Source organism: Sciurus vulgaris (assembly GCF_902686455.1).
Source record: "Sciurus vulgaris genome assembly, chromosome: 11".
In the NCBI taxonomy this organism is placed as follows: Eukaryota; Metazoa; Chordata; class Mammalia; order Rodentia; family Sciuridae; genus Sciurus; species Sciurus vulgaris.
The window spans coordinates 119,600,194-119,664,524 of record NC_136472.1 but is presented as its reverse complement, the minus strand read 5'-3'; the positions used below and the strand labels follow the sequence as shown (position 1 = coordinate 119,664,524).

Sequence of the window (64,331 nt, the reverse complement as noted above, 5' to 3'; positions counted from 1 at the left end):
TTATAGCTTATCATTTATCTTTTGCCACAACATATCTTTCTATTTGTTGATGACCATTTGTGTCATTTTGGCTCTTACCAATGAAGTTGCTTTGAACATTCATGTCCTGGTTTTATGTGGACATATATTGGTATTTCTTTTGAGCAAATACCTATAAGAATAAAACCTGGAATGTATGGTAGGTACATACCTATCTATAAAACTGCCAAACTACATTCTAATGTGGCAAATTTTATATTTTTAATAGTTATGCAAGAGAATTACAGTTGGTCTGTATCATCACCTACATTTGGCTTCTTATTTTTAATTTTACTTTTAGCAATTGAAATGTGTATGGGGGAACTAGGGAAAAACAGAGATAATTTGGAATATCCATAGGGGAAGGACAGGAGGGGAGGGGGTATAGGGGAAGTGAATCAGGCATTATTATCCTATGTGCATATATCACTACAGGGCAGGTGTGATTATACATCATGTACAAACAGAAGAATGAGAAGTTATATTCCATTTATGAATGATGTGTCAAATTGAATTCTGTCATATATAACTAATTAGAAAAAAATTTTAAAAAAGTGTTTGTATTAGTGTTTCATGTTTTTTGTTTACTTTTCCTGCTAACCAATGATGCTAATATTTTCATGTGCTTCTTGTTCATTTATTTATTTGTTCATTTATTTATCTGTATTAACCCATAGCACTGGAAAAAAATTTAAAAAAATAACAAAACACCTATTAGGGAATCTCAATATTTGTTGACAAAGTTTTCTTTTTTTGGTTGGTTTGTTTGTTTTGTGTTGTTTTGTTCTTTGGTCTGAGAAAACAAAGTCAAAATGACATAACTAAAGCTACAACTAGAAGCTATTTCCCCCCTTACTGTGCTGATATTATCAATTTAAAATAACTTAAATTTAATTTGTTTTTGCTTATATTCCTTTAGTTATTTATTACTACTTCTGTGTTTTTTTTTTATTTTATTCACTGTATAAGTATTATGAATTCTTCAAAAATAAAAATTTTTTATGGAAGTACTATAGTTTATTTGGTACATTTTCATATTCATATTTCTTTTTTAAATTGATGTAAATTATAGATTTAAAAAATTTTATTTTTTTAAAATTTTTTTACAGACTGCATTTTGATTCATTGTATACAAATAGGGTACATCATTTCATTTCTATGGTTGTACACCATGTAGATTCAGACCATTTGTGTAATCATACACGTACATAGGGTAATGATGTCTGTCTCATTCCATGATTTTTTATATCCCCTCCCTCTCATTTCCTTCTACATAATCTAAAGTTCCTCCATTCTTCTCTCACTTCCCACCCCCCAGCTATTATATATCATCATTCACTTATCAGGGAAAACATTTGACCTTTGGTTTTTTGGGATTGGCTTATTTCGCTTAGCATGATATTCTCCAATTCCATCCATTTACCTGCAAATTCCATAATATTGTTCTTCTTTATGGCTGAATAATATTCCATTGTGTATATATATCACCGTCTCTTTAATATTCCTCTATTGAAGGGCATCTAGGTTGGTTCCACTATCTAGTTATTGTGAATTGTGCTGTTATAAACATTGATGTGACTGTGTGACTGTAGTATGCTGATGTTAAGTCCTTTGGGTATAAACAAAGGAGTGGGATAACTGGGTCAAATGATAGTTCTATTCCAAGTTTTCTGAGGATTCTCCACACTGCTTTCCAGAGTGGCTGCACCAATTTGCAACTCCACCAGCAATGTAAAAGTGTGCCTTTTCCCCCACATCCACACCAACATCTATTATTGTTTATGTTCTTGATAATAGCCGTTCTAATTGGAGTAAGATGAAATCTTAGAGTTGTTTTAATTTGCATTTCTCTAATTACTAGAGATGTTGAACACTTTTTTATATATTTATTAAACCCCTATGTGTCTTCTTCTGTAAAGTGTTTGTCTAGTTCCTTGGTCCTTTTATTGATTGGGTTCTTTGTATTTTTGGTATAAAGTTGTGTAAATTCTTTATAAATTTTGGAGATAAGTGCTCTATCTGAAGTGTGTGTGGAAAAGATTTTCTCCCACTCTATAGGCTCTTTCTTCACGTTCTTAATTGTATCCTTTGCTGAGAAAAAGCTTTTCAGTTTGATTCCATGCCATTTATTGATTCTTGCTTCAATTTCTTGTTATGGAAGTCTGATCCTTATCAAACATGATGAAGATTCAGACCTACTTTGTCTACTACTTGGTGCTGGGTTTCTAGTTAATTCCTAGGTCCTTGATCCATTTTGAATTGAGTTTTGTGCAGGGTCATAAATGAGGTTTAATTTCATTTTAATGCATATGGATTTCTAGTTTTGCCAGCACCATTTGTTGAACAGGTTATCTTTTCTCCATTGAATTTTTTTTTTTTTTTGGCTCTGTTGTGTAGTATGAGGTGACTGTATTTATGTGGGTTCATTTCTGTGTCCTCTATTCTGTACCATTGGTCTGCCTGTCTATTTTGGTGCCAATACCATGCTGTTTTTGTTACTATTGCTCTGTAGTATAGTTTAAGTTCTGGTATTGTGATACCTCCTGCTTCACTTTTCCTGCTCAGGATTGTTTCAGCAATTTGAAGTCTCTTATTCTTCCAGATGACGCTCATGATTGCTTTCTCTATTTCTATGAAGAATGTCATTGGAACCTTAATTGGGATTACATTGACTCTGTATAGCACCTTTGTTAGAATGGCCATTTTGACAATATTAATTCTGTCTATCCAAGAACATGGGAGATCTTTCCATCTTCTAAGGTTTTCTTCAATTTCCTTCTTTAGTGTTGTGTAGTTTTCATTGTAGAGGTCTTTCACCTCTTTTGTTAGTTTGATTCCCAAGTATTTTATTTTATTTTTTTTTGAGGCTATTGTGAATGGAGTGGTTTTCCTAATTTCTCTTTCAGAGGATTCATCACTTATGAATATAAGTGCATTAGATTTATGTGTATTGATTTCATATCCTTTTACTTTACTGAATTTATCTATTAGTTCTACAAGTTTTCTGGTGGAGATTTTTTGGATCCTCTAAATATAGAATCATATCATTAACAAATAGTGACAGCTTGAGTTCTCCTTTTCCTATTTGTTATCCCTTTGATTTCTTTGGTCTGTCTAATTGCTCTGGCAATTAGATGTTGAATAGAAGTGGTGAAAGAAGGCATCCCTGCCTTGTTCCAGTTTTTAGAGGGAATGCTTTCAGTTTTTCTTCATTAAGAATGATGCTGGCTGTGGGCTGAACATTGACCGCCTTTACAATGTTGAGGTATATTCCTACTACTCCTATTTTTTTCTAGTGTTTTAAGCATGAAGGGGTGCTGCATTTTATCAAATGAAGCATCTATTGAAATAATAGATGGTCTAAAGCTTTCTCAGCATCTATTGAAATAATCATATGATTCTTAACTTTAAGTCTATTGATGTGATGAATTACATTTATTGATTTCTGGATGTTGAATTAACTTTACATCCCTGGGATAAACCCTGCTTGATCATGGTGCATTATCATTTAAATATATTTTTGTATGCAATTTGCTAGCATTTTGTTAAGGATTTGTGCATCTATGTTCATCAAGGATATTGGTCTAAAGTTTTCTTTCCTCCATGAGTCTTTGGTTATCAGAGTGATACTAGCCTCATAGTATGAGTTTGGAAGGGTTCCCTCCTTTTCTGTTTCCTGAAATACCTTGAGGAGTATTGGTATTAGTTCTTCTTTAAAGGTCTTGTAGAATTCAGCTGAGAATCCACCTGGTCCTGGGCTTGTCTTAGATGGTAGGCTTTTGTTGGCTTCTTCTATTTTGATGCTTGAAATTGATCTGTTTAGATTGTGTATGTCTTCCTGATTCAGTTTGGGAGGTTCATATGCCTCTAAAAAGTTGTCAATGTCTGCAATATTTTCTATTTTGTTGGAGTATAGATTTTCAAAGTAGCTTCTAATTGTTATGCATTTCAATGGTGTCTGTCGTGATCTTTTCTTTTTCATCACAAGTTCTAGTAATTTGAGTTTTCTCTGTCCTCTTTGTTAGTGTGGCTAAGGGTTTATCAATTTTGCTTACTTTTTCAAAGTACCAACTTTTTGTTTCGTCAACTTTTGAATTGTTTCTCTTATTTCAATTTCATTGATTTCAGCTCTGATTTTAATTATTTCCTATCTTCTACTATTTTTGGTGTTGATCTGTTCTTCTTTTTCTAGGGCTTTGAGGTGTAATGTTAGGTCACTTCGTTGTTGACTTTTTATTTTTTTAATGTATGAGTTCAATGTAATGAACTTTCCTCTTAGTACTGCTTTCAGAGTGTTCCAGAGATTTTGATATGTTGTGTCATTGTTCTCATTTACTTCTAAGAATATTTTAATTTCTTCCCTGATGTCTTCTGTTATCACTGCATCAATCAATAGCACATTATTTAGTCTCCAGGTGTAGCAGTAGTTTTTGTTCGTTATTTTATTATTGATTTCTAATTGCATTCCATTATGGTCCGATAGGATAAAAGGTAGTATCTCTATTTTTTTGGATTCACTAATTGCTTCTTTGTGGCATAGCATATGGTCTATTTTGGAGAAGGATCCATGAGCTGCTGAGAAGACAGTATATTCACTCAATGATGGATAAAATACTCTGTAAATGTCCGTTGAGTCTATATCATTGATTATATTATTTAGTTTAATAATTTATTTATTCAGGTTTTGTTTGGAGGATCTATCCAGTGGTGAGAGTGATGTGTTAAGTCCCATACTATTATTGTGTTTTGGTCTATTTGATTCTTGAAATTGAGAAGGGTTTGTTTGATGTTCATAGATGTTCCATTGTTTGGGCATAAATATTTATGATTGTTATATCTTGCTGATTTATGCTTCCACAAGATCTATTCTGTTGGTGATGCTTTCTATTGAGTTTTTAATGTGATTTATTGTTTCTTTCATTTCAAGAATTTCTGTTTGGTTTTTGTTTCAAAATCTCTATGTCTTTATTGAAATATTCTTTTGCTTCCTGCATTTGCCTTTTTAACTGTTTATCGGAGTGATCATGCATTGCCTGCATTTGCTCTCTTATCTTGTCTTTGACTTCATGGATCATTTTAATTATGCAGATTGTAAACTCTTTTACTGTCATCTCTACTGCCATGCTGTCATTGGAGTCTATCCAAAAAGCATCTTGGTTTTTTAGGGACACTTTCTTCCACTGTTTTTTCATATTGTTTCTGTATATTCCCCTCTAGTAGTGATGATCTGAAGTACTGAAGTATCCCTCCTGCAGGATTATTGTGACCCTGCAGTTTTCCAGTACCTCCCCTTTGAAGGGGAGATTAACATTAGCAGCACCCAATACAAAGAAAATGCAGCCCTAAACCAGACAGTCCCTATAAAGACTTTAACATTATTGTAATAAATAGGATGAGTTCAATTATTTACAGAATTTCTTGTGGTGAATTAAGAGGATGGTGAAGGGTGTAGGATGTAAGTGAGTAAATAGGGGTACCTGTCAAAGGACCTCCAGTCTTCTGTAGGTGTCTCAGGAAGGGAACCGCCCTTCCAATGATGGTGGTGATGCTCTCAGGAATAATTCAAAATTCTTGCACCAGCTTCCGAAGAAGCTGGGGAACCCCATGGGGCGGGGTCTTGGTGTCCAGCCTCCATCTGGGGTGGGGTGGGGAAAAATAGACCAGCATCTGGAGACCATCTGTGGTGGAGGTGGGGCTCATATTTATATTTCATAGTTCGATACTATTGTGCCTGCATATAACTGGAAAAATTATAATGTTTTATATGTGATCATTTATATTGCTTTTGATGTCTCCAAACAATGTTGACATCAACCTTTATATTTACTAATTTGCTTTGAAATAGCTCTGTTATACTAGTATGAGCTCACTATAGCCTACCAATCTCGGTAATAACAATCAGAAATCTGGTCACCACCAATAAAATAACCACCTGAGGATATTGTGTGTATGTGTGTGTGTGTGCCCGTGCGCACACGCATGCAAATCAAACCCAGGGCCTCGTGCATCCCCACTGAGCTACATTCCCAAACCCCAAGGGCTCTTAAAACAGCCCCTGAGGACTCTGGAAAGCCACTACAAATATTTACTCAAAATGGGTTGTAGACCTAACTGTGAAACCTAACACCATAACAATTTTGGAGAAAAAGTTGGGAGAATGTACTCTGTAACTCTGAGGTATATAAAGGCTTTTGGAGGATTACACGAACATATAATTAAAAAAATGATAAATGGAATATCAAAATCAAATAAATTTTCTATTCGAATCACACCATTTAGCATATGAAAAGCAAGTCAGAGATCAGGATAAAATATTTACAAAAACACATCTGATAGAGGTCTTGCATCCAGAGAGAGAATACACCCAGAATAAATATTTAAATAAAGATCAATAATAAGAACACAAAAACTCAGTAATAGAATGATCCAAAGAATTTTTGAGTCAATTCAGTTTTTTAAAATAAAATAAAAAGTATTTTGTATTAGTGTTCCCATGTTTTCTCAGAAAAAATGATGTTTAGGTAGTTTTTTTTTTTTTCTTGTTGGAACCAATTAAATGATGCAAAATATAAATTTGATTCATACTTGACATATACATGATGAATTGAATACTTAAATGTATAAACTGAAACTGAAGTTTCCAGAAGAAAGCTTTCATGAAGATTTCTTTGACCTTGGTTTGGGCAAATATGTGTTGAATATAACAACCAAGACATAATCCATAAAAAATCATAGTGATAAATTGGCCTTCATTAAAATCTTAAATTTTTATCACTCAAAAGACACTATAAAGGGAATGAAAATCATGGACAGGGAGAAAATATTTCAGATCAGTTATCTGATAAGTAACATATTCAGAATATATAAAGATATAAAGAGCTTTTGAATCAATAATAAGAAAAGAAAAAAACTTTCAAAAAGAAGCAAACTGAACAGACATTTCACTGAAAAATATGTAACAGAAAAGATGCTCCATACTATTACTCATTAGAGAAATGCAAATTGAATCACAATAAAATACCACTACCTGCTTATTAGATCAAAATAATGATAATAAAAGAGTGACCACATGAAATGATGCTGAATCAATGAACTCAAAATAATTATTCTAAGTAAAATAGGACCATATAGAAGATTAATAACTGACTTAATTTGCATAAAATTGTTGCAAATGAAAACTAACCTATAGCAAAAGATAACATGGAAGAGTAGAAGGAAGGGATTGCCACGGGCAAGAGGAAACATTTAAATATGATGGCAACATTCCCTATGCAGATAGTGGTGCTGATGTAGTTACTGTTTACATTCGTCAGCATTTATCCAATTGTACACTTTAAATATGTACAGTTTTGGCACCAGACACCAGCTTGCAGAGCCTGTGCAGGGCCAGTGCCTCTGTCCTGGGACACCCTCACTGCCATCTTGGGTTACCTTCACTACCACCATCACACCTTTAGTAGGGGCAACCACCATCTTGGGACACTGGCTGGGGTCTGGGAGCCCATTATCAAGGTACCTACAGACTTCCAAATACAGCTACACTGGCCTGCAGCTCTCAACATTGGGTCCTGATTTGCCTGATACAAAACAGCTCTCCATGGCAGGTCCATGGGCACCTATGCTCAGCCCGCAGGACCTCTGGAGAGAGAGGTTCCTGACTTGGAAGTAAAAGGGCCGAGGTGGGTGAGATACAGTTTAAAGAATAAATTAGAGACCAGGACTGTGGAGTCCACAGGTGATATAAGGGGCTAAGACCAGGTTCCTACATCACATGAGTGGACTCCAAAGGAGATTCCTGGGGTGCAGTCTTCCAACAGGACTGGCAGTTGCTGTATCCCACCTCCGGGAGTTTGCCTGCAAGAGTGACCCTCTCACCCTAGTAACCTTCGCCATCCTAAGGGTGGAGATAACAGCAAACTCCACCTACCAAATGAAAAGGGAAGCGGAGAAGATATTGAACTCCAATGGAAACAATATTCAATTCTTGGAGATTTTGTTTTCTCTTTCTCTCACACCCTCAATATTTTTGAAACCAAGTACTTTTCATGCATCAGGTTACTGAGAACTGCAATGTCTGATTAGTATTTTACGGTTTTGTTATATATATTCTTTTATTTTTGGTGGGACTGCAAATTAGTGCAGCCACTCTGGAAAGCAGTGTGGAGATTCCTTAGAAAACTTGGAATGGACCCACCATTTGACCCAGCTATCCCACTCCTTGGCCTATACTCAAAGGACTTAAAATCAGCATACTATAGAGATACAGCCACATCAATGTTCATAGCTGCTCAATTCACCATAGCCAGATTGTGGAACCAACCTAGATGTCCTTCAGTTGATGAATGGATAAAGAAACTGTGGTATATATATATAATGGAATATTACTCAGCCATAAAGAATGATAAAATCATGGCATTTGCAGGCAAATGGATGAAACTGGAGAATATCATGCTAAGTGAGATAAGCCAATCTCAAAAAACCAAAGGACGAATGATATTGCTAATAAGTGGATAATGATGACACATAATGGGGGGAGGGAGGGGTTAGTGTTAGGGTTAGAGTTAGGGTTAGGGAGGGGGGCAAGAATGAAGGAAGGAAGGACTGTATAGAGGGAAAGAGGGGTGGGAGGGGTGGGGGGAAGGGGAAAAAAACAGAATGAATCAAACAACATTGCTCTATGTAAATTTATGATTACACAAATGGTATGCCTTTACGCCATGTACAAACAGAGAAACAACATGGATCCCATTTGTTCACAATAAAAAAAAAAAAAACACAAAATAAAAAATGATGGTAAACAAAAAAATATTTTTACATTTAAAAATATTTCTTTCTCTTTCTTTATTCTATTCTATTCTATTTTCTCACTGTCTATAGTTTCCTCTCACTCACCTGTTTCCCTGGAGTCTCTTTTCTCCTGCTAACAGCCAACTTCTATAGAGCCCTCTTTCACTTTTCCTATGATCAGATACCTCTATATTCTCACATTCTACCTCATTAACATTTTATCTCACAGTCCCCATTCTCTCTTTGTCTGCCATTAGAAATTATAGACCCATTCGCAAACCTACTTTTTGTGTTGTAAATAATAATTGAACACATCATTTCTGTTTATTGCTACAAAACTGGAAATTTCTTAATAGGGGGTATTTGGTTTAAGGCTACATATTATTTGTGTTGGGTGCTGTTAATATTGATCTCCCCCTTAAAAGTGAGAATTGGAAACCGGCAGGGACACCATAAGTCTATAGTGTGGAAACTGTAGTACCTTGAATCTGCACTGCTAGAGGGAAGACAAATGAACAACATGAAAAGTCAAGGGAAGAAAGTGCCTCAACAAACCAAGATGCTATAATAATTAAATCCATTGCCAACACAGTAGAAGAAATGTCAGAGAAGGAATTCAGAATGTACATAATTAAAATGATTTGTGAAGTAAAGAATGATATGAGAGAGCAAATATAGGCAATGAAAGATCACTTCAATAAAGTACTATGATAGCAAATGCAGGAAACAAAAATTACTTCAATAAAGAGATAAAGATTCTGAAAAAAACAAACCAGAAATTCTTGAAATGAAGGAAAGAGTAAACAAATTAAAAATTCAATAGAAAATTTTACCAACAGATTAGATTACTTGGAAACAACCTCAGGCAATGAAGACAAAATATATGATCTTGAAAATAAAATTGACCACACAGTGATGATGGTAAGAAACCATGAACAGGACTTCCAAGAATTATTGGATAACATGAAAAGACCAAATTTAAGAATTATCATAACAGAGGAAGTCACAGAAATACAAACCAAAGGGATGCACAATATTTTCAATGAAATAATATCAGAAAATTTCCCAAACCTGAAGAATGAAATGGAAAATCAAATATAAGAGGCTTACAGGACAACAAATATACGAAATTACAACAGATCCACACCAAGGCACATTTTAATGAAGATACCTCACATACAAAATAAAGATAGAATTTTAAAGGCTATGAGATAAACACATCGGATTATAAAGCAGGGGAAACCAATTTGGATCTCAGTTGATTTCTCAACCCAGACCCTAAAAGATGGAATAACATATACCTGGAATAACATATACCAAGCTCTGAAAGAAAAGGATGCCAAACAAGAATTTTATATGCAGCAAAATTAAGCTCCAGATTTGATGATGAAATAAAAACCTTCCATGATAGACAAAAGTTAAAAGAATTTACAAATAGCGTGAACTATAGAATATTCTCAGTAAATTATTCCATGAGGAGGAAATTAAAAAAAAATGAAAATCAGCAAAGGGAGGAACTACACTAAAGGAAAAGCCAATAAAGGAGAAACCAAGTCAAGATAAAAACCAAAAATGAACCAAAATGGCCAGGAATATACATCATGTCTCAATAATAACCTTGAATGTTGATGGCCTAAACTCATTGATTAAAAGACATAGACTGGCAGATTGGATTAAAAAAAAAAAAAAGACCCAACAATATGCCGTCTTCAAGAGACTCATCTCATAGAAAATGACATTCACAAACTAAAGGTTAAAGGTTTGGAAAAAACATCACTCACATGGACTGTGTAAACAAATAGGGTTTCCATCCTCATATCAAATAAAGTGGATTTCAAGCCAAAGTTAGTCAGTCAGAAGGGATAAAGAAGGACATTTGCTAGTGTTTAAAGGAATCATACATCAACAAGACATAACAATTGTAAATATATGTATCCCAAACAATGAAGCCTCTAGGTACATCAAAACAAACTCTACCCAATTTCAAGAATCCATTAGATAACAATATAATAATATTGGATGACTTTAACTACTGGATAGATCTTCCAATCAAAAACTAAACAAAGAGTTCTAGACTCAACAATGCAATCAATAATTTAAATTAATTGACACATATAGAATATTTCATTCATCAGTGAGTGGATACACTTTCTACTTAGCAGCATATGAATCCTTCTCAAAAATAAAACATATATTATTTCAAAAAGCAACTCTTAGTAAATACAGAATAATAGGGCTACTACCCTGCATTCCATCTGATTGTAATAGAATGAAATTGGAAATCAATGATAAAATAAAAATAGAAGTTACTCCATCCTGGAGACTAAATAATATGCTATGGAATGAACAGTGGATAACAGGAGACATCAGATAAAAAAATTCTTAGAAGTAAATGAGAACACCGATACAATATATCAACATCTCTGGGACACTATGAAGGCAGTGCTAAGAGGAAAGTTCATTGCATTGAGCTCATTCATTAAAAGAATAAAAAGTCAACAAATAAAAGACCTAACATTACATCTCAAAACCCTAGAAAAAGAAGAATAAACAAATACCAAAAGTAGCAGAAGACAAGAAATAGTTAAAATCAGAACTAAAATCTATGAAATTGAAACAAAAGAAACAACTCAAAAAATTGACCAAACAAAAAGTGGTTCTTTGAAATAATAAAATTGATAAACCCTGTGACATGCTAACAAAGAGAAGAAGAGAGAAAACTCCAATTACTAAAATTCATGATGAAAAAAGAAATATAATAATGGACATTCTTGAAATACAGAAGATAACTAGAAACTATTTTGAAAATTTATTCTCCAATAAAGTAGAAAATCTCAAAGACAGTGACAAATTTCTAGAGACATATGACCTACCCAAACTGAATCAGGAGGGTGTACACAATTTTAAAAGATCAATTCCAAGCAATGAAATAGAAGATGCCATCTAACCAAGAAAAGCCCAGGATCAGAGGGATTCTCAGTTGAGTTCTATAAGACCTTCAAAGAAGAACTAATATCATTACTCCTCAAATTATTCCATGAAATTGAAGGAGGGAACCCTTTCAAACTCATTCTATGAACCTAGATACCCAAACCAGACAAAAGACACATCAAGGAAAGAAAACTTCAGACCAATATTCCTGATGAACGTAGATGAAAAAATTCTCAATGAAATTCTGACAAATAGTATACATACAAAAACATATTAAAGAGTGCACTGTGATCTAGTGGGGTTCATTCCAGGGATGCAAGATTGGTTCAACTTATGGAAATCGATAAATGTAATTCATCATATCAATAAACTTAAAGATAAGAACCATATGATATCTCAATAGATGCAGATAAAGCATTTGACAGAATACACCATCCTTTCATGTTCAAAACACTACACAAACTAGGTATAATAGGAATATACCTCAACATTGTAAAAGCTATCTATGCTAAGTCCTAGGCCAACATCATTCTAAATGGAGAAAACTTGAAAGCATTCTCTTTGAAATCTAGAATAAAACAAGGATGCCCTCTTTCACCACTTCTATACAACATAGTCCTTGAAACTCTAGTCAGAGCAATTAGACAGACCAAAGAAATTAAAGGAAATGAATAGGAAAAGAAGAACTCAAACTATCACTATTTGCTGGTTACATAATTCTATATTTAGAGGATCCAAAAAATCCCACCAGAAAACTTCTGTAACTCACAGATGAATTCAGCAAAGTAGCAGGATATAAAATAAATACCCACAAATGAAATGCATTTCTATACATAAGTGACAAATCCTCTGAAAGAGAAATTAGGAAAACTATCCTATTCCAATAACCTCAAAAATACTTGGGAATCAACTTAACAAAAGTGAAATTACAGAATGCTAAAGAAAGAAATTGAAGAAGACCTCAGAAGATGGAAAGGTCTCCCTTGTTCTTGGATAGGCAGAATTAATATTTTCAAAATGGCCATACTACCAAAAGTGTTATACAAAATTAATGCAATTCCTATTAAAATCCCAAAGTTGTTCTTCAGAAACTAGAAAAAGCAATCATGAAATTCATTTGGAAAAAAAGAGACCCAGGATAGTCTAAGAAATCCTTAGCAAGAAGAGTGAAGCAGGATGCATCAAAATACCAGACCTTAAACTATCCTACAAAGCTATAGTAACAAAAATGGCATGGTATTGGCACCAAAATAGACATATGGACCAAAGGTACAGAATAGAGGACACAGAGACAAACTCACACAAATGCAGACAAAGGCAACAAAAACATACCCTGGAGAAAAAACTCTCTTCAACAAAGGGTGCCGAGAAAACTGGAAATATCTATACAGCAAAATGAAATTAAAAACTTCTTTTACCCTACACAAAGCTCAATTCAAAGTGGATCAAGGACCTAGGAATTAGGCCAGAGACCCTGCACCTAACAGAAGAAAAAGCAGGCCCAAATCTTCATCATTTTGGCCTATGACTTGACTTCTTTAACAAGACTCTAATCTGTAACAAATAAAATATAGAATCAATAAATGGGATGGATTCAAAGTAAAAAGCTTCTTCTCAGCAAAGGAAACAATCAATAATATGAAGAAAGAGCCTACAGAATGGAAGAAAATACTTACCACATGCACATCAGATAGAGCTCTAATCTCCAGGATATATAAAGAACTCAAAAAACTTAACACCAAAAAAAGCAAATAACCCAATCAATAAATGGCCTAAGGAACAGATTCTTCACATGAGAAAAAATACAATTGATCAACAAATATAGGGAAAAAAAAGTTCATTATGTCTAGCAATTAGAGAAATGCAAATCAAAACAACACTGAGATTCTATCGCACTCCAGTCAAAATGGCAATTGTCAACGATATGAGCAACAATAAGTGCTGGCAAGGATGTGGGGGAAAAGGTACATTCATTCATTCCTGGTGGGACTGTGAATTGGTGCAACCACTGTGGAAAGCAGTATGGAAATTCCTTATAAAAATTGGAATGGAACCACAATTTGACCCAGCTATCTCACTCCTCGGTCTATACCCAAAGGACTTAAAATCAGCATATTACATAAAAACACACAATGGAATACTGCTTGGCCTTAAAGGAGAATGAAATTATGGCATTTGTAGGTGGATGAATGAAGTTGGAGAATACCCTAAGTGAAGTAAGCCAATCCCAAAATACCAAAGGCCAAATGTTTTCTCCGATAAGTGGATGCTTATCCATAAAGGGGGACATGGGAAGGGAAGATTGGAGGAATTTTGGATAGGGCAAATGGGAGGGAGAGGAGGGGAAGAAGGGGGAGAAGGAGTATGGTGGTTGGAAGACGGTGGAATGAGACAGACATTATTACCCTACGTGTGATTACACAAATGGTGTGACTCTGCATTGTGAACAACCAGAGAAATGAAAAGTTGTGCTCCATTTGTGTACAATAAGTCAAAATGCATTCTGCTCTCATGTAGATCTAATTAGAACAAATAAAAATTAAAAATAGATGAACAGTTTATTGTGTGTCTATTGTACCTCAATAACATAATCAGAAAATAAGAAAGGAATGGAGAAAAATATTGGAGCTGAGCTAGTCAGTTCTCAGCAAGCACAGCTTCAAAACTCTTGTTTTTACAGAGAATATTGAGAAATGGGTGGGATGCATGGGCAGAGGTGTTACTCTGAGTCTCTCCACAAGAAATCATGTGGCCCTGGAAATGGAGTTTCCCTTTTGACAGTGGAGGCTGGAAGAGGAACAGTAGGGAACTTACACCCTGAGTGGATGAGGTTGTTCAACATGATCACTAACTGCTCTGTAGTTCATCCTCACAAGAAATCAGCTATCACACGGGAAATCCAATGGCTAGGAGGAAATAGGGTGCAGAAGAGAATTTGTTAGTGCTATCTTCCAGGAGCATGTCCATAATCTTAGTATCCTGAGATTTCAAAGGGAAGTTTATCACTCATTAACTTGAAGGTAGACTTGTCAGTTATCTATGCATTTTACTAGAATTAATTACCCAATTACTCATAGAAATAGAATTAATTACTCAATCTTACTGGCCTACCTTGGGCTAGGTGTTTTGCTATTAACTTTATTTCTATCAAGGATCATTAATTTGAGAATTGTACTTTTCGAGAGAAACACACTCAGCAGAATAAAAATAAATAAATAAATACAAAAGAGGAGGCTGTGAATGGGGCTACAAATTAGCCAAATATGCACTTATATTTAGACTTATCCCATGATGAAATATTAAGATTATTATTCTCTGTTACAGATTAGTCTGATAGGACTTTCCTTGACTTCTATATGACTACTTACATGAGACAGGAGATGAATATCAACTTACCCCTACTAAGGAAAAAGATGACTTACCCAAGTTTTTCTCAATAGGGAAGGAAGTAGGACCATGCAAATTTAAATCAGATTTTTTAAAAAGTAAGCATGTCCAAGGTTTATCAAGGACTCAGTGAATCATAATGTCTAGAGAGAGTTTTCTCAAGGTATAGGTGTGTGTGTGTGTGTGTGTGTGTATTTGCATAAACTTCAATGAAAGGGGTAATATGCAGCAGATGTGGTACAGGGAATGAGAACTGGTTGTTAATTTTAAGAAATGGGGAAGTTAGTTTTAAGAAAAAGAGGAGGTCAAATGATCACCATGACCCTTAGTGGTTGTGACCACTAACTCTGGGGTAGGCCATATCCCCTCCTGAATACTTTTCTGAGAAAAATTTTAACATCTTTATTCTTCTTCAAGCTGTAGATGAAGGGATTCAGCATGGGGATGACTGTGGTGTGGAACACAGGGGCCACCTTCTTCTGGGCCTTGGTGACTGTCAGATGAGAGCTAAGGGTACTAAAGACTTTGGATCTGCCCTCAGCTGAAGGTATTTGAAGAATGTTGGTAAGTTTGAAGGCATAAGAGATGGTGATGGGCCCATTTGGTGCCAACACATTGAATCCACTTATGAGTATCACCAGAGCTCATTGAGGTAGATTTTAGAGCAGGACACAAGCTGTAGGAGGGGAATTATGTCGCAGAAATAATGATGGATGACATTGTCCCCACAGAAGGAAAGCCTGATCATGGAGGAACTGTGGGCCACATCTCCAATAGCCGCCATGATATAGACCCCTGTCATCAGCACACTGCACACCTTTTGGGACATGGTGACATTGTACAGCAGAGGATTACAGATACCTGCATATCTATCATCTGCCATGGCTGCCAGCATATAGCACTCAGCAACAGCAAATATGTGATAGAAAAAGAGCTGGGTCCTACACCCAGAAGAGGAGATAATATTTCGTTCCCATATAAAGTTTTTCACAAGTTTGAGGCATAGAAAAGATCTATGAATGACAAATTACCAAGAAAAATGTAGATGGGAGTTTGGAGCTTAGAGGATCATACCCAGGTTTCCCACTATAGTGACCCCCATAGACCCCTATGGACAGGAGGAAGAGGGGCAGCAGGAGCTCTGGTTGGTGTGTTAATCCCTGAAGGACAAATTCAGTCATGGTTTTAAAAACTGTATCTGGTCATTTCCTCCAGGAAACAGGATGTACATCTAAAAAAAGGGAAAAATCATAGAAAGTAAGAAAGTTCTGTTCCCATGGTGGGAAATTGTTTTATTACTGGTGTGACAGAAGAAAAGAAAACCTGATCATCAAATGAGAACAGAATAATGATTGTAAATTATAAACTGGAGAATTAAATTTTCTCATGTCAGTTTTGAGTTTCTTTTGGTAAAAGACCATTATATGGTATACAGAAACAGAGAAGAAACACAATATGGTCTTAAAATAGTTGGCAAGTATCTGAACAGGACAAGGCTGCCTGCCCCTTTTCTTACCCTCAGACACCACAATGGTATCTGGAATAAACAGGTACTCCACAGTTATGGCTGGAGCTGGAACTTCATCTAATCTCTTCATGGCTAAAGCCTGCTGCGATCCTCTATACTACTAACACTGAGGTTAAATCCACTGTTAAGAAAGTAACTTCAGGGCTAGTAACTGACCTGTGTGTGCACTGAGTGTTTACTGTAGAACAAACAAGAACTGGGTAGAGAACGCATATCTTAAGGTCAGGGTTCAAGGTCACAAAGGGAATTACAGTGACCCTGATGCTCCAAGTTAAGAAGACTTTCAAATTGATTCTGAAGTTCTGTTATTCAAATAAGTGAGCAGGTCATCACATAATTTTATTTCTGGGAAGATGTTGGGGTCTTAAGCCCCCTTGCTCTTCTTGACCAGCGACAAGGGAAGGGGACACTCCCCAACAAGGTCAGACTGGGATAGGTAAGGCCAACTGACCGCCTGCTCCCAGCCCTCCGTGCGGAGGACAATCAGACGTGTCAGGGAGACCCGTCATAGCAGGAACTCGTTTATTGAGGAAATCACACAGCTTTTATGTAGGGTGGCGGCTAGGCGGGAACCAATCAGCTTAAAGGTCAGCAAGGCAGGGGGGTTCACGCAGGTGAGAGTCCCATTGGACTATATGGCAAGCACCAGCCGATCACATTCACGGAACTGTTGTTAACCAATCCCTGACGGTGGTCCGATTTATCGTCATTAACTATTGAAACTGCCTTTGAGGCCTTGATCTTGCTCACTTGCCAGGGAGTAAGGAGTCAGCCTGAGTTAGTTAATGTGTCATTAGTCCCAACAGGAAGAGCTTTGGGATATATTGTGGGTACGTCTTAGGACGTTGATGAAATAAGGAGAAGATACATCTTTCTATGGTTCTGCACATCACAGGCAAGAGAAAACTTGTTTCCTCCAAATTCAGTCACACTGGGTGAATTAATATCCACATATACTTGAGATAACTAACTTTTTTGGAATACAAATTTGCAATTATCCATAAGTAATTCTATTTCACAGTGAAAACTTTAAGGAAATGAGGCTTTTCCTATGTGTGTACTTGAATGCTATAAGGAATAGAATTGTTGCTCCTACTTGAGTTATGTTTGCTCTCTTATGAGGTGAGATGAATTCACATAGTTGGTTTTATGGAAAATATACCCCACCCAGTGCCTTGCTTATTTTGTCTAGAGTGTGAATTATGAGCATTGAAAAATCCCATAGAAACTATTAGAAATGAAGAAGAAATAGAGCCCCAGCTAACCATCTCTAAAACTTGCTTCATGCTCCAGCTCTGTTGCTAATTTTCTGTGTAACTGTGGGAAAGTCACTTTACCTTTACTCTTCTATGAAAGTACGTGTTAGGGCAGAGGACTGCAAAGCCTATTATAGCTCTAGGGTTTAATGACAGCAGGTAAGACATAATGAAATCCCTTTCCATCCCACAACCTGATCAGCCCCTTCTAAGCAAGAGAATATTCTGACTCATTGTTTGTAGGTCTTTGGCCCCCAAGGAGATGGGTGAATAGAATATTCTCCAAGGATCACAAGATCTGGGGAATATTCTCAGAGGTGAAATTCTTCTGAGAACAAGAACATTATGTGGTATTTTCATCTGCAATAATAGTATACACAGACTCTTGGCATTTCCAATGTACAGAATTAGATTTTTTATTTTACTTTTTGGAAGAAGAAAAACATATGCAGAATATTTGAATGGTGTTCCCACTAGAGATGATTGTAGGATTACTGAAAACAGAGAGCTGTTTGATGTGATTCTCACTTCAAAAATCAAAGGTCTCTGAGCTCATTGTTGAGCTCTAAAAATAGAGCTTCATATCTCTTGTTTTTAGATTTTTACATTTTTGTTATAATTAAAGTCAATATTTGTTCTCCTTGAATATGAATAATTATTCTAGTAGTAGCAATGATGAGTCAGTTGTGTTACAACAGGTGTTCTGTGATTCAAATGAGTGGGCATTCCATTATATAATTTTTTTCGATGGAGAACTTTGGGAAACAAATGGATATATCATGTCTAGCTAACACTCTGTTGGAGAACAATCAGAGAACTGTCAGTATCTGATCTCAAAATTCACTTAAAGCTTCCATATTCAAGAAAGTGAGATGTTAGGCAAAGAGTAGACAAAATGTCAGTGGAGCAGAATAGAAGGCCCAGACATAGACCTATACAAGTATAGTTAACTGATCTTTGCCGAGAGAGAGAGAGAGAGAAAGATGGAAATGGATCTAGACATAAATCTCACATCCTTCACAAAAAGTAACTCAGAGGAATTATAGAGCAAGAGTAATGTAAGACAAAGCTCCTTAGAAAATAACACTGGATAAAGTTTAGACAACTTTGAGTTTGGTGGTGACTTTTAAAATACAACTCGTGAATTGGGAATGTAGCTCAGTGGTATAGCATTTGCCTAGCATGTACATGGCCCTGGGTTTGATCCCCAGTATCAAACAAAGAAACAAACTAACAAACATGTAATCCTTTGCAAAACGGACAACACCTCAGAGAAAAAAAAAAGTTGAATCTCATTAAAATTGAAAATTTCTGAGTTAGGATGTAGCTCATTGGAAGAGTGCCTGACTAGCATGTGCAAGTTCCTATGTTAAATCCCCAGTATTACAAAAATAAATAAGTAAAAAAATAAAAATAAAAGCTTCTGCTGTATAAGACACACCATTAAAAGACTGAAAATACTTGCTCCAGAAAGGGGAAAAAAGTCTTGGCAAAACACAATCTAGTAAAACATTGGTATGCTGAAAAATCTTAATACTCAATAAAACCAACATTTTAAACTTAAAAATGGGCAAAAGATCTGAACAAACATCTCACCAAAGAAACAATTAAGACCTGGTCAAAAAAAGAGATGAAATGTTGTTCAAAGTAAGTTGTCATGAAATTGAGAATTAAAACAACAAGGAGAGACCACCACATACCTGTTAAAACATCTGAAATTCTGAGCACTGATAATACCAAACTCTGTTGAGGATGTGTGGCAACAGTACCTCTCCTTCACAGCTAGTGGGAAGGCAAAAGGGTATAGCCATGGTGAAAGACAGTTTTGACAAATCCAGTCTTGCTCTTACCATGTGATTGAACAATCAAGTTCCTTACTATTGACCAACGCAAGTTGAAAATGGATGTCTAAACAAAAAAAATGCATGCGTATTGCACTTCCTTATTAAGAAACTGTTGAAGGTAACCAAGAAGATGAATGAATAAACAATGTAGTACATCTATACAATAGCATATTATTCATTGATTTTTTTAAAAAAATATCAGGAAAGCATAGGAAGACCTGTAGGAAATGTTAAAGCATATTTCTCAGTGAAAATACTAATTAGAAGAAAAATATATTGCTCAATTCCAATAATATAACACTTTAGAAAAAGTAAAGGTATCAAGATGGAAAAAAAAAAAAAAAGATTAGTGATTTCCAGGGACTTGGGTGGAGGATGAAGGAATGGATAGGTGGAGCACAAGGGAATTTTAGGGCAATGAAACTACTTTGTACAATACTGTAATGAGAATCAAAACAGGTTGACTTTGTGTTACCGTTGGGATGTTCAGTTGAAGTTCAAGTCCTTAGTGTCACAAACATGGAATTGATCAAGATACACAGAAATAACTGATAGAGTACACACTTACTGAAGGTGAAGATAGCACTCTGTTAGGTAGAACAGAGTGGGCTGAGCAAGAGAGAGGCTTAAGGCCCCAGTGTTTGGAAATCAGGCTCATATTTCCTGAATTGTAGAGACATATTTTAGTAGCCCTAAGATGGCACCTGGCATTGGGCCAAGAGGTGGCGCATAATTAGTGTTAACACAGCTGTGATCTACTTTTGCCTAATAAGTTAATGTCTCCTTTGTGCTAGTGGTCAACAGATGTTCCTCATTCTTTCTTGATTGGTACCGTGGGGGGGTGCTTCAATTGTGCTAATTCTAAGATGATTGGCTGCCTTAGGTATATAAGACATTCTCTTCACCTGGGCGGGGGTCGTCGCAGATCGCAGATCGCAGGAGGGAGGACTAAAGCCACACCTCTAGGTCACGCGTCGCAAGTTGCAGGTCGCAGGCTGCAGGCTGCATGCCGCACGCTGCAACCTGCACCCCGCACCTCCAAGAAGCAACCCACCTTTAAGAAGAAGCAGACCTTTGATAAGCATAGCTTCTCTGAAAGCATAGCACCTCTAAAATTAAGCAAAGCCTCTCTTTCTCTAAGCAAAGCCTCTCTTCCTCTATAAACTAGCGAACAAGCAAACAAGCAAGGAAGTAGCCCAGATAAAGATAATAGAAGTAGTTCATTCCCAGTCCACCTCTGATAAATTCCCACGGGGTTGTTGCTGTGGACGGCAACACTGAATGATAGGACATTCTCTTCCCAATATAGACATGATTGAAAACCTTACCCCATTTGCTCCCATTGGTTATTTTATGATATCTGACTACAATATTTTCCAACTTCACCATTGGTTATTTTAGAAAACCTAATTAGAATATTGTTTACTTGCCCCCGCTGTCATTTTGAAAGTCGAACATGTGGCGGGAGTTGTCATGGTGATAAGTCCTCAGTAGCAGAAGTTGTCACGGTAATGGGATTTATAGTAAACAGGGACAAGACCCCTCTTCTTGTCTTGTCCTCCAGCAACATCTTTTTTAAATGTCTTGTCTCTGCCATCTTGTTGTCCCTGAACTCCTACCTCACACTTGGTTGTAAAGGAAAAGAATGTACTCATAAAACATGAAGAAATCTACCTTGCAGTGGGCACACAACCTATCCTATATGTGTCCCCCCTGCTTGTAGTGACAGGACAGCCTTCCATTGTATCCCAGCCTGGTGCCACTGCTGAGGCGTTCATGAGTAATAAAAGATGCAAAACCTTTCCATTGAGTATTCCAATTTATTTTCTTGGGATTAGAAAATAGTATGCCTTGGGTATTTGCAATCCTGAGGTTGAAAATGATCTCACTGAAGTGCTGAGGTTGGCTTTGAATTTGTGATCCTCCTGACTCAGCCTCCTGAACCACTGGGATGATAGATGTGTGACTACATGTTTGGTCTCCAAATTGTTCTAACTTCTAAACATCCTCACACTGAGAATAGAAGCTATTCCCAAGACTGAGCAGGTGCTGCTGAAAAGTTTTACATCTAATGCTGCCAAGATAAATCTGTGTATGTATATTTCCTACCTTTGTTCCTGTTTCACTTTTTTTTCTCTTATAAAAACTTTCTTGCCCTGAGTTTTCTGAAGATGATGGTTTGGAACAAAAATGTTTTCTCTGTTTTCCTTCAAAGCTGCCTTTGAATAGAATCTATCTTCATACCAATTTGACTCCAAGGGTATTTGTGGAGCAAGATGAGCAGCAGAGTCTAGTTCCCCACCACTCCCCAATAACTCTTCCACTTCGTAATGTTGTGTAAATCACATTCAGCAAGGGACCAAGTAGCACTCGGAGGATTAGAGAACTCAGGTTTATTTACACAGCCAGACCGAGATGAGCTATGGCCCTAAACTCTGGGCCCTGAGCTGAGGTTCCACAGGGCTTTTATAGAAAATTTGACATTATTTCTTAATCATTAAAACATTGGTGGTTTTGAATTTTTGACCTATGTGACCAAGGACCAAGAGAGGAAAGTCTTTTGATAAGCAATTTACCAATGCAGAACAAAGGCAGAGAAACATTTGCAAGTGATATAGGGAAGTGGCCTTTATTACAGGCAATAGTTTCTTAAGATAACAGCAAGCCTAAGATCCTAAGAGCTATAACTCAAACCTAACATAGAAGTGTTACAATTTAAAAGAGCATTTAAACAACACTTTTTCACAAACCAGTAATTAAGTAACACTCTTACAAAGACAAAAACTATAAAGTAATATTTCCCTCTTCATTCCCTCCTTTTGATGCCTGTTTATATCATATAAGGCATCAACCTTTATCAAGCTGGGTTTTTAAGGTCTTCCTGTTCTATTGCTTGATGGACAGGTCCAGAAGTCAAGACCATATGTAGTTTTATTGCCTCTAGGTTCAACATAAAAAAGCAGACCAGGCAGTTTAAAATACAAGGATGGAATATCGGGCCTAATAGTATCACAATGAGGGGTTCTTCCAGTGGCAAGAACCAGGCTTCCCAACTCCAATAGTTTCCCTAAATTAAACAGAGGTTTTCTTATTCTTCTGCACTCTAGTTTTATTGGGGATCCCAGGGAAGTTTCCAGAGAATCCAGCCCAGGTCCACCTCTTGACTTTTGGTTGACAACAGAGTGACATCAGACTTTCAAGTCCCCACCATCATGGCAACTCTAGGTCACCCTGACTCATGCTGCCAAGTTCTAATTGGGTTCTTGACCATACATTCTTACAGATTTTGTGGTTAGGAGGAACTATCCTTATCTCCCAGAGTTTTCAGATCTGGTCACAAAAATCTCCTGGGTTCTCCCCATAGATGTTATCTTGGGCCTGCATTTCTTCTGCTGAAAAATGTGACATATTCTTCATATGTCCACTTAGGCCAACAGGGCTGCAGGTAAGTGGGTTCTTTGCAAAAAAATCATGTAAAAGTCAGCACAATGAACCCATTTTATAGAATTATTCTCTTCACCTAGAGTTCCCACCATCCTCTTTTGTCAGTCCCCTGACGGTAACACTAATTTTAATATTTGTTAGGTGTATGGCCTTGAACAAAACATTAATATTTCTGAGTCTCACATTGTGTCATTAAGAAAATGATAGTTTGGATATGATAGACGTGCTTCACTGCCAATAGAGACTCACTTTATTCTTTTAGAATTTTCTGGATTTTGATAATATCAGGCTTAATAAACTAGGTAAGAAATTCTAAAGTGTTTGTGTAAGGAGTAGGAAGCTAGGGAAAAAATGCTATTCTTATTGAAAGTTTTGTCCCTGATGCCAATGCAATAGCCAGGATACGGTTTTGAGGAAAAGGAAAAAGTAGTTTTATTGTTTTGCTAGCAAAGGAGAAACACAAGTAGTTGGGAAGTGGGGAAAATGGCTGCACTGGCAGGGGCGGAGAGAGCAGCTTTGTATTACATTCCCTCATTTCTATTTTTATAAGAAAATCTTTTGTTTTCCATTTCTTTACCACCTTCTCTCTCCTTCCTGCCTAAGTGACTAGGGCTGGCTTTAAAGGTGAGATGTAAAAAGTCCATTCTCCCAGGGGCAGTCTACAACTTCCAGACTTCCAGAGGCAGATGGTTTTCATGGACTTCATTTCCTCAATTTGACTGATCCCCTATTTCTACACTAACTGCCTCTCCCCAATTCTGGCTTCATTCACCCCTCTAATTTTAGGAACTCCTTCACTGCTGTAGGGAAAGGGGGGCGATGACCCATCTGGCTTCTTTGAACTGGAAGCAGGCAGCATGGGGCAAGCAGTTTGGAGTTCCTTTTTTAGAAATCTGATTAATCGAGGGGTCCATGGTAGAAGTCTGGTTGGGGAAGAGCAGGTTGTAAAGGCATCTGGGGATGGGTGCTTCTATGAGAGAAGAACAAAAAAACATGAGTACTGAAATGAGATTAGTACAAGATAAATGTTGCAGAATCTGGAACATGCCAATGAATATCCTCACCAGGGGGTGGAAGAACTGAGAAGTTGTTCCCATAACAAGGCCTAGCAACAAGGTAGATTTCAGGTTCTTCTATTTTGTTTTATCTCAGATCTTACTAGCATAAGAATTACTTGTTATTTTCCTTTAGTATACATTAATCTAAAATTGTTTTTCTGATTTTTCCTTGTTTTCTAATATTGGAATTTAAAAATAATCACAGTTAGATATTTTACAAATTAGCTCTCAGTTTTGACTTGTCTTATTTTTCTTTCCTGAAGATTAGATTCAGGTTAATATACCATACTAGGCTATACTGTTATACACTTAAGCTTATATCAACGGGAAAAAGAGTGAGGAAGAACAGAAAAACACTGGGTATTGGGAGTAGGGGCAATAAAAAAGAAATGAGATTCCCCCACAGTAAACCATTTAGACATTTTAGCTTAATATTGCACTTGAACTTGACACTACTCTTAAAAACAAGTAAAAATAAAAGATAAAATGTATGTTTAAAATTACCATTTAAAATGTGTTATTTTCTGCACAGATCTGGAGAGCATTCACCATTCAAAACTTTTTTTAGGGCTTCCTTGACATCCTTGTTCCTAAGACTATAGATGAGGGGGTTAAGCATGGGAATCACTGTGGTATAGAACACAGAGGCCACCTTCTCCTGAGTTGGGTCACTGCTAGCTGGTTTAAAATACATGAATATGATGGAGCCATAGAAGATGCCAACAGCTGCAAGATGGGAGCTACAGGTACTGAAGGCTTTGGACTTTCCCTCAGCTGAGTGTATATGCAGGATGCTGGAAAGGATGAAGGCATAAGAGATGAGGATGGCTAGAGCACATGCAAATACATTAAATGTAACCAGAGCCATCACCAGAAGTTCCCTGGTGTAATCTCTTGAGCAAGATATACTCAGAAGTGGGAGGATATCACAGAAGTAATGGGGAATGACATTAGTTCCACAGAATGAGCGGCTAGATATGTAGCTGGTATGAACCAAAGCCCCGAAGGCCCCCATTGAATACACACTGGTGACCAGTAGCAAACAGACTCTGTGGGACATGGTGACGCTGTAAAGCAAGGGGTTACAAATGGCAACATAGCGATCATATGCCATGGCGGTCAGCATGTAGGAGTCGTCAATACCAAAGAAGCAGAATACAAAGAGCTGCACCATGCACTCAGGAAAGGATGTAAAATTCTTCTCTGACACAAAGTTCACCAACATCTTGGGGATTATGACAGACGAGTAGCAGAGATCTATGAAGGACAAGTTACTGAGAAAATAATACATGGGGGTGTGAAGCTGAGAGCTGATCCTGATTAAAATGACCAAGCCCAAGTTTCCCAAAATGGAGACCACATAGATCAATAGAAACAGAAAGAAGAGAGGGAGCTGGAGCCTTGGGAGATCTGTTAAGCCCTGGAGGACAAATAGAGTTGCTGAGGAATGATTTCCTGTGCCCATTCTCTCTGTTGTTAAAGGTGGAGTGGTGCAAGGGGGAGGTTCTCACTGGACAAACATTGTCATCTGGTAACATTTAGCAGTTTGAGATCTGAGGAATGACATAATTTCCAACTAACCCAGAATTTCATAATCTAATCCCAACAGGCTAAACTCTACTTTTAATTTAGTTCTTCTTGTGATGGTGATCCTTCATTTGGCTTCAACTTTTATTATTCCCGTATGACATTTACAAGAGAAACATTTAATCTCTACAAATGGAGTTGTAGTTGTTCCTGTGAATGAAAAATAACTTCACAGAACTGTTGTTCCATTGAGTTGGTTTTCTATCCACAAAAATTCATGTCCTGGTCTGGTGTCTTGGAACTTGATGTCTTACTGATGCCCCTTGAATTTTCCCTTTGACTTCAGCATCTGTTCCCAGCTCACTCAGCCTCTGACTCGAATCTCAAAGGTCTTTGTTCTCCTCCAAGCTTTCCGCCTCCCCTCTGGGTTCCTGGTTTCGAGTTTGCTGTTCCTTCTTCCTATTCGTGTTATGATACAGGTATGGGAGGAATGAAGCCATGATGGGGCTGAGGGAAGAAGGCAGTGCTAGACGGGAGCCATTGTCATGTACTCAGAGACTGAGGAGAAGGAGAGCGATAGCCAAGCAAGGTGCTGCAGCGATGGAGATCTCTCAGGTGCCAGGTGAAGGTGATAGCATGGTATTCACTTCATTATATGTTCAAAACAATCCAAGATGGACGTAGAGCTCTTGTCTCCACTTTACAGGTGTATTGAGTCTGAGTGACAAACAGGAAAAAAGATTAAGTAAGCACTTGCTTGAAGGTAATATTACTTTCACAATTTTACAGAAGGATTTATGTAAAATTTCTGAAGTCACCCAGTAAGCATGAGAGCCAGGACTTTCATCTTGTCAGTCTTATTTAAAAACCAATGTGCTCTATAAAACATTTTTCTCCCTGAACCTTAATACATCATGATAACTTCTGCACAACTCTAGTTATAATGTTACTCATTATTATTAGTTCTAAATTATTTCTTTTAATATTTTCTTCCTGTTAGAAAATACCAGGGTAGTCTTATACACTTTTTAAGCATTGGTAGCATTTTTCCCTCATGTGAAAATAAGATTGTATTGTTCCTTTAATAGCTTTAAGGTGGAAAAATCAGAAATGGAATACAAGTATGTGCACGCACACACACACGTACACACACGCATGCTATCCTGTGAAACATTACCCCTCAGTTCCTACAATGTAGACGTGTTACAAAACAACAACAACAAACTCTTTTGGGCAAAATAACATTTGGATAGAACATTATTCTCTAATGTTTTTCAGAACAACTCCCTCTGGTCAAACCAGGCTCACCAGTGTTTCACAGATGTCCCCCTTTCCTCTGTGATTTTGCTCTTATTCCTGTGCCTGTTCCCATTTATACTTCCACACCATCATCCACTTTTCTCAGCTATTTAAAAAGTCTTGCTCTCCAGGAAAGTTCTCTGAGTTCCACGAAGTTTCTTTTGCTGTGATTATTCCCTCCCCCAAAGCTACTTTTTAACTTTTTAGGAATGCATATACTTTATTATAGTTGTGTTTTAATCAGGCGAAGTGGTAAAGAACTCAGGTCTTAAAGTGAATGAAACTGGATTTATTTTCAGGCAGCTTTTGGCTTTGTGACCCTAAAGAGTTTATTTTTCCTGTTTAAACCCATTTCTTTATATACAAAAGAAAAAAAAATTCTATCATATGTTGCTTTTAAAATGGTCCATTCGTTTATTTATCTAAGACTGCTGAGAGTCTTTTGTGTCCTGAAGAGAAAATATTAAATGACACAGATTCCTGCTCTCATGAAGCCTATATTCTAATAGAGGAGAATGATAGACACAGGAACATATAGAATTTAGAGTCAAGTAGTGAGAAAATATTATAAATAAAACAACTTTGTAAAGGAGACGGATTGGCAATTAGGGAGAACAGTCCAGGTGAATTGAGCTGCATCCTGAATTCAGGATAGCTGCCTCCCTGTTTCAGTCAGAGGAAACATCAAATTCAAAGACTTAGAAAGAGCATGCCTGGCATATTTGAGGATCATCCAGGAAACCAATGTGGTTGCAGCAGAGAGAACAAGAAAGAGAAGGATAGTAGTGGGGCTAGGTGCCAGAAGTTGGTCTTGGTGAAAAACCATGAATCTCATTCTAGGTGTGATGAGACACTATTGGAAAGTTTGGGGAAGTAGAGTACTGTGCACTCTGACTCATATTTCTTAAAGGGTCACTCAGTCTTTGGTTTTTCTGTTGAGAATATCCATTAAGAAGTCTCATAGTACATTCAGGAGTCGCATAAACAAAGTGTGCTCAGTTGCAAGATGATTGCTTGAATCAGACTGGTAATGGTTGAAAAGGTTAAAAAGAAAAAAAAAAAGGCAGAGTAATCTGGTGGGAATATCACATGTTGAATATGGTGTTTGAGAAGAGTAGCAAGTTTTGGATCAACGATATGGGCTTAAGATGGTTACTAATGGTGTTAGACAAGCAGGTTTGGGAGGTATTTTTCTGCTTTGCACATAATAATTTTTATACTTATTATAAAACCAAATGGATATGCTAAATAGGAAATTTGATATACAGGTTTAGAGTCCAAGGGAGATTTCTACCTGGGACATGGTTTTTCTAAGTCATCAGTGCATATACGGTATTTAAAACTATGAAACTGGATGAGATCACCCAGGGATACTCTTTGCAAAGACCCTATACCAATGGTGGGTATGTGGAAAGTCACCAATAAATTTTTGGTACTGCTGTTTTTACTGTTATTAGCAGAAATTATGCTGGATAGAAAGGATGTTTAGAGCCTCTTCTTTGTTCTATTTTCTATTCCTTTTTACTTCTTTATCTTCTTGAATAACTCACCACTGCTGTAGTTTCAGAGTAGTAGTCCAACTGAGCATCTGTCATAGTGGATTGGAAACATCGAACACAGACTCTGGGAACTAGAGGAGACCCTGTGCCTGATTTGTTCTATGTTCTATCTTCCTTCAGCTTCTACCTACATAATGACTTCTGTACACTTCCTAATTTTTAATTTCTTACAGTATTCAAAGTAAGTAACTCATCCAGAGATACACAAAATTGTCTTATATTTTCTTTCAATTCTTTGTCTTTGCTTTGGTTGCATTTATGTTCTTAACATTTTTGATTTTTATATACTTTTAAATAATGATTATTACAAATAAAGGAAAAAATTGAGTACAGTACCATGTTTCCATGTTGATATACATCTAATAAATAGTTTAAAGATATTCCTGTGTGGAGTATGTCACTATCAAACATGACTTGGCATTCCTTTGCTTGAGTAGGTATTAGATACAAAGATTCTTTGACATTTCCTTATAGATTAAGAACCCAGCCTCAAAAGATTTTTTTTTATTTGTGATGACAAACATCTAACTTTTTGAACATCCTGGTGGAGGATTCTCAAAATTATAAATAAGGGAGAGAGGAGCAAGCAGAAAGATCATCTGAAGTAGTGCAAACAGAGACAATGCTAGCAATGCCCTCCTTTCATTTATAAGACTTACTGTCTAGACACTTATGAGTTCGCTGTTGGGAAGACATAAAGTGTGGAAGGGCATCATTTTTAACCCTGGATGCAGTTGTTAATGAAGTGGGCTTGAAGTAAGGAACTTTTTATACACAGATTGACCAATTTTTTAAAGAAACTGGATTAGTAGGTTAATATTAGTGTCCTTTTAGTAACAGGAATTTCTGATTTGAGTAAAAATTGTAATATTATGTTATTTAATGCATCTGGGAATATAAATGTAAAAGTTTAATACACTAAGAGATATTAACAGGAACAGGAATTAACTTATAATGGGGAAGAAAGTCAAGTAAGTGGAAGGAGAAATGGTCTCTGCAAAGCACTTTGTGCCCACCTGTCTGCCATGAAGCAGAGTGCCTGCCTGCTCAGTCTTTTTCAACAAGGAAAAACCCATAGCATAGATGAGAAGAATTTTTAACCATCTTTCAAAGTTAAATTTTAACCACAGTATTTACCAAATCCAGGTAGAACTTTGTGACTTACCTGAATATTGTTACCAGGGGAAGTGCTGCTGGCCTCCTATGAATTTTTAATCCTTATTCACATAACATATATATATATGTTATGTGAATACACACACCCATGTGCACACATGCATACACCCACATACACAATTATTAAATAGTTTTATCATCAAATACTAAGAGCCCAGTACCTTTCAGATCCTGGAAAAATAGTGGAATTGACTCTGAATAAGAATTCAAGGACTAGTAACGAAGAGAAGAGTCTAAGATCCATCTAAGCAGTGCAAGAAGTATAATTCTACAGACCTTTATTTTTCTACTATTAAAGGGAAATTTTATTTGGATTTGTCTGAACCTCCTGAGATGATTGCAAGTCGACAGTATCCATAGGGACTTGTCATTCCAGTAGTTAGATGCTATAGGGAAGAAAAAATTACAAAGTTCGTGTTTGTTGGCAATATAGCAGCATTCCTATGAATCCCTTGAGTGTTTAAAACATAAGATAAACATTTTCTCCTGAGTGTTAGGAAAATTAGTAATGCTTCCATAATAAATACCACACTGTTGTCAACAGTGTGAACAATTAAATTTCTTAATAAAAACCAAAAAGTATTTTCTCCTTAGCATTTTAAATTTTCTGTAAATTAGCCTAAACTCACTTGATCTTCTCCAAACATGGGAGTAGTTTGTTTAGTTGCTAGCCCATCTGGCATTTTGGAATATTAAGTGAAGAAAAAGAATAAGTGACCTATTTCCTTTTTTGTAATGTGAATATAACCAGGTTCTAAGGCATTTTATCAAAATGCTGGAAATTTTCCAGCTCTGGTCTCGTATGCAATTTTCCAGCTCAGATCTACCTTCAGACATTAACTTTTGGCCAATTTAAATCATTGTGAGTTGTCTTTTCCTTTATCAAAATTTTAAGAGCTCTATCAGGGTATAATTGACACTCAATAAATAGCATATTTAAGCATTATGATTCTAGATAAATTTGCATATGTATTTACCCAGGAAAGTACCCTCAAGCTGAGAAAATGAACATACACACCCCCAAAGAACTCATGTTCTGTAGTCCCTTCTTCTGAACCTTCTTCCACTCCTCCCTCAGTAATCACAAATCCACTCTTGTCACTACAGATTAGTTTGCACTTTCAATAATTTTATATTTAGACAATCATGCAGAATGTACTCTAGTTGGCTTCATTTATTGAGCACAGTTACTTTGAGATTCACCCACACACTTGCATACATTGTGCCATCAGATAGTCTTGACACGGACCTTTGCTGAGATCAGTTGACCATCTGTGTGTGGGCCTATTCTTGTGCAGGCTGATGTTTACACCACTGTCTTCTTAAATCTAGTTTTAAAATGTGCTTTGAATTCTGTCATGTAAATCCTCCAGATTTGCTGTATCATAATTGCTTTTTTCTTATTCTAAGCTTACTGTTTGCTTTTCTTTATGAAATCTAGTTTCAGCTTATCAAATTTGATGAAATGCCTGTTAGAATTTTGATTTGGATTGCATTGAATCTATAAATAAATTGGAGAAAGTTTTACATCTTAATAATATTAAGTCTTCTGATACAGGAATGCAGTATATCTAGAGTTTCTTTAGTTCTTTCAATAAGAATTTGTCTATTTGCTTACAAGTCCTTTCAGATCATTCACTAGGTAAGGATTTCATAAGTCTTATGTTTTTGCAACCGATATTATAAAATTTCAGTTTCATTGTTCATTGGTAATGTATTGAAAAGAATGCATTTTTATATTGATCTTAATTCTACAATCTGTGTAAACTCACTATTCTATAGTAGCTTTTTCATTTGTCAATGCCACAGATTTTCTACATAGACTATAATGTTGATATAATTAAAATATTCACTTCTTCCTGTTCATTCTGGAAGACCTTTATTAGGTTGATGTTTTTATTGCTATTTTGTTCTACTGCTTTGGTCAACTTTAATGAATAGTAACTTCAATGAATATTAATTTGTGTACTCATTTTTTAAAATTGATGTTTCATGATATATATGTTCATCCTTTACTTTAACTTGCTCGTGCTACTCAGCTTGAAGTGGGTTTCTTGTACACAGCATATAGTTGAGTTGTTTTCTATTTTGTAGCTACTGTCATTGATAAATTTGGACCACAGGTGATGAAAGTTTTCATTGGCATGTTAGGACTATGTCATTTTATTTGTTTTGCACTTATTTTATTTCTTCTGATTCTTGACTTTCTGTGGAATATTTGAATATCTTTTTGAATTTAATTTTTATTTTAAGGCAAACATGTTACCTGTTAAAATAATATAAAGGCAGAAATTTCATAGAAAAAAAGAAAAGTGAAATAAAATCCAAAAGAATAAAATGAGAGCCTCTGATGTGTTTGAGGATTAAAATGTAACTGTTGATTTAAAAAATAAATTAGTATTTGGGCTGAACTTTAGACTAGACATGGTTTAAGACATAAATAATGAATTATTGAATTAGAAGTTATCACTACAATTACTGAATTAGAAAAAATGTTGGTCCTAAGGATTAACTCAGAATGCAGCAATGAGAAAAATAATTTAAAAGTGTAATAAGTATAGACAGGGAAAATAGATTAGGAGCCTCTACTTTTCATCTAAAAGGCTGTCTAGAAGAGAATGGAGAGAGTTCTAGAAAGCAATACTGGAAAAGAGTTCACAATATTTTTTTCAATATCAAAGTAAGACAAGAATTTTAAGTGGAAAACCAAATTATATACATGTATTTTTCTGAGAAATCTTTATTGATTCACATATTCTTTCCATCTTTCCTCTGAATTTTTGAATATTCATACTAGATATTTTAATGTTATTTTCTGCTAGTTTCGATATATAAATTTTCTCTGGTTCATTTCCAAAGGGAAAAAAAGGTGACATTTTTTCCTTAAATGGATCATTTTCTTGCTTTTTCATATTATACACACAGATACTTACATATAATTATTTAGGAGGAGGGCATATAAGACATCACGTAGAAGAGCACTGGGAACTGGAGAATATTTACACTTAGCTCTTTCAGATTATAGGAGTGCCTTCCTATATCTCAGAGCTAAACTGAGAATGTTGATTTGTCCACCAAATGCTAACTGATCTGTGACTGAGAAAATTTAAGAAAATTTAAGTGTTGTCTGGTTACTCCAACTCTCATCCCAGTCCCCCACTGTGCCAGGTATTGATAACTTTTGCCATTATTGCTGTGATTTTCCCCATACTCTACAGTGTACTGTGTTGCTAGCATTTTTTGGATACAGGTATCTAATAAATCATATATATATTTAATACTTTATTATAAAATATACTTGTGTTAGAAAGTTTTGTCTAAGTGTAGGCTAATGTAAGTGTTCTCAGCACATATAAAATGTGCTAGGCTAAGCTATGATGTCTTGTAGTTTATGTGTCTTAATAGCATTTTCAACTAACTATATGTTCAACTTACAATGGGCTTATTGGGAGGAAACTGCATCATAAATCAAAAAGTATCCATACATAGTGTATGATTCAATTTATTTCAAATATAAGAAAAGACAATAATCAATCTAGGGAGGCCAAAACCAAAATGGTGACCTTCTGTGTAGGAAGTACATATAAAATGATAAAAAAGCACTAAAGGACTTTATGTGGTGATCACAATAGTCTATATCAAGAATTAGCAAATTTTTTCTCTAAAGAATCAGATAGCAAATATTCTAAGTTCTATGAATCATAGGTTCTCTATTGCAACTATCATTTTTTTCCCTCTAGGAAAAGTAGACATGGATATTATTTATTATTATTATTATTGTCATTATTATTATGGTACTAGGGGGTTAAACCTAGGGGTGCTTGATCTCTGATCTACAATCCTAGTCTTTTTTCTTTTACCTTAACAGAGGGTCATACTAAGTTGCTGAGGCTGGCCTCAAACTTATAATCTTCCTATCTCAGCCTCCTAAATTGGGATTATATGTGTGTGACACTTTTCATGGCTTGAGATTTGAATTTTATGTTTTTTTTTTTTTTTTCATTTTTTGCAACTACTTGAAAATGTAAAAGACAATCAGCTCATGAACAATACTAGAATTAGCTGTGAACTGGATTTGGTCCATGGGACAAGCTTGTACCTCCATTTTATATCTGATGGGTGTACTATTAACTTGGGTGAATTTATTCATCAAAACTCATTAAATTGTGTTCTTTCTGCTATGTTTAATTATTTTTAAATATACCAACAAAAGTTATCATATGATAAAAGACAAGCTACTAAGTGGGAAAGGATGATTGAAACATATATACCCACAAAAAACTGATACCTAGAATTGTAAAGAACTCCCACAAACTAAGAAGAAAAGGACAAGCAGCCTAACAGAAAACCAAGAAAAAGACAGGAGCAGCCAAATCATACAAGGAACAGGAATCTCAATAGCCAGTGTGCAAATGGAAAGAAATGGAACGTCATAGAAGAAGCCACGTGTGAGAGTTTGGGACACCACATTTCAAGGGCTTCTTGCTGTTCTGGAAGTAATTTTGGTTTGTGAAATCCTTTTTAGTTAAAAGAACATAAGTAAATTGGGAGACAGTAGACCTGGGCTCCAGATTCGCTTGTGAGGTTACATTTCTGACTGTCCTCATCTGTAAAGGCATCCTGCTCCAACCCTTCCTCCTAGGATCATTGTGAGAGCAAGATGAGGTAGAGGTGTGAGCAGATTAAACAATCTATAAACTTGACACTCATCATTTAGTATGATTTCTCTGGCAGGCAAATATGAAATCCTTTCTTAAGGGTTCAGATTTTCTTTTCTAAAATGGACACAGGGATATTGTATATTTCTTTCTCAGGAAATTATTAGTTTTATGATTATAAACCTCAAATAAGAGTTTCGAGATTTGAAAATTTCAAAAAAGCAGTTATTTGTAATAAAATACTAGATCAAATATATATAAAATATGCTTACATTTCTACACACAGATTTACAATTTAATGGAGTGCAATAGCTTCATCCACAAACACTGATCCCTCACAAACATGCATAGTGGCTTTTAACAAGGCTAAAAAGGACACAATACAGTGCTTCTCAAATCATGGACAGGGAGCAACCCAAGATGTCTTGGGAAACCTCCAAGTAGTATATAAACAGGGATCTTTTCTTTTTTTCTTTTTTTTTTTTTTTGGAAAAAAAGTATTTAATATTTAATAAAATGCAAAATAAAGTACCCAAGTTACAAAACATAAATTCCTTTGGTTCAGTGATCACACCACTACTTTTACTTTCCAAAGGGCTATAGACTTCATATCCTTAAACTATAATCAGACTGCCCCGTGACACTAGAAGATGTCATGCCAAAACCATCACATACCCCACCGTTCAGTGGCAACTTACATGGGGAGAGCAGGTTGGTCTGAAGACAAAAGGGAGACTCTACACATGCAGAACAAGTCAGTGGATGGGAGCTCTTTGCTGGGTCACTAAGGTATGAGTTACATCCCTGCACATGCTACATGAGGCTAAATCCCTTGGTACAATCACACATAAATACAATCCAGTGACCCTGAGCATTCCCAGGGGAAAAAAAAAAAAAAAGAAAAATACAGAGAAGCAGGGGAGAGAAAGGATGGTAGCAAGCTGCAGATTACAGAATACCAGGGAACATCTAGTCCAAACCCTGTTTTACATATGGAGAAAATAAGACCTAGAGTAATGCAGTGTCTTGCCAAGAGATACACAATTTATAGCAGTTAGTATTAGAACTCCATGCTTTCTTTTAACATGAACAAAAAGAGAAAGAGATGGATAAGAAATTCACTACCAGAATTCTCATTCCAATTCTGCCATCTTTAGGGAAAGAGTCTGTGAGGTCTTAGGACTTTCCTGGGTGCTTCCTGAACTCTAAAAAGGTAGGTGTCTTCAGTAACTTTTCATGGTTCCTGTGGCTCTGGGACAGAAGGATCTAAAGAAAAAGAGCCAGACCACCTGATCAGGACAGATGATAATGGCCTCCAACTTGCTCCCAAATTAAGAAATAAAACAGTCACAATAAGCTCAGAATAGAAATTTAGCCATCTCTGAAACACACACCATCACCTAATGGGTGGGCAAAAAGAAGAGTCACAGAGCTAGAAATCTGCTGAAGGCTAAAAACTGGAATAAATTTCCAAAGCACACACTCTTCTATCTAGTTTGAAGTAGGTATTCAATAAACATTGACTGAGTAAGTGAATTCATGGAAACAAAGAACATTTGGTTTCATGACAGATACTGGTTCTGTTCAAGATCCTTACTGAGGGTACTTTTGGGGTCGGCATTCTTCTTGTCCTTCTCTGCTGGGACAGTGGGTATATCATATTATGCCCTGACAAATGAAGAGCAAAGTCAGTGCAGATTTTAATAAAATTAAATAATACAATTTGTCTGATAGAGATTGAGGAAAAAGGCGGAAAGCCATTAGTGAAGCAGCTGCTTTCTTCCCCTTCTTTCTCCCCCCAGTTTTATGAGAACAATACACTAGATCCTGGAGCAATGAACACACAACTGCCAAAATCTCCAAACATCTCAAAACATGCATTTGAGGTGGGTCAAGCAAACTCTCCCACTATCTCTTCCTTTCCCAAGTGTCACTTATTTGACATAGAAGCAGTGGTAGACTGGGACAGTGAGATCTGACTGCACTTTTCAAAGACTGCCTCAGCAGAGAGCTTAGGCAGCCCCTGATCCAGAGGGTACTCATCCACCAAGCTGTTCATAGGTGTCGGGGGCAGTGGAGGATCCTTCTCATCTTGACTCAGTCCAGAAATCAGAGCGTGACCTGCCCTGTCCAAATCCTTGTCCACCTGTTCCCTGGACACGCCCACTGTTTCAGGCTGCCCTGAAGGGATCTTTGTGGAGTCAAAATATGTTGACAGGGCTTCCTGGAGCAGAGGCAGAAGTTTCTTTCGAGAGACCTGGGTATTGCCTTGAAGATAGGCTTGGAGGTTAGGGTGGGTGTTTGGGACAGGGGTCAACTTCAGAGGTGGGGAATAGGAGCGTTCCAGGACTTCACAGATCGTCATTCGAAGTGCCACATGGGGACAGAAAATAGCCAACTGCCGCACTGGTTCATTATGAGCGTTGAAAAAGATAGTCATGGCAACCAGGGCATCATAGCTGTGAGCCTGGCAGAAAGCACTGAGATCTGCAAGGAGGTTGGACCTCTGCAGAAAGGCCTCCAGATCCATGTATATTGCGCTAATGGCCACCTTGATACCTTGCCTATAGATGGTCTTCTGATCCTTTCTCAGCATCTGCTCAGTGGTCAGCCCTGATACATCAAACTTTGCCTTTTGCAGGGAATCAAAGATGTCATTTCTCTCGGGCAGATCAGGGAAGAGGGCCTCTAGTTTTTCCACATATGTGTTATCCTTTGGGGTTGCCTTTCCAATTTTAATGTCCATGTTGACACAGTCCAGGATGATGGTTCCATGCAGAAGGGCTGCAATTTGCCTATCTAAGATCTCTGGTGCCCCCTGCAGGATTCTCTCAGCCACCAAGGTAGCACAGGACCCCACAAGTTCAACAGAGACATGGCAGGGAGGACAGTGTTTCTGTTCGATGGGTCGATGGTCTAGCACCTCTACTATGGCCTCTTCCAGAGCTGCATCACTTTTGGGTAAGACATGATGGTCAACAAGGATGAGGGTGAGTTGGCCAGCCTGGTGTAATGCATGAAGGTCAATCTCATCCCGAAAAATCAAGATGGTTTCTGGAATTTTAATCTTCTGAAGGAAGAAGACATTGTCACCTCGTAGAGGTAGCTCAGAACGTTTTATATTTAAAACTGGTATAAAGACTTCCTCAGCTTCATTTGTCTTTGTCAGGTAAAAAGCCAAAGCAAGAGCAGATGCCATGGAGTCCAAGTCACAGGCTTCATTTCCCAGTACAACATGCAGATGCCTGGACTCCTGCAGAGCAGCTCGACAACCCTGCAGGTAGTCCTCCATGGTGAAGTACAAGGTATGCCGTCGCCCCTCGTAAAGGAGCGGTTACCCAGTGTATGTACCCCACCCAGGACTCAAGGGCCAGAGGCCAGAGTCAGTAGGCGGGACTCGAACCCGCCAAACAGCTATTCGGCCTCCGACCCCAGGAGGAAGTGCGTAATCCCGCACTCCCGGAGGCCGACGACGCCCCGCCCCCAGGGGCGGAGGCAGAGTTCTGAACCCCGGGATCTTTTCTTTACAGACCAAATTTGGCTTAAAAAATGTGATGAAAACCCAGCAAGTAGAATATAAATAAGGACTTTTGAAAATTGCAGCAACTCTCTGTCTTTCCCATCTCATGCTGTGTCACCGATATTTTTTCTTATCTGTCTTTGAAGTTACTTTAGTGGAAAATCTAAGAATTGCCAAAAGAGCATAGAACCAGGACTTAGAAGATATGAATTGGAAACCTGGCTCCACCACAAAATGCTTTATCCTCCATCTTCCACAATTCTACCAAGGTAATTTCCTAGATTCTGTGAAATGCATCATCAGGAGAAGCCTGGAAGTCTATTCCATCGGCCCTGTAGAATGACAGTCATGACCTGGCATGTTAATCGTGGTGTAGACTGTTCTCAGTCCCACAAGCTTAGAATCCTGACTTAGTCTGCACATAGACCGGGAACAAGAGTTTTGGGGGGGAATAGAGTTGACAGTGGCCAAGATGATAAACATTAGCAGAACATTATTTTTTAAAATGACAACAAAATAAGAATACTTGAAGGTATTATCCATCTTCTGATTCTATGTAGCAAGTGAGCACATTGATTAAAAAAAAAAACTGTTGGTTACAGGCACTTGTATAAAGCGGGCTGTATGATTTGTTCTTTTCTTGTGGAGAAACAATCACCACCAAAATAAAAAAAAAAAAATTACAACTGATTAGGTTGGAAAAGGGAACAAAGTGGAAAACAATCATCTGTCCTCAAGCTATCTAATGCAGAGGGAAGGAATGTGATTTATGCCAGGTTAAATGTGTTTATAAGTGATTACAACAGAATCAAAAATTCTGATATTCTTGATTTATCTACATCATCACATATTTCACATCTCCCCACTTGATTATCTCTAGAATTGAAAGTTTTTAGCAATGAATTTTGCATAAAAGAAAAACACAAGCCTTTGGCTATAAAATTTTGGCAAATTGATGCATTAGTAGAAATCACAATGCTGTCATGATATAGAATGTTTCCGTATCCCCAAGTATTTCCCTTAAGCCCTTTTCAGTCAGTCCCTGAATCCTCTAAAGCAAAGGTTGTTCTGTTTGTTTCTTAATAGATTAGCTTTGCCTGACCAGGCACTTCAGTACAACTGTTTGTGTAGACACATCCTTTTGGACTCAGCTTTGTAAGTTCAGTGAGATTTATCCATGTTGCTGTATATATTAATGATTCATTCTTTTCATGACTTCGTAGGATTTTATGGCAGGAATATACCCTCTTTGTTTATTTGTCTACCAGTTACTGGATATTTAGGTCATTCACACTGTTATGAATAAAGGTGTTGTAAATACTCTTGTACTACTCTTTGGCGAAAATATTTTAATTTATCTTAGAAAAAATAAATACCACATGGTTTCACCTGTGGAATCTGAAATTTAATCTCATAGAAGTTGAGAGTTGAATGGTGGTTACCAGGAGCTGAGGACAGGAGGGGAGGACAGTGGAGAGGTTCAACAAAGGGTACTAAGTTGCAGTTAGATAGAAGTGAGAATTCTGATGTTCTATTGTACAGCAGGGTGATTATAGCAATAATGCACTGTACATTTCAGAAACCTACAAGAAAGGATTTTGAAAGTTTTTGCCATAAAGAAATGATAAATAATTGAGGAGATAGTTATATTTAACCTTATTTGAACATCAGAGAATGTATAAAAATTTCATGTTACCCAAGTAATATGAGCACTTTTTATGCTTTTGTTAATCAGTTAAAATAAAGCCAAATAATAATAACTTAAAAAGTTAGATGTAATAAAAAATACCTAGATGTGGAATTGCTGAGCAAAAAGTTGGCATGTTTAGTTTTATTTTAAAAATTAATACTTCTAATATGGTTTTATGTAGTTTCACATTCCCACAAGTAATATATGAATGTTCTTGTTACTCCATGTTCCCCCACACACCACGACTCTCTCCCTTACTATTTTCTGATGCTGTGTACTGAACCCAGGACTTTGTGTATGCTAAGTGCCCTACCATTGAGCTTCAGCTCCAGCATATACCATATAATATATACCTTATTATACTGGTTTGGACCAGGAGTGTCACAGTGTCTTGGGACAGGCAAACATAGCTTCCCAAGTCCCCAATAATCACACAAGATGTGCTATTTTTTTGCAAATGTTACAGGAAGACAGTGAGGTAACTGCAATTCAAATCCACACAGAAAGTCACTGCTCTAGGTCTCTAAAATTAAATACTTGGCTTGTCATGTGACCCAATTAAGTTAAGGAATTAATTTTGATTATTTAGTGTGGTTTCTTCCCTTAATTAAAGTTAGAACACAAACAATCCTGACAGTCAAATATCATGGGATACAAAAATTGTTTTTTCTTTTTTTGATCAGTAATAAGTACAAGAGAAACCCTGCATAAAGCACATTTATCCTCATGGTTGAAAACTACAAGAAGTTTAACTAAGATGAACTCCTTTCTTGGAAAAATTGGAAGAACTCAAAGTCCCTCTTCTTTTTTATATATGTTTCATAATTGAATAATTTACAGATGATTATATCTAAAATACTCCAACACTTCTTTTTATAAAAGGGAAGAGATTTACCTAAAGTCTCCAAAAAATGTAGCATTAGAATTTACTTCTAGGAAGAGCTGAACTGAATGAAACTCTGTAGGGGAGAATCTTAATCACCAGTTACAAAAATTTCTAAAAATTAATTACACTTTTGTGAATTTACATTATATATAAATTAATTCATACACACCTATATATGTATATTTATGCATATATATGTCTATATAGGAGATAGCAATAGTCATTCACATTTAACGTAGTTATTAACGTAAGTTAGTTCATCTCCAACATTTTATTGTTTTCTATGTCTGATTTGTTGGGCTGTTTATCCTTTACTTGATAATTGCAAGAAGTTTGTATTTGTGTTTCTTACATTAAACCAATATTTTAGTGTGCCACTTGAACCTTCCAAATGCATTATTTTGACTGAATAATTAACCTATGAATATGCAAATACCTGATAACAATTAACTTATAATATTGGCATAAGATTTTCCACTGCATATCAACATTCCACTCAATGGTAATAAACATTTTATAGTATGCAGTTACAACGGTAGTATCTGCAAATTATGAATATTTAGTAATGGTGCCACACACCTTCTTTGAATATGGCAATCTGATACCACTTCATACAGATTATTGAGTAAATTTTACTCATGCACCATGACTAGAATACCATTTGTATTACGCAGTTTGATCAAATTTTTCAATAGAAACCCAAATATAAGCACTAAAATTTAATTGACAATATTCATTTAGAAGGTAGTTATCTAAATTACCTTTAATATAACATTTATTTTAGATAGTCATAAAATATGAACATTTAAATTCATAATCCAAGGATCTTCAGTTTAAGAAACATTGGATAGAGGTGGAGGTATAGCATTCCTAGCACACCCCAGGCCCTGAATTCAATCCACAATTCCAATCAAACAAACAAAATAAAACTGAACATTGGCCTGAGAATTATACTATTTATACTACCTTATTATACTTCAAATGTGGGTGGCTTTTTCTGAAACTCTAGTATATTTACAGAAGAAATCAATGTGAATGGATTAAATGTGTCCTTGAGTGTATATGAGTTCATGTGGGTGTTACATGGAGGCTGACTTTGCCTTGGAATACCATTAGAAAGACTTCAACACCCTGATTATTTTAACAAAAATCCCCAAATGGCTTTCCAGGTTCTCAAAGTGGTCAGTCTGCTTTGTTCCATGACAAAGCTCTCAAGAGGGCAAACATTAAAAGGTAATTTCACTAAAATGGTATTAACTGAGCAGTACTGATCATTCATGTGTCATTTTTAAATGAACCTAGACAACATATTTTGTTACTAATACTAAATATCATGTATGATACATGGTTGTCATTAAAGTAGAAGTATAGAGACCATGAGTTTTGGAATAAGACAAATTTTGGGGCAATTCCCAGCTCAAACCAGAGGTATAATTTTGGGCATATCTCTGAATTATCTTATTTTACTCTTTTAGTAACTCAGTATTGGTGATACATTTATTTCCAAATACAGTCAAATTTAAACAAGTCTGCCAATTGATTAATATAATTTAGCATTTAATCCTATGCTTATTTTTTCTTTGTGTTAAATTGATTTGACAAAGTCTTGATTCCCAGCAATAATTACCAAAAATATCTTTGTTTTGTCTTTCCTGAGGCTTTGATGTCATTATTGTTTGCAGCAAATTGGGGTCTGGGTCTTGTGCTACTCCTCCTTTGCATTCTTCTTTTATTACCAAAGCCTTGTCACTCGCTCTCTCTTTCTTTCTCTCTGTCTCTCTCTGCTTACAACTGGCAAATTTTGACTAAATTTCAGATATATGTGATATTACCATAAACTGAGTAATCCTAACATCATTTTTTGGTGTGTTGTGTGTGTGTGTTTGAAGAGGAAAATTATATTTCCAGTATTTTAGTAAGTTTGGATGAAAACTGTTACATGTGGGTAAATAGATTTATAGTTAGAAACAGAACATTGTTCAATTGTTTTATCTTTGCATATTATAGAGGTATAAAATAATGCATTATATGCATATGTTAAAATATTCTGGTACCTTCAAATTATACTAAAATTTGTGAGGCCCTACATTATACAAAACATGTTACGCACTTTTGATGAATAATTCTATATGCTAGCACGAAACTGGAAATGTCTTACATTGCTGATAGGAATGTAAAATGATGTTTCTCTTTGAGAAACAGGCTGTTTCTTATAAAGTTGTAAAGATGACAGAATAATGTTGCTCTTAAATATTTACCCTAGAAAAATGAAAATACATGTCTACACAAAGTCCTATCCATTAATGTGCCAGGTAGTTTTATACATAACAGTAAAAATAAGAACCTGGAAACAAATAAAATATTAATCAACAGGCGAAGAAACAAATTGTATTTCATCTAGGAATGGCATATTCCATCACAATAAAAGTAAGAGACTTTGTACACATAACAAAACACAGTTGAATGACAGAAGAATTATGCTAAAGAAAAGAATGTAGACACCAAAGAGTTCACATTGCATATCTGGTTCATTTCAAATTACAGAAAAGTAAGCACAAATATATAGTGACAAAAGTAGAGCCTTCTTGTCTGGGCTCAGGATATTTGGGAATTGACATCAAAATAGCATGAGCAAATTTTTACTTCTATTTAAATATTCTATTTCTTGATATCAGTGGTCAGAACAATGAACACTTTTAAAATTTCCTAAGTCTTCTTAAAAGTAAATTACCACTTTGCCTAAAATGCAGAAATCTTAAACAAAATCTTCTAGGTTAAAAGACTTCTCACCTGAACTTTATGGTTCAGCTGTTATATGTATTTTGAAACGTTGTTAATTTAGTGTTTTATTTTTGGTAGCTTCTTAGTAGATTCCATAGGGGTTTCCACATAAATGATTACATTGTCTGTATATACAGATCACTGTATTTCTTTCTTTGCATTGTGAACAACTTTCATTTACTTTTCTTGATTTGTTCCCTGTCTGAAGTGTTTGGTACCTATGGAATGGATTGTAATGAGAGAAGACATTTTTGCTTTGTTGTAGATCTTAGGTAGAAAATACATCAGCCATAGTTCTGTCAAGAAATAGAAAGCACGTAATGATTTGAACAAGTTTTAAAATAAATTTTTTTTGGAGTGGAGGTGGAGTAGCAGAGATTTAACACTTCAGAGTGAAGGAATTCTAAAGAATACAGGTGTAATTTAGTAAGGTTCAGTATTAAGGCAGAGAGTGAACATAATGGTGACAAATGGAATATAAAGATGTCAAGTCTGGTCTGTGAAAATTCTGGTGTAAAGGAGAGAATGCCCATCCAGTGGAAGTTCCTATTTAGAAATAAAGGCAAATGCTTAAATCTAACAAAACAAGGCAGGAATGCAGTATCTCTAAAAGAATGTGGTTAATTGGGACTCATCATTGTCATAAGGAGCAAGACAAGAGTGTGGTTACAAAAATTCATATTTCTTTAGGGCTACCATATTAGTTACAGTCGTAGACAAAATTGAAAAATCTTCTGCAGTGTTTATGTTTTAGTTAGGGGTACAGTCAACAAACAATGTGAAATATGCAACATACTGCCTATTAGTGGCCCATGTTATGAATCCAAATATGTAGTAAGATAAAGTGGAAAGTGCCTGATGAACTGTATGGGTATACTTTAATACTATAATCACAGTTAGCACCTCTGTGACTGTGACATTTGAGCATTAAAATCTCAGAGATATACAGTTGGGTGCACACCTGTATTCCAGAGGCCTGGGAGGCTGAGGCAGAGAGAATCACAACTTCAAGACAAATTAGTGTGGCTCTAAGCAACTTAGCAAGACAGTCTCAAAATAAAAAATAAAAGGGCCGGGGATATGCTCAGAGGTAAAGTGCCTCTGGATTCAGTCCCTGGTATCCCCCACTAAAAAAAATCACTGAATATATACTGTTTAAACCCATTTCAACTATCACATAATGAGAATTTTCCATATCATTATGAAAATGTTTTCAAAGACATGAAGGTGCAAGCCATGAAAACATTAACAAATACATCCAAAAATGTCATAATGATTAAGTTTATGGAGTGCCCACAATAAGATAAAGGTGCATTTTGCTTTTGTATCATTTGATCTTTACAACAGTAAGACAAATATTACCATGTCTATGTTACTGAGGAGGCTCACAACCTGTGTGAGAGAAAAAAATTAGATGAATTCATCCTTTGACATACTAGGGTTCCTTAATGAAGATTTCCTCACCTGAACATGTATTTTCTTTTGGGGCTAAACTTCAGGTAACTAGGAGAAGGATATGGAGGAGGGCCATGGTATCCTCAGAATCTGCTGAATGTCTACCTCAGTCACCTGCCACACTTTGCTGACTCTATTTCTCTGAACATGTCACTCTCCTGCACTTGCCCTAAGTGAGGGTACCATGAACATTAACTTATTAAATGAATGAAAAAAACAACTATTGCTGGTTTCCTCTATTTAATAAAGCCTTTTTAAAGACAACAACTGTGACTATCATTAAAGCTTCCTTTAAGAGGCTATCAGGAAGCTCTTACTCTGAAGGTGCTTCATATGTACAAAACAAATGACAGATTGAAGAAAACTGAGGTTTTGCTTCATGGACCAGAACAAAAAGTTATCTGAGAAAAGAGTGTTCTTCCCTTCAATACATGCTTTAGTTCACCACCCTGACAAGAGGGTCAATTCCAAGTTGTGGTGGATTCAGTCTGGCAGATTTCTTGACTGATCTTTGATTCAGAAAGAACCAATAGGAGAAAATACTTACCTCTAATTCTGTTCATTCCTGTCATCTCCTTTTTAAAAAAATCCATCATCTCCTACAGTTTTATTACCTCTTTCCTTCTCCTCATCCCCTTCTTTTCTTATTGTAAGGCCCCCAAAAAAGAGACCCCAACTCTGTCCCACGGATCCACGGCAACCCCAATCAACTGCAGGAGGGTCACTTGATGCAAACCGCAAGAGGTGTTTATTCCAGTGCGCTGGGACCCAACTCGTGACTCACACAGGAGTCAGGGAGTTGAGTCCCTAGCAGAAAATCTTGTAGGTTTATAAAGGCAGAAACCACACATCGGGAGGGGTCGCACATGAAAGGGAAAAAAAGGGGAACAAAGCCGCCGGGAAATTCCAAAAGGGGGTCTGGGTTGCTGATAACATACATGTTTCACAATGTTTTACAACAGGGTGTAGATTCTGGTCAACAGTTTCTGGTAATCTTATATCATATATATCTTAACTGTCTGAATACTATCTTGTTCCAATTACTCTTTTACTCTCTGAGGCTGTTTCCTGGAATAGCTTTAAGGGCATTGTTCCCATCACTGGGAGGGAGACCTTAGGGAGTTGAGATAAAACAGACAGCTTAAAAAAAATGTCCATTCTTTCACTATCACCTCATACTCCTAGTTTTTCCTTTCCATCACATTGCAGTCTGGACTATAATATATTTCTCCTGCCAAGTCACCTAGGATACAGAAGAGGGAAAGACCAGGGGGAGGGCATTGATGCCAAAACCTTTGAGTAAGAGGAGCCTCCAAATCCACACTGCCATAGCAGCTTGGATTTTACATTGACCCTTGGCTGAGCTGGGGTTACAAAACACAATTTAAATTTTCTAATACTGAAAAACAACAGACTCAATCATCCCTACGCAGACTCTTCCTATCTACTCTATCTACATTCCCTCTTTTTAAACATTTTTTTTTATATAGGACAGTGGAATGTACTTTGACATAGTACACATACAGCATTCTCTTTTACCTACTATTACAGAAAGGATTTTTAGGTGATAAAGCTACTGGTGTACTGATTCATCCATAAGAGACCCAACATTTGTCCCACCCATAGGTCCTTTTCCTTTAGCTGACTTCTTAATGTTTCAGGAATCATGATGCCATTTGAAATAATGTGTTTGAAACTCTCCCAATTTTTTGAGCAATTCCTAGACTATCAGATGAGACATTTGAGGGGATAACTGAAAAATCACACAATGAGAAAGAAGAAGTGCTAGAGTATGGAGGATGAAAAGAGAAAGAGAGGATGTAGGAAGAAAATAATAAGAGAGGAAATGAAAAGAAAGTTTAGGTACTTTGCCAATTGGGAAGAGATAATCCTTTCTAGGGTAGAACTATTAAGTATTGTCCCTGTGTCTTTAAGTCTAGCTTCATTTGTAAAAAGTGGCAGTGATAAAAACTGCATTCTACATGGCAGAAAAGAAAATACCTTCTGTAGACACTGTGATGCCCTTAGAATGTTAGTTACTAATCCTCTATTACTTCTCAGGAAGGAAGGTCACTTGCTGTAGCACCTTCCTCAGTGAATATTTTACTTCCTTGTTTCTCAGGCTGTAGATCAAAGGATTCAACATGGGGGTGACCAGGTTGTTCAGGACCTGAACAGTTGCATTAAGCCAGGGGTTGGGAGTGGGCTGCAGGTAGATGAGGACCACTGGCATGAAGGAGAGGAGGATGGCAGTGAGGTGGGCACTGCAGGTGGAGAAGGCACGGCGGCGGCCCTCTGCAGAGCGGATCTGCAGGATGGAGCAGATGATGCAGCTGTAGGAGGTGAGGATGATGAGGAAGCAGCTGAGGGGCATGAGACCGACACTGATGAACCCCACCATCTCCAGGGCTGAGGTGTCTGCACAAGCCAGCTTCAGCATCACTGGGATGTCACAGAAGTAGTAGTCCACCTCACTGGGGCCACAGTAGGGCAGCTGGAAGGTGAGAGTGGTCAGAAAAGTGGCCTGAATGCAGCCAAAAAATGAGGTTCCTGCAGCCAAGATGGCGCACACTCTGTGGTTCATGATTATGGTGTAGCGTAGAGGGTAACATATGGCAACAAAGCGGTCATAGGCCATCACCGTGTACAGAAAACACTCAGTGCAGCCCAGGAAATGGTAGAAGAAGAGCTGGGACACGCAGCCTGCGTAGGAGATGGCTCGGCTGTTCCCTGACAGGTAGAATAGCATCTTGGGAGAACTCACAGACGGGAAAAATATGTCAAAAATAGACAGCTTGCACAGGAAGAAGTACATGGGAGTGTGAAGCCGAGTGGAGGAGATAATTGCCAGCAAGATTAGCAGATTCCCCATGAGGGTGAAGATGTATAAGGACAAAAACAGGATGAAGAGCATGGTCTCCAGACCCTCTGTGTTTGGGATGCCCAGCAGGACAAACTCAGTCACCACCGAGCGATTCCTCATCTTTGTCAGAATATTGAATTTTAAAACAGATCACAGTACTTCCAAGTGTACACACTGATGTCAAACAAGATCCCTGATCCATGTGTTGTTTTCATGTTTTAACAATCTACCTTCCTTTTTAGGGTCAGATCTACATAAAAAATATAAAGACAATAAGATCCCTGAGTATAGTCTGGAACTTTTCATTTTGGCCAATTCGTATTAAGGTCACCATAGCCTATATGTCTCACAGATTGCAATTAAAACTGTGGATAAAATAATATAAATTGTTGTCTTAAGAACTCCAAAAAGTAAATAGAAAAAGGCAGACTGGGAATAAGAGAACAAATATGATGCACGTTTTTATGTCTTTCCCCACTTTACTCTCGTGACTTTGATTTCAAGATGAACTAAAATTACAGAATAGTGTTGGATACTCAGGGTGCTGAAATTCCAATAATTAACCCACCTTTTTGACTCAGGAACTTGAAAAAGGGGTCTTTGTCATCAAAAAAAGTGAGGGACTCCATGTTTTAAGAAACAGTTAATATATTAGGAGTCCAAATCCATAAAAAGGAAAAAAAAAAACAAAAGGCAGAAGGAACAGCTATTTCTATTTCTATTTGTATTCACAAACAACATTTATCTACATAATAAATCTTAAAGGATCTACAGTAAATATTTCTAGAACTAATAAGTAAATTTAACAAGGTCACGGGATACAAAATTAAAATAAGCTGAATTTCCAAATGTTAGTAAACAAAAAAATAGAAATTAAAATTCAAACAAATGGTGCCATTTATAATAGGACAAAATATGTAGTGTAAAATCTAGTGAATTATGTGTAAGATCTGTATTTTGAAAGCAAAATATATTTATGAATACAATCAAAGAAAACATATATAGCTGGAGAAACAAACTATTTATGGGTTGGATGACTCAAGGTTGTTAAGAAATGAATTCTTCCCAAACAAATCTATATAATCAATGCAATCTTAATCAGAACCTCACTTTTTTTCAGATATTAGCAAGTTACTTCTAAAGTTCATATTAAAAGAAAAAGACTTAAAATAGAAAAACAACTTTGATAAACAAACAAGGCTCACATGACCAGATTTTAAAATAGGTTGGTTGATGCTGCTTAACCAATGTCATGTGATACTGCCGAAGGAAGAGACTCAGAACTCAATAGAACAGAATGGAGAACACAGGAATAGGCCTATAAATGTGTAGTCGTTGTTTTTTGACATATTATGCTAAAGCAAGTAAATTGAGAAGTCTTTTCTGAATTAATTCTGGATTGGTTGAACATTGTTACAGAAAAACAGAACATAAAAACAACAGAACATAATGATCTTAGGTCTATACATAAAAATATACTTACATAGATCATGGATTTCAGTGAAAAATCTGACAGTATGCATCTCTGGAAACATATGAAAAAATATCTTTGTGACCTGGGTTTTCGCGAAGATTTCTTAGATATCAAAAATACAATCTGTGCATTTTTAAAAAGTTTTGATAAATTGAATTCCATGAAAATTAAAAATTTCTGTCAAAAGCAATTAGATGCAATGGGAAATCCTGGGAGGGCTCATGGCACCAAAAACCAAAGCAAGACAAAACAAAAAAACATTAGATGGAAAACTGATGATGTTAAAATAAGGTTTTTAATTATTAATAATTGTAGCTATGATAATTTCCTGACTAATAAAGAACTTAATTATATGGAATATTACCTTTAAGGGTGCTGGGTACTGGATAGATGAAAGCTTTACTATTTTTGAAAGTTTAAGTCTAAAATTGAATGAATATCAAATTTTAAAAATTGAAAGTCTGTGAGAGTCACAGGAGAATTAGAAGTAAATTATTCAAAAAATATTTACAACTTGGGCATACGACAAAGAGTAACCTAAATATTTTTTAGAATCTATCAAAATTCAATAAAAATCAAGGAAATGGACAAATAATTTGAGCACTTACACAAAAAGATATAAAAATGACTAATGCATGAGAACATACTCAAAAATCATTAGTTAAGGGAAATGCAAATTAAACCACATGGAGTAACACTTGCATCTATTAGAATGGGGGAAAAACCAAACTGACAAACCGAGTTCCACAAAATCAGAGGTGCAGGACTTCTATTTGCATGTTTATGCAGTGAGTTTATCCAAACTAATTTTTACATGAAAACTTGTGTCTTAAACAAAGTCTATGTTTCTCTTCATTTCTAAGTCCTATCCAAGAGTTATTTTCAAAGCTCTGAAAATCTAGCAGCTTGCAACATGTAGATGCTAGTACCTCAGTGAATAAAAGGCAAAAGATGTCAAAGAAGTGAGGGAAAAACATAAACACATTGTCCACAGGGAACATGGTGGAATTTCTGTAGTACTGTGGAAGGAAACTCAAGCCACATGCTGTTTCCCAGAAGAGCAGAGTGCTCCAGCCTCAGAAACAGATTTGTGTTTGTGTAGGAAGGTGTCAAGAGCATATACTATCAAGATTGCACTCACCAGTTCCTCCTGGATCACTGCCTTCTGATCCCTTTGGTAACTTAATGTTTCAGTCATTGGTAGCTCAGAGGGAGCAACTACAGTAAAATTACTTGCACTGCCACCCAAATAAAATAATAGTGAAGAATAGACTCTGACCAGGACTTCAAGACTGTGTGCCGTGCTTGCTTTTCTGCTTATCCATGTTTAAATCTTTCATGTGATAACACTGCAATATCACCACTTCAACTATACAGACATTCAGGGATTTAGTAAATAGTAAACAATTACTTAATTGTTAGAGAATAATATTCCTTCTAGCAAATATACCTTGAAAGCAACACTAATAAACTAAGTACATTAAGGGTAGATTATAAATTAGTAACACAGTGATAAATCACCCCATTTGTAAAAAACTTAATGTAAATAACAGTTAATATTGATTAAACATTAGTAAGTTCCTGTGATTTTTTTTAAGTTAGTAGTTTCTTTTTCTTTTCTTAATTAAGTTTCAAACAACCTTGTTAGGTAAGAGCATAAACTAAAACTCAACCTTGTTAGGTAAGAGCAAGTTATTAAAACTAAGTTTTAATAACTTGATCATACAGTTGGAATATGTCAGACATAAAATTAAAACTCAGGTTCGATTCCAGAGTCAGTCCTTCTAACCCTTCTGCTATGAGAGTTCCCATAGGGTATTTTGTTTAGAGAAGAAAAACATGACAATTGACTTTAAATACCTAGAAATCTTTCATATATTTTTATTGTGTGCTCTTCTATGGTGAATAACCACTAAAAGGGTATGAAACTGATACAAACTTAGATTTTGCTGCAATACTGGAAAAAAAAAATTCAGTGAAATAAGTTGCCTTTTAAAGGAGTTCCCCATCACCTTGAAACCTAAGTGCTGATTAAAAGATTCTTTCGGGGACTTAAAGAGAGATTCCTATTCAGAATATTCAGAATGTGAGGCTATATTACATTCACTCTTTATATCTCTCATAATGTTTAGATTCTTTGATTTTATCACACACTTCATCAACTTTAATATATCTGAGTGGACACAGTGCTTTGGTTTAAACTTGGCAGGTGGATCCACATTTAAAATAAGAATATGCCTATAGCTATAGTAGTTACAATAATAATCATTTAGTACTATTTTTGATGTGTTCTCAAAGAAAAGAAGCACATGAAATGGGGAAGGCCAGGATTCCACTGAAGAAAAGCTTCAGTATCAGAGAAGCTCATGGGGATTCTTTTGTGCATGGGCTGTAATTAAAAAACAAACAAACAGAAGAGTTATGTGAAAAGAAATGTGTGTAGGCATTGTACTGAATGCTCAGGATACATTGACTCTTCTAGTCCTTACCGTGATTCTCTGAGACAGGTGGGGTTCGTTTCCATATTCATTAAGAAACTGGGGCACAAAGAATTTAAGTGGACTTACTAAGTTTCTACATCTGCAAGTGAGAAGAGTGGGATCCTACCCATAGAAATGGGTGAATGTGTTTTTGAGTACTTACTAATTCTGACTTCCTTATACTCATTCATAAATAACTAAATAATACTATATTCATATTTTTATAATGCCAATTTTATGCACTCCTAATTAATTTTCCTGAGTCCCTGTAAGATTGTGTCTATGAACTCCAATTTTTAGATAAGGACACTGAAATTCAAATTCGTCTAAAAGCAAAATATGGAGAGCAAGGCATAACCAAATATGACTCCAAGTTTAGTGCTCTTCCCACTATACCTTCACTGCCACGAAACAGACTTGAGATAGAGAGCAACTGCCCCTGTGTGAGGGAGGAATTTATTCTGAAGGCATGGAGAAGTCTTCTTGGCCACCTTGCAACCATTAACTGTCTATCCACAATTCCCTGAATACTTCATGGCCCCAGGTTATAGCTCAGGAGAGGGACACAAATCTCTGAAGATCATATTATATTGGAGTTAATAGGTCCCAGAACTACAGAAAAATTTTACAATCTGAAGATAATCCCCAAGAGTGTACCTCAGGCTAACATGAAATATAAAGAAAATTTGCAACATATTTGCTTCATTTAGAAATAACAACATGGATCCTTAACTCCTAATTCTGAGTTCCAGTATTTGGTAAAAAAAAGCTTGTAGACTTTCTTCCCCCAGGTAACTGTTCTGAAATGTCTTCATTCATAGAGATAGAGCCCAACTCTTTAAATGGGAAGTGAAGTTTTACTCTTTTAAACTTATGTATTTATAGTAAAAACAAAAAGCATTCATATAAAAATAACTATTCACATACCCCTTGTGGGTATTGGCAAGGGAGTAGAAGATGGTGGTTCTCTCAAAGATACCAAAGATGAAATAACTGACCCTGGCTCCTGAAACTCCAATATCTTGATGATTAATGAATTTGATGTGCATCTGGGGGAACAGATACTTTCTCATGTGCTTCAGGATACGTATGTGAAAAAAAAATTCATATTGATGAATTTAACGTACATCCAGAGGAATAGATACTTTTTCTTATGATGCAGAATATACATATGCAAAATATTCACTAAGAGCTTAGAAATGAAAATTTAGGGTTCCTTCTAAATATATTATGAAATATTATTATGTAGATTTCTACATCATTCTAAGACATGATGCAAAGGAAAGGGCATGATGCTGAACTCACACCGTAGTTCTCTTTCAGGTTTATAGATACAAAGGATTTTTGAATAAGAGAAAAAAGGGCTGAATATGATCTGGATTACTTGTCTTAAGAGATATATCATTATGATACCAACTAGCATCATGAAAGCAGTTAAATGTAGTATCTCTTGTATAATTTGGAGAGCAGAAAATTACACAGGAATTTAAGTAGAAAATTCTATTAATTATTACAATATTTATCTTCCTTAAATGCCTGTCCTTTTCATTCTATCAAATAATAACTATCAAATAATAAGTAGCTAGCATCATTGACAAAAGCGTGTAAGGACAAGTGTTGGTAAATTTAAAACTACTTTCTTTTCACATTTCATGATCTATAATAACTCAACTTCACAAACATTCCCAACAATTACAGACACACCAATTCTCTGTAATAATGTAAGTATTAGTGTGCTGTTTTAACAGTACATAATCTATGTAGAAAATACTGTACAGCTTTAAAGAAGAATGAAATTATGTCATTTGCTGGTAAATGGATGGAATTGGAGAATACCAAGTGAAATAAGCCAAACCCAAAAAACCAATGTTTTCTCTGATATGTGGATGCTAATTCACCATGGAGGTGGGGCGCGGATAGGGAAGAATAGAGTTACTTTACATTAGGTAGAAGGAAGGAAAGGGAGGAGAAGAGGTGGAAGAGGCATGGTGTAGGAAGGATAGTAGAGTGAAACAGACACTATTACCTCATGTACATATATGACTGCATGACTGATGTGATCCTACAATATGTACAGTCAGAAAAATGAGAAATTATACTCCATTTATGTGTGATTTATCAAAATGTATAAATGCATTCTGTCATGCACAACTAATTAGAACAAATAAATAATTAAAAAAAGAAAATACTGTAAGTTATATTTTTTCTATGTACAAATTAGGAAATAGTTTATTTTTGAGAAACTATATACAAATTAATATGTATTCCCAAGAGTTTTTTGTAGATTACAAAGATGCATTATGTAATAAAGTTTTGAGGATGCATATGTTTGATCTAATACAGAAATCCTTTTTTCACAATGTGAGAAAGTTGAAAAAAATGTTCAAATTCTTTTGACCAATGCATTTCAGTCCAATTTATCAGAATATTGTTTCCATTTGATAGAGATTCAGTCTCTGGAGTCTCCTTCAGTGGTTTTGGATACCCTTGAGTTGTCAGATAACAAAGAAATAACAGATATTTGTAAAATTTCAGATTCTTTTTTTTTTTTTTTTTGTTTTGCTGAGGCTGGCTTTGAACATACAATCCTCCTGCCTCATTCTCCAGAGGCAATGGGATTACAAGCAGGAACTACTGTTCCTGGAAAATTTCAGATTTTTAACGGACTACCTTGAACTCATGATTTCTCCATTACAGCAACAGGAAGGGAGATGCTTAGGTTTGTACTTCTGGAAAGTCACTCTGACTACTGAATGGAGAATGGATTGTCAGAGTCCAGCCTGAGATCAGGAAGATCAGGCTGCTGTCATAACTAAGTATAGATGGTGAGGCTCAGCTTGGGGAGGTGGCCATGGCCTATAGTAAAGTAGGACTTGGCAAGAGTCTGCATAAGCTCAGGCCCTGAGTGCCGAGACAAGTCTGTTAGGCTGACGCCAGCCTTCTGCTGCCTTTCCTTGATGGAGGGTCATGGTCCAAGGAGCAGGCAAGGAAGGGAATGTGTTGGTGTTAACTTCTCATGGTCACAGAGATCTCTGGAGCACCATGGATGTCTGTGTGTGGTGCTCAGGAGGGAGGTGGACTTGAGGCAGACTTGGGAAATATTCATCCAGTGACCTTGGTTGTGTCCCTCCCTCCTGACCTGTTCCTGCTGCTGACCAAAAAGTGTTGCCCAGGAAAAATCATTGCTCAAGGGATTCCTAGGGTCCTGAAGTCCTGCAGAAGGAGCCTCTGCCTCTCCTCCCTGGTCTCTAGCCCCTTCCTTATTCCCAACTTGGGTCCAGGGAACAGACCCACCTAGGACCAGATCACTGCTCCCCCAAAACCTTCCAGTAGGGAGCTCTGATTCTCCAGAAAGAGGGACGTGGCAGGACCAAGTGCCTGCCCTTGGGAAACTCGCTCTCATTGTATCCACAGCAGCACCAACAAATTCCAGAGGTTCCAGGGAAGCAGACCACTGCCCTGTCTACCCGAGTGTGGATGTGTGATGCTGGAGATAGATAGGGAGACAGAAACTGTGTGTGTGTGTGTGTGTGTGTGTGTGTGTGTGTGTGTGTGTGTGTGTGGTGGGGATTGAACATAGGGCCTCATGCACACTAGGCAAACGCTCTACCACTGAGTTACATCCCCAGGCCAAGATAGAGATTTTTGTTTCAGAGGTCTGACCATGGTGCCTTATTAGGCAGGACTCCAGCAGGACATTGGGGGAGATCCCTTGAGGGAATCTGCTGACCAGGCCAAAAGAGGTATGGGCAAGGCAACAGGAATGACAGGGTCATGGAGCACCTGGAGACCCGTGACAGCAGGAAGCCATTACCATAGCAGGTCTGCAGAGCTGAGGGGCAGGCACGTGTATTAGGGCAACCCGCCTGGTTCTTGGGATCACCCAACAGTGTCTGTGGCACCAGAATGCAGCAGCTGCCAGGCTGTGGCCATGCAGAGAGGAGCACAGGGGGTGAGTGCTCCCACCTCTGTCTCCTGCTCATGGAGCCCCTGCTACAGCCTCCCGTGGGTTGAAACTAAGAAAAAGAGAAACAACTACAACAATCAGCTCAGAGAGCCTCCAGCAGGACAGGCCTGGGGACAAAAGGAGAATGGCCCCATAGCGTGGAGCCTGAGTGAGCATCCCAGCTCCATGCTCAGCAGATGCTCAGAGAGCTCTTCTTGAGGAGCAGCACTTTTTCACCTGCAGAGTGGGAACCAAGATGACTATGTGCCTAACACACAGCAGGCTCCCTATACCTCCCTATCCTCATCCAGTCTCCACTCATATTTTATTCATCAGCAAACACCACACCCCATGGACCCAAAGACCTCCTGGGCTTCTCTAATCTCATGGGACTTCCAATTAGATGGCTGCTTTTCTGGGTGTGGGGTGGTGGAGTACTGGGGACTGAACTCAGGGATACTTCACCACTCAGCCACATCCTCAACCTTATTTTGTATTTTATTTAGAGACAGGGTCTCACTGAGTTGCTTAGCTCCTAACTTTTGCTGAACCTGGCTTTAAACTCAAGATCTTTCTGCCTTAGCCTCCTGAAGATGGCTGCTTTTGAAACATATTGAAGTGCAATGTTTGGAGTCTGAAGATCCAGGTTAAGTCTCACTTCATCTGGTACCTTAGGTTAGTCTTTTTCATAACTAAACCTTGATTTCCTCTCCTATTAAAAAAGTCAACATTAAAAATCTTATCTTTATTATTTTTACCCATGCCTTAGAATCCTTTCCCCTTGGACCCTGAGACTTCAGGATAGAGCTGCTTGCACTAGATGACTGGGGACAGAATGAGCTTTCACAAGGTCATGGGATGATAAAGAGCATGTTTATAGGGTATATCTTGTGCACATCTGCATTTCTTGTACCTATTTCATGTACCTACTCCCGGGTGCAGGAATGTCTGATTAGTATACTCTCCTCAGCTGTCTGCATTCTGGGTACTCAGACAAAGCCTGCTGCTTGTGTGTGTTATCAGGACTCGAAGGAATGACTTAATTCAGTGGGCCCCAAAAGCCATGTCTGAGTGTGGTGTTTCTGGCCTGACCCCTAGGGTCCTTACCTGCATGCAAGGAGTCATGGCCTTGGCCCAGCTACAGCTAGCTGGCAGCAGGTCTTGGCAAGGGTCATTGTTTTACCAAAACAGGAAACCACCTAAGTGGAAGTGTGGCCTCGCCTGAGTGAACCCCTGAAGAATGGCCCCCAAGAAATTTGGGGGCACAAGTTGCATTGCAGTTGCCCTTCCCTGTACTCAGGTTGGGGAAGTGGGACCGCACTCATCACTTGAGGCCTGGTGCAGAAGACAGGGCTAGGAACCAGGGGGCTGGGTTCTAGTCCTCTGTGACCTTGTGACCTTGAGCAGCTTACCACCCCTCTCTGGACACACCTCATCTCTTAATGAGCAAATTCAAACTGTGCATTTGCAGTTAAATGACTCTATGTCTGGCTCTCTCATCCATCCCTCTGACTGCTCATTTCCTGTGGTCTTCCAGTGTTTGATGCAGAGGAGGCTCATACAATGAGCCCTTTTCCAGCAGAAGGTAAGCCTGATACTTCCATAGAACTTCACAGTTATCAAAACACCGTGTCCTCATCTCACTTGACTCTCCCCGCAACAATTATGCCAACAGGTACTGAAGTAGGGTTCAGGGTCGCATCTGACAGGACACAGAAGCTCAAAGCCAGGATCCAAACCCACAATATTGTTCCTGAACTCAGTTAGGCTTGGTTTGTTTGCTGAGTCCTTAGTTTTCTCAGTTCAGGCTCTGCTATTTACCCTTGTGTGGTTCAAGCAAGTCACTACCCAAGTCCTTCCTGGTGATCTAGAGATGAAGTTTGTCCTGCTGATCCCAGGTTGTGGGGGAGGTGAGTTACATAGGCCCTAGGGCTCATCATGATGTGGATGTTCTGCTTGCTCACCCAGCAATAGATTCTACTCTTTTCTCCTCAGAGAACCCCAATTCTGTTGGTATAATCTCCCCACCCTCAGGTTTAGCAGAGGATCCCAGTAAGCCAATCAGCACATGCATGCCTGGTGGGACCTGATTGACTGGAAACATAACTCAAGTTGTTCCATTCAGGCAAAAGAAAAGGACTAGGTGAGATGTTCTTTGTGACTTAATCTTGCTGAGTAAGCACATAGCCCCCACTGCCACTGGAAGCTGTCTTTCAAGCCAGAGGAGAGTGACATCCATCATGGGGCCACAGGGGAATCTGCTGCGGTTGAGAGAGTATAGCAAGCCCGTGCTATTGAGGACACCAGGGCCTACTCTGGACCTGCAGCAGTGAGACAATGCGTTCCTCATGTAGCCCATTGGAAGCAGGGTTTGCTTTTACTTGCAGCCAGTCATCTGTGTGGCTGCTGTCATCTCACAGTCTCTGATACACAGAGGGGAACCAGTCTACCCTCCCCCATGTCCACTCACTGGATGCGAGTTGCAAAAACCCTGGGCACCCTGCCAGAGCTGAAGACACTCATTCATGGCTTTTCAGAAGCTCTGCATTCTTTTTCTTCTGCTCATCTAGCCAGAGACAACTCTTCCCTCAGCACAGCTGGCCTCTGGCCACCCCACTGACATCAATGCTGCAAGACTGATGGAGTGGGGAGCCAGGGCCCTGAGACTCCGCCCTGGCTGCTTTCTCTGCTCAGCCTGTTTTCTCCCCTCTTCTTCCCTCCAGGACTTCAGTCACTTTACAGCCTCAGGATCACAGAGTTTTCAAAACACAAAGGGCCTTGGAGATGACCTAGTACAACCTGCATGGGATACAAAAGTGGAAACTGAGACCTGTCCCAGGTCACATTGAGCAGGCACTAGAACTCAGACGTTTTGAGCTCTGGTTCAGGACTCATCCCTGCCCACCAAAGAGAGGTTGTAAGCTGATATGACTTTTTCTGTTTTGTATCCCACACATCTCTGATCTCTATTTTCTTTTTGTCTCTATTGCCACTGTGCTCATTCAGTCATCCTGTTCTCTGGACTGGGTGGTGGCCTTTTTAAATCTGCCCAGTTCTCATCTGTAGACTGCCTCCCTCATAGCAGCCAGAGAGATTGTCCTTAATGCAGAACTGACTGTCATTCCCCTAATTCTCTGTCAATAGGACGAGATCTAGGATCACGAACCCAGTTTAGAGGACTGCCAGGGTCCAGCCCTAGCAGGGGTCGGGGGTCCTAGGTGGATGGGAGGCATCGGTGAGGTGGAGAAACAGCACACAGAGACACCAACTGTTCTGAGGTTGAATCTGCCTTTATTTTGTCTGCCAGCCTTTTTATAGATATTCTTCCTTACTAATGATTATATCATTTTATGGTTAGTTTAAAATAAGAAAAACCTTCAGAAGTACAATCTATGCTTCTTCTCAAAGTACACATTCTCTCTGTATGACAGCCCAGATCAAAACAACCCTATTTCCCAGCTAGATTAAAACAACCTTGTCTCCCAGCTAAACTAAAACAACCTTGTCTCCATGATCTGCCACTCTTTAACCTTCAGAACAAACATGTTACTAGATTTTCTGAGAAACTACCCCCACCATGAACTCCAGTGTTAACACTGAAAAGTTTTTACTATTATTAAAGGGCAAAGAAATCAACTTATAGTTAATATTTAGTCTATTTTAATTTCATATAATGGCAAACTACAATCTTATTTTGATTCTCAAAGAATTAGACTAAACATAGGAAAAGCACAAATTATATTTATGACTCACCTAAGTGGTTTTATTATGTAAAGTATCTCTAGAATCAACTATCAAAACTAGGAAAGCGACAAAGGCTAAACACTGCATCCAAGCTCAGAGGAATGCCTCTTTATCCACCTATTATTATACTAAAGCAATCACAGGCTCCTTTTAACTCGAGCATAGCTACAATTGTTTATTTTCATATATTCTATCTATGTATTACTGCTAAATTTTTATTGTGCACTATTTTGTGTCCCAATACAGTAAAATCTTCCCAATGTTTTTCCAATAAGTTTCTAAATGATATATTGATTATGAATATTAAAAAGCAACTACACATGGAGACATGCCACACCTATGGCCCCCAAGAGGGAGGACGATCAACAGAACAGTGTCAAGTGTTGAGTCCTCTACTCCAAGAAAACCGTGTCAAATGTCGGAGTGGCAGGAAACAGATGCAGCAGAGGACCTTTTGAGGTAGACCACTACACAACCTCATCTGTCAGGTGAAACCCCTCTTCCCACCACCGCACTCAATTGTTGATTCCTCCTAGCAGCCTTCCCAGGTCTTACCATCTGCTACTGGAACTGTGAATCTGTCATGTAGCCCATCACAGGGTGAGTGCATCTGACCCCAGCATCTGCTCTGCTGCCCCACAAGGGCTTTGAAAGCCAGATAACATCTGCTCAGCATCCCCATCTGCTCTCCATCTCCACCAGATTTCCCCTTGTCGTGTGCTGTTTCCTCTTGTTGACTGCAGGTGATCCTTCCACAACCTGGGAAGTTACAAAATGGGAGAATGAGAGGAGACTCTGATGCCACATCCTGAGTGGGCTCTGGCCCACCCAGTCAGTCCAACTTCTGATCTCACTTGGGTGTCAATATGTCTGTACTGAAGCTCATGGACAGTGAGAACCAGGGTAGGGCAGGGGCTTTGCAAAGTTATGGGGTCAAAGCTTAACAGACACTCCGCTCTGAGTGTGGCCAAGAAAAACCCTGACCTTGGAGTGCAGTGCTGGTATTCCAGGAGCTCCATTTCCAGGAATCAATCCTAAGGGGAGAAAATCCAGAAAGGGAACAAAGATGAACATGGTAGAGTTAATTTATAATACCACGAATCTGGAAACAATCTAGAAGTCTAGCAGCAACACACAATAAAATACACTAGTATATATTAGATAGAATAGTGGAATAGTGAATAGCCATTAAAATCATGTTTGCAGGGCTGGGGTTGTGGCTCAGTGGTAGAGTGCTCACCTAGCTTGTGTGAGGCACTGGGTTCGATCCTCAGCACCACATATAAATAAATAAAATAAAGGTACTGTGTCCACATACAACTAACAGTAATTAAAAACTTATGTTTGCAAAGAGTTGTTATTAAGGTGGTGCAATGGTTTGGATGCTGTTTGTCCCCTCAAAGGTTCATGTTTTGGAGTTCTGGTTCCTGGGGTGGTAATGCAAAACTTTTTAGAAGTGGGGCCTAATGGGAGGTCAGTTTGGGGTATGTCTTTAAAAGGGGTGAAGATAGCTCTCCTGAGACCCCTTGGTAGTTCTCGTGAGAGGTTTGTGATGAAAGTTGGAGTCTGGTCCCACCCAGTGCACTGGAATCCTTTTGAGGTCTGGTCCCTCCTCCTGCATGTGCTTCCCCATCCCTTCTCTGCCATCCACCATGGGACCTTCGCAAGACACTGATGCATGCTGTGTAGACTTTCAGTCCTTGTCTGGGAACATATTTCCCGTTGCTGTGTACAGACTTATAATTTATATGGGTCGATCCGCTGAATGTACCACCACAAGCCATATAGGAAAAGATAGTATTTATTAAGACATATAAAGTATATACGAAAGGAAAACCATCCCAGGTAGCATACCAGCTCAGCACCAGAGAGACATCATGGGCATTTCACAGCATATATAACAAAAGAAAGCAGTCTTGTCACCTTGGAGTTCTTCTCATCTCTCTTAAACACACTGGAGTAAACATATAAAGTTATTGTCTGGAGCTGATGGCTCAGTGCCATCAGTACTTTTGGTCTCCAGACCTGGATCTGGCCAGGAGCCAGGCCTTGAGAGCAGAAACCAGATGTCTTTAAGTTTTTTAATGTTCTCAGACAGAGAGCTTATCTGTCCTTGAACAGGGGCACTGCCAGACCACTAAGTTTCTCATGCAAGTTGTTTACTCCTTGCCCTGATTTCACTTTTTGAAAGCACTCTTAAACAAGACTCCATTTTCTCTACAGTCCTCAAAGCTGTGAGCTAGTAAATCTCTTTTTCTTCATAAGTAGCCTGCTCATGGTATTTCATTATAGTAACAAAAAGCTAATATGTGTGGAAGAGTGTTAGAAATAACAGCACTGTATATGTGGTGTGATCAAATCTGAAAGAAATGAATGAAGAGAATGAAGATTAGCAGAAAATTCATTAAGCCAGTTTCTGACTTGGGCAACTTGGTGGATGCCAAGGTTTTTTTTTTTTTTTTTTTTTTTTTTTTTTGATACCAGGGATTGAACTCAGGGATGCCAAACCACTGAGCCACATCCCCAGCCCTTTTTTACATTTGATTTAGAGACAGGGCAGGGTCTCACTGAGTTTCTTAGTGCCTTGCTAATTTGCTGAGACTGGCTTTGAACTTGTGATCCTCCTGCCTCAGCCTCTTGAGCCCCTGGAATTACAGGCATGCTTCACTTTCTCCCCCAGATGTCACATTCTTAATGGACTACATTGAACTCATGATTTCTCCATTACAGGAATAGGAAATAAAACACCTCAAGCTCCATATTTGGAAATATATTTTAAAAAGACTCAGGCTCTTTGATCTTCTTAATATATCAAAACAACTTCCAAAATTCTCTTGTGGCTCAGTTCTTTCTCATAAAGATAAGTGATTGAACCAAAAAATGCTATTGGAGACTCTTAGTTTCTAATCCAGCGTTCAAGAGCTTCAGGTCACCACTCCATTATAACAGAATATAAGAATCTGAGTATGTTTAAAAATGCATCAAATTCTAATTTGATTCATTAGGGAAGTAAGGTCATGGGGTAAACTTCTGCCCCCCAAATTGGAGGGATACCAAAGTACAGAGATTTACAATTACTGGACAAGAAGTCTCCCCAGGAACCAGTGCTGGGATGGCAAACTGTAACTGATGAATTGCTGGAGGCTCTGTGTGACATGTCCCAGGATAAAGGACTCAAGGGGACCTGTGAGAGAGGATCCCCACACTTTGCTTCCACAAGTTCCACCAAGTGAATATCAGAGAAAAATCCTAGTGTTTCCACTAGGGGGAGGAAAAGGAAATCAAAGAAATTAGAGTTCTCTCTTCTTCTCGGCAGGGTCTGACCTCAGGAGAAATTATTTTAGAATATCCCAACCTGTTAGGGTTTGATCATAGCCTAGCTGGCCTGAGGAAAAGGGATGGCTCTTAACATCCATGTAGAAGAAGAGAAATGTCTGCCCTAACCCACTTAACTATTCTGTCCCACCTGGGGCAAAGGGGCAAACAAGGAGCACTGTGAAGCTCACGGTACGGAGGTGGACTCTCACTAAACTGAGACCTAATCATGAATGAGTGTAGAGTAGTTCTCTCCCCCGTCCCTCACCAGCACCTTACCAAAGGCCTCTTTACAACTCTTCCTTTTACATGCTACATCATGTCTATCTACCAATAAAAAATTTAAAAGACAAAGGACAAAGAGCATAGTTTGAAGAGAAAGAGCAAGCATCATACCATGCTCAGACGTGGTAGGTATGTGGGAATCAGACTTGGATTTAAAAAACATTATTATTAATATGCTAAAAGCTGTAGTGGTTGAAGTAGACTATGCAAGAATAAATGGGCAAGATTATCAGGGAAGAGAATTCTAAGACAGTACCAGAAAGAAATGCTAGAAATCAAAGATATTATAACAGAAATGACAGTAAGTTTGATGGGTTTATTCGTGGATAGCTGAGAAAAGAACCTCTGTGCTTGAGGATATCTCAATAGAAACCTCCACAAATGAAAAGTAAAGTTCAAAAAGGATTAAAATGATAGAACAGGATGTCCAAGAACTAGGGGACAGCTTCAAAAGGTGTAATGTGCATATGATGGAAATTCTAGAAGAGAAAAGAAATTTAATATTTAAAATAATAACTAGTAAGGGGAGATGAAAGATGGCAGGTTAGAGGAAGATGTTATTGCTAATGTTATTGCTATTCCTTGATTCCTCTCTCTCTAAAAAAGGGGTGGGAAGTGATTGGAGCACTAATAGTTTGCAGGATAGAGATTCTGCATTTGGAATAGGATCATGAGGGTTTTTGAGGAAGCACTTGTACATTCACAACATAGCATAGTAATGGTGAATATCACTTCACACACAACCTAGCCCACTTAAGCTCCAACAATATATCAAAACTTAAGTTCAGAGAGATCAAGAACCCCAGCCAAAGACCAAGGCCCAAGTAGGAAGAACTGGGGTGCAAGGTAAGTTCCACTACTGGATATCTGGATATCTAGTCATACAGCAAAAACAGAGAACAAAGAAAAGTAAACACCAAAAGACACATGTATAAAAGGGGAAGAGTAATCCATTTCAACTCACGCACATATTCTAAACGTGAGGAAACAGACAAACAAGTTTCCTCACAAATTTAAAATCCCCCCAAAGGAACCTACAGATATGGAAGTGGAAGAAATTCCAAAGACTATAAAATCTTGATTATTAAAATATTTAATGAACTAAAAGATGATTTAAGGAACAAATTAAGAAAGCAAATATAGAAGGGGAAAAACATTTCAATAAAGAAATAGAAATGCTGAAAAGAAACCAATTAAAACTCCTAGAAATGAGAGACACAATTAATCAAATTAAAAGTGCACTTGAAAGAATAACCAATACATTAGATTTGTAGAAAATAGTATTTCAGTCCTCAAAGACAGAACTTTAGGTCTTGAAGACAGGTTATATAAACATGAATACTCAGTACATAATAGAGGGGAAAAAAAGACCATGAAAAGAATATATAAGAACTCTAGGACATCAAGAGACCAAATATGA

General features: G+C 37.5%; 3 protein-coding genes across 4 annotated transcripts; all 3 read right to left on the bottom strand.

Moving 5' to 3' along the window:
- Positions 1–24,770: 24,770 nt before the first annotated feature.
- On the bottom strand, positions 24,771–25,718 carry LOC306639912 (olfactory receptor 8D2-like; the record flags this gene model as incomplete). The annotated part of the gene is made up of 1 exon (XM_079103593.1): positions 24,771–25,718. One exon carries the CDS (start codon positions 25,716–25,718, stop codon positions 24,771–24,773), a length of 948 nt encoding a protein of 315 aa, XP_078959719.1.
- A 9,828-nt stretch (positions 25,719–35,546) lies between these two features.
- On the bottom strand, positions 35,547–37,952 carry LOC306640313 (exopolyphosphatase PRUNE1-like). 2 transcript variants are annotated; one of them, XM_079104511.1, is made up of 2 exons: positions 37,428–37,649; positions 35,547–37,083 (listed from the first exon to the last, which is right to left on the bottom strand). In XM_079104511.1, exons 1-2 carry the CDS (start codon positions 37,503–37,505, stop codon positions 36,403–36,405), a joined length of 759 nt encoding a protein of 252 aa, XP_078960637.1. In that variant the 5' UTR covers positions 37,506–37,649; the 3' UTR covers positions 35,547–36,402. The 2 variants fall into 2 exon arrangements, with proteins under 2 accessions (XP_078960637.1, XP_078960636.1); XM_079104510.1 differs by having other exon boundaries at positions 35,547–37,952.
- An 8,902-nt stretch (positions 37,953–46,854) lies between these two features.
- LOC306640354 (olfactory receptor 10D1B-like) lies at positions 46,855–47,787 on the bottom strand (the record flags this gene model as incomplete). The annotated part of the gene is made up of 1 exon (XM_079104556.1): positions 46,855–47,787. One exon carries the CDS (start codon positions 47,785–47,787, stop codon positions 46,855–46,857), a length of 933 nt encoding a protein of 310 aa, XP_078960682.1.
- Positions 47,788–64,331: the final 16,544 nt, after the last annotated feature.

Excerpts from the sequence above, each read along its gene's own strand:
- LOC306640313 (XM_079104510.1), bottom strand. The coding sequence starts at position 37,764 with ATGGAGGACTACCTGCAGGGTTGTCGAGCTGCTCTGCAGGAGTCCAGG.